The 72,089-nt window shown below is 40.2% G+C and overlaps 1 protein-coding gene, 1 long non-coding RNA gene and 1 pseudogene across 2 annotated transcripts; 1 reads left to right on the forward strand and 2 right to left on the reverse strand.

The window, feature by feature from the left end:
* Positions 1-415: 415 nt before the first annotated feature.
* LOC109439701 (cytochrome P450 3A12) lies at positions 416-50,008 on the reverse strand. The gene is made up of 13 exons (XM_074328515.1): positions 49,829-50,008; positions 46,201-46,294; positions 44,080-44,132; positions 41,321-41,420; positions 37,847-37,960; positions 33,165-33,253; positions 31,538-31,686; positions 17,518-17,645; positions 14,232-14,298; positions 10,823-10,983; positions 8,161-8,387; positions 4,459-4,621; positions 416-883 (listed from the first exon to the last, which is right to left on the reverse strand). The coding sequence occupies exons 1-13, from the start codon at positions 49,897-49,899 to the stop codon at positions 788-790; spliced, it is 1,512 nt and encodes a 503-aa protein (XP_074184616.1). The 5' UTR covers positions 49,900-50,008; the 3' UTR covers positions 416-787.
* LOC109439700 (AP-2 complex subunit mu) lies at positions 14,315-17,506 on the reverse strand (annotated as a pseudogene).
* Positions 50,009-50,185: 177 nt separating the features above from the next.
* LOC141570663 (uncharacterized) lies at positions 50,186-55,015 on the forward strand. The gene is made up of 4 exons (XR_012494950.1): positions 50,186-50,300; positions 52,557-52,630; positions 54,646-54,689; positions 54,797-55,015. It is a non-coding gene; the product is annotated as an uncharacterized LOC141570663 (long non-coding RNA).
* The last annotated feature ends 17,074 nt before the right edge of the window (positions 55,016-72,089 follow it).

Below are 72,089 nucleotides of genomic sequence, written 5' to 3' on the forward strand. Positions count from 1 at the left end.
GAGATAAAAGAAAACATGTTTCTTGCCTCCAGAAATGTCAGGAAGATGAAATAAAAAATTAACTCAAAAGCAAAATATAAAAATAAGTGCCTCAGCTGAACGTGAAAAAAATGTGTGCACCAAAATAGTAGAATTAAACTATAAATGTGCTTTGTAAATAATGGGCCAAGTCACAGGGGATTAACTCTTACCTATATTAATATATCAAACTGGAGTTCTGAAAAAGGCCCCACCCAGTCAGCGATTGTGAGGGTCAAAAACATTTAGTCACTGGCTCTCACTGATTCGATTCCCCCTATTGTGCACGAAGGCAGCAGATAATAATATTGTAGAGAGATGTTTCTTGACTTGCTTGTATAACATACAATATAAAATATTCAAAATAAAACATGTGATATAAATGTCACTACTGCAGTTATCACAATAATTCTTGTTTTTATTAAAGTTTGTGGCAAAATTGTTGAGAAATTTGTATTCTTGATCAGTGCTCAGGAAGAGTAAATGGTCCTAAGTGGGGTTGAATGGAGATAGTACTATGAGAACCCCAAATAAGTTGGGTCTACATATCTGGCACTTATTTAGTCAACTCTTTTATATTACACAGTGTAGAATACACTTTGTAGCTACTGAGAAAGCTAAGTGAATGTACAGACCCCCTGGTTATCCATCAAGTGTAGTAGGTAGAGCTCATCTTCATTTCTGGGTTTTATTCACAAAGTAAATTGAGGTCTTGGGTGTCATGGGATACAGCTCCCTTGAAGAACAAAGCGGAAGTCCTTAGGGAAAGTCAGGCTCCACTTACGGTCCCATCTCTCAACTCAATCTTTAGAACAATTGGTTTTTTTGGTTGAATAATTGCCAGAGTATCTAATTCCAGAGGGATCTGCAAAGGTTAAACAGCACATGAGAATCGATTAATGAAGCATTGTCAACAACAGAAGCAAAGTCGACAAGATACATTAAGAACAATAATGACTTACAAACATATAAAAACTACTTTTAGCCTCATATATCTTTGATTCTTAATACTTATTCAATAAGCTGTGTCAAGACTGGACAGTGAAAGCATGCATCCATCCATTTATTCAACACAATATCTACACAGTGCCTATTATATACCAGGCCAGAGACAAAATCATGTTGGTTTGTGTTTGCTTTGGTTCAAATTTAAATAAAAAAGACAATTTTTTAAAAATTTAAACCAGATTCATAGGCATTATGGCAAAATATTTTGAAAAACCATATACAACTAATTTTGTGCATATTGAAAATTGCAAGGTAATCCTGAGTATGTATTACGCATTTTAATAGTGTGGACCATCCTTGACTTCTAGAGTCCAGTCACCTCTCCCAGTGGAACCCTTCCAGTTTCATGATGGGAAGAGTTCTCTGTGAAGCATTACGCCTGTATTGTAACATGTCCTGGTTCTCAGGGGCAGTGTAAATGGTGAACTTCTGAAGGCCTATGTAGTGTTTTGACTAATACTTTTAGTTCCATTCTCACCCAGTCGCTCCTTCAGTGTTGGGAGAACCACCAACACGATAACTTCTGATCTCAGTTGAGAGAAGGGCAAGCAAATTGTCATGGAGGTTGAGAAGCACCAGCCGTGGATGACTGGGAGTTTGCAGGAGCGTCTCCCCACCCAGGTGTGCCAGAGGCCCACTTCCTCTCAGGGCTCAGTCCCCTGCTTGTACACATTTACAGGACGGCTACTCAGCTGCCCAAAGCCGCGGATAAGATGAGAACCATCTCTACCCTCTCCTCTTCCCTGAGAAAGCCTCCTTAAGGGGAGTGGATGAATGTTAAACGCACGAGGCCGAGAAATAAGCCTTATTATGCCTTGCTTGATATGAACCAGTGGCAACTGTTCTCTGTTCTTCAGAGGAGAGATTCCAGATCTCTCTATTAGTGTAAAACCTTTTTATTTTTTTATTAGTTTCCTGTGTACAAAACACTGTAATAGACATTTATCATTTATACCTCTCACAAAGTGATAACCCCCTCCCCCAATATACTACCCCTTTGACATTTCATACAGCTGTTACATTTCCATTGTGTCTATTCCTTATGCTGCATTCCACTTCTTGTGAATATACATACATACATATACACATATGTATATATATGTATATATATGTATATATATATGTAAAATTATAGTTGACATTCATTATTATTCAGCTTCAGGTGTACAGAGCAGTGATCAGACATCTATAGCACCCCTGAAGTGGTCTCCCTATTAAGACAAGTGTCCATTGGGTACCTTACAAAATCTTTACAACATTATTGAATATATTCCCCAAATTGACTTTCATATCCCCGTGGCATATTGTGGTTACCAGTTGTGCTTTCTAATCCCCTCACCTTCTCCCTTATCCCCACCTCCCTCCCATCTAGCAACCCTCAGTTTTTCCTCTATGTTTCTGAGATTGTTTCTGATTAGTTCACTCATTTATTCTAAACTTTAGATTCCACATATAAGTGAGATCATATGGTATTTGCCTTTCTCTGTCTGACTTATTTCACTTAGCATAATGTTCTCTAGGTCCATTCATATCATTGCAAATGGTAAGATTTCCTTCTTTTTTATGGCTGTGTAATACTCCATTGTATAAATGTACTTTCTATTTTTATTTTTTTATTTTTATTAATATTATTTTTTAAGTTTTTATTTTATTTTTTAATTAGTGTCAGGTGTACAGAAGAATGTAATAGTTGGAGATTTATCATTTATATCCCCCACAAAGTGATAACCCCTCCCCCAATCTACTACCCCTCCGACATCGCACACAGCCATTACATTTCCACTGTCTCTATTCCTTGTGCTGTACTCCACTTCTTGTAACTATATATGTATATAAAATTATAGTTGACGTTCATTATTGTTGAGCTTCAGCTTCAGGTGTACAGTGCAGTGATCAGGCATCTACATCTTTCCTGACGTGGTCTCCCTGATGAGATAGGTGTCCATCGGATACCCTACAAAATCTTTACAGCATTATTGATTAAATTCCCCAAATTGACTTTCATATCCCCGTGGCATATTGTGGTTACCGATTGTGGTTTCTAATCCCTCACTTTCTCCCTTATCCCCACCCCCACTCCCATCTAGCAACCCTCAGTTTTTCCTCTATGTTTCTGAGACTGTTTTTGATTAGTTCATTCATTTATTCTTTTCTTTAGATTCCACATATAAGTAAGATCATATGGTATTTGTCTTTCTCTGTCTGACTTATTTCAATTAGCATAATGTTCTCTAGGTCCATCCATATGGTGGCAAATGGTAAGATTTCATTCTTCTTTATGGCTGCATAATACCCTACCTATTGTATAAAGGTACTTTCTATTTTTAAAATTTAAAATTGCATGTATATATTTCCCCTATAAACAACCAGCACTCATACCAGATGTATATTGCAAATGGTATTTATCAAATTTTTGAAATTAAGTTGTTTAAAATTGACATCCAAGAGCTTTACATCAACCTCAATTCACTCCTTAAGCATTTCCTGCATGAGTACAAGGTAATTTATAAAGTAACAAAATGTGGTGCTTCACACCTTTCTTAGGTTCAAAGAAAAGGAGAACCACTGGATGATTTAATGACAAAGTATTAGGTGAGGTGATACAACCAACGATACCAGCCTGCAGTGAGCAATAACACACCAGAGGAGAGACAGGCTCTGGACTAGATGGGGACGGCTCCTGGAGGGGCTTGGGGATTTGAACTAGGATTTGAAGGATGAGAATATAATGGGGAGGAGAGAGAGAGAAGAACATCACAGAGTTTTTATTTGATGTAAAAGGAGCCAAGCTTGAATGCAGGGGGCTCCCAGGAGGCGGGGTCAAGTAGCCAGGATGGCCTTGGACTGTGGGAGTCCTTCACATCTGGCATAAATGCTTTAATCAGTGATTCTCAACCTTGGCTGCACATGAGAATCAAAGGGGGCACTCTTCAAGTCACACAGGATGGATGATTTTAGAATCTGAGATGACCTAGGCATCAGGAATTTTTAAACTCCCCTCTGATTTCGGTGCACAGCCAGTAGTTGAGAACCACTGCTGTAAAAGCATCTGTAAGTTCAGGCGGAGAAGAGCATTGTTCAAAAGTCACGATGTGGTTACTCTCATTGCACTTCATGACTGCACACAACACTCCCCCTCCATTCCAGTGGACTTGAAACCAAATTTAAAACTTTGCTCAAAGGACTGTGAAGCATCATGTTGCGTTGATTCCAGATGACTTTTACAGCTGGGTTAATATAAAATCACAGACTTAGCACTCCAGAGCTAACAGCATCTTAAAGGGCACAGATGACTCCAAATAGATTCTCTGGCACGTAGACTAAGTTACCAAACAGTGAATGAGCACATTCATAATATATATGCATGTATATCCCCCAGTAAGAAAACTCTCCCAACACAGCACTATGCACGCAGAAAGTTAACTGTCTGACCTGTGTTTCTTTGCAAGGTTTGAAGGAGAAATTCTGCAGGACTCTGACGACAGCAAGTTTCATGTTCATGAGAGCGAACCTCATGCCGATGCAGTTTCGGGGTCCAGTTCCAAAGGGCAGGTATATGTAAGGATTTATGCTGTCCTTGTTCTCCTTACTGAACCTGGTTCCACAACAGTAGATGAAAAGAAGTTAATGAAATATAACACCACAACCCTCACATGTTTGGGGTTCTCGCTCAGACTCCTTAACCAGAGGTACACAGGATGCTTCCGGGGGCTAGTCATTGAGATGCTGCTGTGATTATTTTGCAGTGAGAATTGTAAGCTACAGGTCCTTCCCATTCTCCTTAGGCTATAGGAGCTTTCAGTCTCATTAAAGACATGAGATGAGTGTTATTTAAAGGAAAATTTATCTTCAAGCACTAAAATTACATTTAGCGTAAGATGTTCACCCTCTGAGGAGCTGCAAGGAAGAAATGAGACTGAAAGAAAAGTGGGTTCCTGCCTCCACTCAAACTCATGTTGATCATTTTCACGGAGGAAGGAAGCAGGAATAATGCCTTCCATTAGTTAAATTGTTATTTTTTCTTTCCCTTCCTTTCCCTTTCCTTCCTCTGTCTTCACTTCCGTTCCACCCCCTCCCCTGGACTCTCAGCTTCTGTCGCTCTCTCTCCCACAGAATAGCATAAATCAGATGATTTTCATGGGCATATGATGCTACTCTACTCTAATCACCAATTTCCTTGTCTGTCTGTTCCACTGGGCTACAAATTTCTTGATGTTTAGATCTATGTTTTATTTAAATTTGATTCCTCAAAATTTTATTTTGTTGAGGAAAAAATCTGATATAGGAGAAAGTAATCATGGCATTGTTGTTACGTACTTTTTAAGAGTCTCTATATTTTGGAGAACATTGTCTATTTACAGACGATGTGCCTTAAAATAATATGGGAATCAGGAGAAGGGCAGTAGTGGTGTGTGGATGGGACAGTTGACATGGGCTGATGGCTCTAAGGCAGGTGATGGGCACACATAGATACATTCAAGTATTCCATAGTATTCTACAGACACATCCCTTATGCCTATAGAAAATGCTCGTGTGTATGTCAAATACACATATACTTGTGTACATGTCAAAAATTTTCTATATAGCCATTATTTTAACATTTGGATTTCTCACTGCCTGGACCACTTCCTCACACATGGTAAGCACTTACTGTCTGTATGATGACTGAATGAATCAAACAGAATTACAAGATTGCCAACCGATGTATGAAAATATGCTCACATCAGCAGCTATAAGAGAAATGCAAATCAAAGCTAACCTCACTCCTGTTAGAAAGCTACTATAAGTAGGACAAATCTACCATAAGAAAAGATAAAATAGTGCCATTTGCGACAACATGGATGAATCCCAAGATTATTATGCTAAGCAAAACAAGTCAGACAGAAAAAGTCGAAAGGTATATGATTTCACTGATATGTGGGATATAAAACTGAAAGCAATAAAGGAACAAGACAAACAAAGAAACAAAAACTCATAGACATGGACAATAGTTTAGTGGTTACCAGAGGGTAAGTGGGGAGGAGGGTGGCAGATGAGGGTAAATGGGATCAAATATATCGCGATGGAAGGAGAACTGACTCTGGGTGATGAACACACAATGTGATATACAGATGATGTAATACAGAATTGTACACCTGAAACCTATGTAACTTTAACTAACCATTGTCTCCCCAATAAACTTTAATTAAAAGAAAAAGTTAAAACCAAAAATACATAAATAAATAGAGGGAATACAGACAAACAAATATAGGACAAAAAATAACAAATGCTGGAGAAGATGTGAAGAAAATGGAACCTTCATACATTGCTGGTGTGAATTTAAACTTGTATATGGGAAATACTATGGAAGTTCCTCAAAAAATAAGAATAGAGCTACCATATGACCCAGCAATTCCTCTTCTGGGTATCTACCTGAATAATTTGTAACCATTTATTTGTAAAGATATGTGTACCCCTATGTTCATTGCAGCATTATTTACAATAGCAAAGACATTGAAACAACCCAAGTATCCTTTGACGGATGATTGGATAAAGAAGATGTGATATATATACAATGGAAAACTACTCGGCCATAAAAAAGATGAAATATTGCCATTTGAAACAACATGGATGGATCTTGAGTGTATTCGGCTAAGTGAAATGACTGAGACAAAAAAGGACAACAGCATGCTGTCACTCACATGTGGGATATAAACCAAAAAGCAACAAACAAGACAAACAAACAACAAAATATAGATAACAGAATGTCAGTTACCAGAAGACGAGGAGAGTGGGGGATGGAGGGAAGAAGGAGCGTGGGGGTAAAAAGGGTGAAATACAAAATGAAAGAAGGAAACTAGCTCTCAGATAGAGAGCACACATAATAAGTATACAGATGTATTATAAAGATGTACCCCTGATTTATATAGTATTATTATCCAAAGTTAGCCCAATACATTTAATAAAAAAGAGAAGTACAGTAAGGATCTCTGGTTTCATGTTCATGAAACTACAGTGAGGGAAAGTGCTGAGCTTGGAGGAAGCACAGAGTGGCCCTGGTCCAGGAAACGGAGCACTTGGTCAACTCTAGCTTCTTCTTTCAACAAGTATCACGTGTCGGCACTACGCTGGAGCTGAGGACATTATGGCAAATGAGACAAGGTCCCTGCCATTAGGGATCGTACAGTCGAGCTGACAAAAGTCTGGATCCCAGCTAGTGCCTCTATTAGTTCATCCCAATTTTGCTCACCAATACAATAGATGGGAAATATCACCTCTTTCCAGAATTCAAGCTGTGCCCAAAGCCCGCCCTTGGCTTTGAATTCCCAGAATAGCCTGCTAAAGACTCCCTCCACCCTCCAAAGGAGGGTCTTGATGTATAGAAACAGATGACTTCGCTTTGGAAGAGTCACCAAATGCTGAGAGTAGGAGGAAGCTGCCACAAAACAGCAGCTAGAGAGGTACCGGGGGACCTGTGTTCCCCTCCACCCTCAATGAGGCAGCTTAAACCTTCAGGGATGAGGACCTGTCAGGTTCTCAGCCTGCACTCTCACAATAACGCTACAGGAACGATGGCCAGTGTGTAAAAAAGTATAATGTGGGAACATTGCGGTAAACTCAGAGAGCTAAAGAGTCCAGCACAGAAAAACTTAAAGAAAAAAATAAAAGCTTATATTCCTAAAATCAGATGGTGGTTAAGTAAATTATGGCCTATGCATATAATCACACACACAAAAATATGTATATGATGGTTCATATATACCTATATATGATTGTATATATAATAGGACGTTGTTTGTACTTTACTGTTAAATAATGTAACAAGTTCAAAATAAAATAAAATGTATGACCATTTTAACTTAAAAAATATATGCATAGAAAAATGCCAATATGATATACACCACATTCTTAATGAGGCCTATCTTAGGGTGGTGGGACTGTAGAAAAACACAATTTTCCTTTTCTACTCTGGAATTTGTAAAACTTTGTGAGTAAACATAATCACTCTTATAACAAGTAAACAAACTTGTTAAAATAAAAAGAAGTAGAAATCAATTACTGTACAAGCACACATTGTCACCTTACTAACAGACATCAGAACATGGTCCAACCAGCCTGCGTCAGGGTGGGTTCTCTCTCCATGGAGCCCAGTACCTTTCAGGATGGAATTCCTCAGGCTCTGGCCAGAATGTTGAGTCTCGTTGCAGAACAATGCTTGGCACCATCACCACTGTCCCTTTGGGAATGAGCACCCCCTTGATTTCTACATCCTTCTTACAGACCCTCTCAATTCTTCCAGCAACTGGGAATAATCTGAGCGTTTCATTCAACACCATGTCAAGATACTCCATCTGCACCAGGGCGTCATAGGTGGGAGGTGCCTGGGAAGAAAGAAACAGATTTTGATCAATTGAGATTTGGGATCAACTTTGAACTCAGCCTATGCAATACTCCTGAACTGTTAGGAGCTCCAAAGAATAACTATTTTGGTAAAGAAACTTAGAATTTACAGGCATTTTAATATCTGTCATGTGCTTTGACCTGCTCAATGGCCCACTGACGTATGTGGAGTAGTTATGACTATGGGAGACTGTTGGGACAATTCCCTAAACAGGACTCGAAATCCCTCACATGACCACATAGCGATTTTCGTTTTCTGGTGAACAAATGTGACTAATAAACTATGGCCCTTACACTTAGGTCAAAAGACAGGCTTCACTTCTGTACCAAGGAAGGAGGATCTATAAAAGACCAAATGCCCTGTTTAACATGGTGGTTTTTAGTTAAAAAGCCCTGCTTGCTAAATTTATTCAAATATATATATATATATATTAGTGAAGGACACTATGTTATATAGAGACTCTATAAATAATTTGGAGAGAAACTAGCTCCTTTCTAAACCAAATATGTCAATAGGAGGGTTTGGCTGGATGCTTCCAAGGTCCACAATTTCCTTCTAGGGAAAGTTATAAAGAGATGAACCCCTAGCCCCATGCTGTCTCACTGGAACAATCTCCTAATTGTCACTTCAGGGCTTGACTGCAAGCTGGGAAGACCTCAAACAAGCCTCTCCAGCCCCAGAGGCCAGTCTCTTCACACCACAAAGCATTCCAGTTTCAGCAGAGATCTGAAAACTCTGTGGGCAATAGGTGGTTATCACTTGGTGTCACACTGAAGAGGCAATATTGTAGAGGATAAGAGTTGGACTCAGGAGCTAGACACCCTGGTTCATAAACTGGTCTTAACCTCTAGCTGTGTGACTAGCGGATGAAAACGACTTCATCTCTCCATAGCTCAGTTTTCTGACATGTTACATGGAGATAGTTAGAGCTGGCTCTTCATAGGCTTGTGTGGCAGAGACATTCACTGCTCACCCAATAGCCTTGTAGTCTCCCATATCTCCAAGGACACTTGAAGTTAGGGAAACCAACTTTGTGAACGGGCTTTGAGCCGAAGTGGTATATGTCAGTTGGAGGCCAAAACATTTGAAACTCCAATGAGCAACGCTCTAGTTTTTTATTCCCCAGCCCACATGAAGGCACCGTGTTCCACACAGTGCAGCTACCAGAAAGTAGAGTCTCTTCTACCTATATTTCCGGGTAACAATGTGGAACAGAGAGTCCCACTCCCAACCTCCATTAACAAGCCACGTTGGACATGCAAATGTGAGTAAGAAGTAAACTTTTGCTATATAAAGCCACTCAGATTTGAGGGCCATTCTGTTACTGAGACATAGCCTAGCCTAACCTGACTAATACAGAATATTTGAAGATTAAATTCATTTGTAAATAGAAGGCATTTAGAATACACATATATAGTAAGAAGCAAATGTTAGCTTTAGTGTTGTTATTTCTTTGCAATTACTACTACGAAAAGGGCAGAACACAATGCTTTAGGTAGTCACAATGCTTTAGTGACCTTTCCATCTTCCTGCAATCAAAAGAATCCCAAGATGGGCTTTCCCAGAGAAGACAGATAATGTCTAATGTTATAGGCCCTTAAATCTTTACCCTATATCTGAATGACCTATAACTTAGAATGGGTTTTGGACTTGTCCAAAACCACAGTCTGGAGTCAGACTCATGTCTTCTATTTCCTACCCTATGCTCTTTCCTGCATACCAGCTGCTCTTTGTCTGCAAAGTTTATCCAGGGTACATTGCACTACTGGTGCCAAGTCTCCACCCCTTCCTGTTTCCATGTCCTTTGCCATCTAACTCTGTGGAGCCCTCCCTTATGGGTTTGGCCATGTGGTTTGCTTTGAACCAAAGGAATGTTGGCTACATGTGATGCAGGCAGATTCTGAAAGGTACCTATATAATTGAGTTTCTTGCTCCTGCCCTCTGACATTATTAAGGAGAACACACCCAGCCTAGTTTTCTGGAGTATGGGAGAAGTATTGAGACCATGAGGGTCTGAATCAGCCAAGCCAGCTTATCAAAGGCAGTCAAGATCAGCCAAGAGGCACACGAAAGCACGTCCAGCCAGTATCAACGTAGATAACTATCCAGAGACTTGAGCAATCAATGCTTATTGTTAATATTCACTGAGGTTTGTTGATTTTTACTTGGCATTATTATGATAACAGATAACTGATATGCCATGACAAGCACTTTTTTCAAATTTCTTATATATACGTGAAAAGCATACATTATCTAAGTTTTTTCCATTTTCTTTTGTTTCTTTACACCCTTCCTAAATAGCACAGCTGAAAGAATTGATGCTTATGTCCTTTGCAAAAATTCTAGGAACTGGTTAAGAGGCATTCTTGCTAAGGCTTCACATTCTCCCTCCCTTTCCAGGTATCACCTACTCACCTTATTGGGGAAAGTTATATCAATCTCCTCCTGCAGTTTCTGCTGCACTTCAGGGTGAGTGGCCAAAATATACATCAGGAAGGAAAGAGCAGTGCTAGTGGTCTCATAGCCAGCAAAAATAAAGACAATAGATTGGGCCACGAGCTCCAGATCAGACAAAGCTAAAAGGAGAGGAAAGACATTTTACATAAAGAAGGTCAATGTACATTATCACAGTTTTGAGGAAGGAAAATCTAAATGAAACTCCCAAAGCTCTAGGAGAAAAATTGGAAAAACAATTCAGAGTCAAACTGGGAGTGGTTTGCACACTGATGTGTATCTTACAGAGCCAGAAAAACGCAAAAAGTATCTTAATCTAGCTTTCCCCAATGTCTATATTATTGTTGGCCACCACTAACACAGATGTGTAATTTCAGAGATAGCATTCTTGTGTAACACACACAGTGTGATCAGTATGTTCTTCAGAAAACCCTAAAAGTAATTTAGCTACAAATAATATGGGGTAGCATTCTCCCTCTGGAAACATTTAAATTATTCTGGCTAAAATACACTTGAAAAACTTTGAGAGAGTTTACAATACTAAGGGTTATGCAGGGGAAAATTGAAGGATATTTTATTTAAACATAAATGAAACTTAAGCTGGGCAACGGATACTTGTTACTCAAAGCATCGTCCATACACCAGCAACATCAACACCATCAGGGAGGTTATTAGAAACACAAAATCTCAAACTCCACAGTAGAACTATTGAATCACAATCTGAACTTTCAAGAGATGTGGTGATTTGCATGCATTATACCTATAAGAGGCATCAGGTAATAGAAGACCTGAGTAAATGTCTTCAACATGGATGATCTCAGATGTGTACGGAAACTACAGAGATAGACACAAAGCTAGAAGAGGGGTGCACTACTCTATTCTAGTCAGTAGCATTAAAATAGCTGAAGAATGAATGTATCAATAGAAGGGCATTGACCAGTATGAAATATAGAAAAATCGGCACCAGCGAGTGGAATCAGCAATGCTTATTCAATCATGGCCTGAATGTCATCTTTCTCAGCACACGCACTCTCTCTTTCCTCTACTGTATACTCAGCAAACAGCCCTTATGATCAAATTGGCCTCTTTTTAAATTTTCTCCTGAGAGAAACTAAGCATGGTCAGGCTCTGATTGATTTGACTGGGACTGGATTAGGACCTGTAGCTACTTAGAGCCCTGAAATAAACATGGGACCCACTCTAACCATGTAATTTGTGAGTAAAAACGATACAAAATGAGTTAAGAAATGTCTACAGAGTTCTGATTTTCCAATGATGGCTTCTATGATGCTGTTGGGGGTAAATTCAACTATCAAATTATTTCCCCCAGTTAGAATATAGCCCATGATACTCAAAGTTCAGAGCTGTGCTGTCCAATATGGTAACAACTAGCCACATGTGGCTGTTTAAATTTTAATTAATTAAAATTAATACAATTTAAGATTCAGTTATCAGTTGCACTGGTCACATGTCAAGTGCTCAACAGACATATGTGTCTAGTAGTTATTGTATTAAACAATGTGCACATAGACTGTTTCCTTCATCACAGAAGGTTGTATTGGACCATGTAGATAGATAGATAGATAGATGATAGATAGATAGATGATAGATAGATAGATAGATAGATAGATAGATAGATAGATAGATAGACAGATTGATTGATTGATTGATTGATTGATTGATAGATGATATATAGGAAAGTAGATAGACAGACAAATAGATGAAAGAGAAAGGAAGGAAGGAAGGAAGGAAGGAAGGAAGGAAGGAAGGAAGGAAGGAAGAAAGAGAAGGAGAGAGAGGGAGAGAGAAAGGTATAGATATAGACGTATTTATACCGGTGTACTACAGTAATCTCATATCTACTCTCTATAACCAACTATTAAATATTCACAAATTTTGTGAGATGGTGTCAAACCATTGGTAGTTTGAAATTAACCATCATGGGAGTATTGACACCGTGGAAATAAGCTGTAATACATGGATCTTTCTTGTTTTGAGAGAGAGAATATGTTTATGTTTATCAGAGCTATTTAAATATATTTGATGTCCTTAGCTTTGTCCACTGAAAGGGTTTAGACACAAAGAAACCTTAGTAGTAATGAGGATTCCCAAATCCCAGATTTTGACACTAAACACCATATCTCACCATAGCTCCTTGGGAAATGGCTGATTCTAGAGCTGATCAGGGGACATATAGAGAAATCTGGAATGGCTCATGTGAGAAAACAAAGAAGTGTTCACAAAATGATGGGTGAAAAGGATACAGGATACTCTGTATACTATAATGGTGGCCATATGTCATTATACATAGAATGTACAACCCATAGGATGTGCAACACCAAGAGTGAACCCTAATGTAAACTATGGCCTTTGGGTGATAATCATGTGTCAATGTATGTTCTCTGATTATAACAAATGATCCATACCTATGAGGGACTTTGATAGTCAGGGAGGCTGAGTATAGGTGGAGTCAGGGGTACATGGGAAATCTCTGTCACTTCCCTGCAATTTTGCTGTCAACTTTAAACTGCTCTAAAAAATAAAGTCTATTGAAAAATTCAAAAGAAAGCAAAAAAGGACCCTGAAGCCTACTTGAAAGGGCTTCAGTGGACAAAGCTGAGAGAATTGACCATCAACAAAGAAAGAATAATGGAAAAGAGTAATTGGTAATATATGCGATCATACTGATATAAACAAACAAACAAACAAACAAGGGAGAATGAAGAGCTCTCCCTTACAATGGACTATCAACTCATAAATGTAAAAGAAATGATGGAATTAGGAAGTCATTATTTTGCAACCATCACAGTAATAATGATTTCAGTCAAAAACCATTCATGGATGATAAAACTAATGGGGGAAAGTTTGAAGAGAAAATAGAATATTTACTTAGTCTCAAAGGCTTCCACACAACTTACTTATTAGTTACAAAAGAAAAATAAAAGTTTCCAGTAGATAAGCTAGTGAACACAATTTCAACACAAGTTAAGGTCACCCACACTGAAGCAATGTGCCTCCTGATGTGATGGAGCCTTAAAGCGAACTTCCAGGCAGATAGTCTGATTCAGTGGGCAGATGAGGCCGGAGAATGGACATTGGAAATAAGCTCCCCAGAGGTTCTGATGTACAGACCACTGACTGATTTCTGGGCATAAAAAACTTGTTTATGGCTGCCATTTACGCTTTGAACAAAGTCATGTCTGCATACTTCTGGAAAGTGCCACTGCCTACCTTCTATCTCTGACCATGTGCCTTTCTTCAATTTGGCAGAATTTCTTATCTGCGTAAAAGTCTTCCTGCACATTTTCAGAACCAACCTCCTACCTCTGAGCTTCCCCATCACTGGCCCTCTGAAGCTCACTTTGGTTACCTTTATGATTGTCCATTTCTGTGGAATTCTGGGTGTTCATCATCAGCTGAAGAAAATCCACTCGGTGCTGGAAGCAGAAGGAGAAATTTCAATGACAGAAAGTCACTTGTGAAGTCAGAAATAAATCAGGAGTGCAGTACTTCACCTCTTCCCTGAGAGTATGGCCTGTTTTAGTCCAGAAATTTGACTAGTGCTGCCTGAATCATCAGCGAACGAAAACATCCATCTACAAATCTTGGAGAGCAGGCTGTCTCCCTGAGGGAAATCCAGCCATTATATCCAACTGATTTTTATCTTAACTGATCATCTACTTCTCTGGTTTTAAACACAGCTTACTGGCTAAAGACTTGTCTGCTCCCTCCCCTATCATGCCTCCTTTCCCAGGAAGAAGTCCCCGACTTCAGTACTTTTTATTATCATGACTTAATTCTTAACCAATGGCCATATATCTGAATCCCCTGACATTTGCGGAGTCCATCGGCGGCTTTTTAAGAGCAGTTTCAAATACCCACCCTCCCAGGACTCTGCACAGTCTTCAGTGACACCCTGGGGTACCCAGCCCTGTCCCCCTGACATGCAGACATTCTTGTGCTGGCCTCTAGGAAGGCAAATCTGTGTTAGCTAGCTTGCAGCCTCAATGCCCAGAGTTGACTCCTGTCCTCTCCAGTGTCTGACTGGGCTCCAATTTAACATAAACTATACTCCACCAGGTGTCTCATTGGGCATTCCTTTGCAGAATGTGTAAAATAAGAGACCACTTCATTGACTACACATGCCAGACCGCTGCGCTATACACCTGAAGCTGAAGTTGAATAATATTGAATGTCAAGTGTAATACAATATATATAGAAAGGGTCACAGAATGTGGAGTACAGCATAGGGAATATAGTCAATGGAATTGTAACAACTATATACGATGTCAGTCAGGTAGTAGATTGGGGCGGTATTATCACTTTGTGAGGGGTGTTAATGTCTAACTATTACATTGTTTTGTAAACCTAAAACTAATTTTAAAAAGTCTTGGAATTGAAGTGATTCTTTGAAAATTTAAGATCTGGACAAATTATAATACCAGGAAAATAATTTTTAATCAGTAATTTTTATACCTTGACAATTTATTGAAGGGAAGTGGTATATTTTTTTGTCACAACAATATTCACACAATGATATACTAATCATTGTGCCTATTACTTCTATTTTTTCTGCTTTACAGAGTTTATTGGGTTTATAATTGGATGAAATCACACATGTACAAAATGAAGCTCACACTATCCCAAAGCAGAGTAGGAATTGAGGGCTGGGGATCTGTTACTGGCTATTGGGGGAGCTCTGAGCTGAGGGACAGACAACCCTCCCCCTCAAGATATGTGGTCACAGGGCAGGGGAGGAGAGGGAGCCCACCTGGCTTTGGTCACAGGACTCAGAGCCTGGCACTGGGTCAGGGCAGACATATGGATGGAGAAGTAGGAACCCCTAAAACAATCTTGCCCAGGGAGAGCTCCACCAGTCCCACCAATGATGTGGTTGGTCCAGACCTAGACTCGTGCTGATACAAAGGGAAGGCATCAAAGCAGGAGGGAGGAGACACTGATGTGTGGTGGGGGGGCACCTGGACCTGTGGAAGAGGGAGGGTAGGGAGGCAGGCTAACTGCTACTAGGTACTCCGACCAATGTAACGCACTCATTTGATGACATCATGGTCGCTGTAGTTCAGCTTCGGTTCGAAAACCTTCAAGTAGCGCACCTTGAGGCCAGAGGGCGTGAATGGCACCTCAAAGTTCATGGAAATGGAGGGTGGAGCCCACTTCTTGTCGTTGGCAGGCAGAAGCTCAATCTCTGTGCTGATCTGTGATTCCTTCATGCCTCCCACGCACTTGATCTTCCACACGAGAGCGTTCTCACTGGCCTTGTACTTGGCCTTCCCCTTCATGCAGATCACCTACACCCCGCTTGTGTTCAGTGGGGTTGGGATCTCCTCACCTCAATCTTCTGTGCCAGTAATGAGGGCTTAAAGTTAGATTTGATGACCACCTTGACCTCAAGCTTGGTACGTACCACTTCCCGCACTAGCGGGATCACCCGGAAGGAAGGATGATGCCCTTGGTGGTGCCATAACTCATGAGTCAAACTCCATCTAGTGGAATGAAGCTGATGCGGCCTTCAGAGTCAGACTTGCTGAGTCGCACACACTGCTGGGAGATGCAGTCACCGATAGCAATTTGTTGCTTCCTGCTCTTCCTTGTTTCATCAACTGTGTCTTTGCCCTGCTTCTTAATGACAATCTTGTTATTCATCCCAAACTTGCACTCAGGCATGCCACTCAGGTAGCTCTTCATTACCACCCGGCCTGACACATGGGCGCTCAGCATCTGCCCCTTAGAGGACATGAGGAGGTTCACACTCTCCAGAACATCCAGGAAGAGCTTCTCCCGGGGGTACTTGATGCCCTCTGACTGCCAGCCAATCTGCCCAGTCACCTGGCTAGTGATTTGGGACTGTTCTTCTTTTGTCTGATGCTGGTTCTTGATGCCCTGCTGGGTGATGAAGGCTTTCAGTGTGCCTGTCTCTGAGTTCTGTGAATAGCCGAAGTCTAGGATCTCATCCAGCAGCTCATCTATGAGCACAAAATTGTTGATGTTCTCCTAGCTGATCTTGCCAAAGTGGGCAGCCATTACTTCACACATCTTATAGAGGAATTCAAAAACCATGGCAGCATTGACATTCTGCTTGGTGACAGCTGCCAGCCAGATGTTGGACCACTTAACATGGAAGAAACTGATGCTAGCGATGTTGGTGATAGTGCTGTACACTTGCTGCGGGGCATGGATAACACTGACCCAAAAGACGCCCACTGTGTTCCTCCTGATGTCATCTCGGTAGACCTGGGAGATGAGCACCTTCCCCTTATGATTATAGATGAATAAACCCCCAATCATGGTGGCACCCAGTCTCCAAGGCCCATCACTCTGAGAACAGATCTGGTGGCTGCTGCCCCTGCTCTGCCCACCCAGCACTCTCCGGATCACAAGATGTCCCCCCACCCCCTGTTTGCCTGCCTGCTGCCTCTCTGTTGTCACATTTTAAACATTGCCTCACTGACTCATTTTTAATTTCCTTTCTGAAGTTCCATCTTCTTCATTCTCCATAAAATCTTTTAACTCTCTTGCTCTAAACCCTAGAATTCTCTACCTGCATTTAAAAAAAGAGAAATGCACAAAGCATATGTATACAGCTTAATAAATTATCAAAAAGTGAACACACCCATGTAACCACCACCAGATTTTACCTTTTGTTTGTCATGGAGCCGACTTTCTTTCATCCGTTTTATGGATTTTGTGAAAAAATCAGTAACATATTTTGGAAATATGAAGATATTTAATGCTTCAAAAACTGGGATAAGGAATGGAAAGAGTGCTGTAGGGAAAAAGGAAAGCACAATGAAAATACAAAATATACCTGAAGCGATTGTAGTTTTCTCTACCAATCAGAAGAGTAAAACACACCAGGCTTCTCACCAGGAGCCATTCCTTCCATGACCTTTTCTTAGACTTCCAAGTCCATGGCTAGGCAAGTGGAAGTCCAACCATAAGGGCCTTCTCTATAGCAGTGAGATCACTGGCAACTTCCACATCTTTGGATGTGGAAAGAACAGGATTAAATTCATGGACCTCTTAGCCCTTTATCTATTGGACTAAAATGACTTTGGATAAACTAGACCATAGTATACTACTTTAATTAATAGTTCTGTTCAAGAAATAGTTGGGATAGAAATAATACAGTGTATGACTTTCAACCATAATGGAATGAAATTAGAAATCAATAACAGAAAGAAAATCAGGAAATTTGCAAATATGTAGAAATTAAACAATACCCTCCTATATAACAAATGGGTCTTAGAAGAAATCAAAAGGACAATTAGGAATTACTTTGAGATGAATGAAAATGAAGACATGACATACCAAAATTCATGGACGTAGCAAAAGCAGTTATCAGAGAGAAATTTATGGGTACAAATGTCTATATTAACAACAACAACAACAACAACAAAGATCTCAAATCCATAACCACACTTTTCCCTTAATACACTGAATAAAAAGAGAGAGAGAATAAAAAGAGCAAATGAAGCCTGGAGCAAGCAAAAGCAAAGAAATAAAGATGAGAGAAGAAACTAATAAAATAAAGAATAAAAGACAATACAGAAAACCAATGAAATAAAAACCTGATTCTTTGAAAACATTTAGCTAAACTAATCAAAAAAAGGAGAGAAGATTTCAAATTACTAGATCAGAAACGAAAGAGGGATAGGAATGGTGGCAGCGAGGCAGACTTCTTGAGTTCTCCTCCGGATCTTACCACAAAGGGAACATCTATAAGCCATCAAAGGATTCTCTGCTCATCACACAGAACAGCTAAGAGACTCGTACGAGGATTACTTGAAGGTGGGCAAATTGGGCGAGCAGGGGAAGAGAGAAGGGAGCGGAGTGGAGACACGGCCGGCATCCATGGCTGCAGAGATGCACGGGATCCCAGGATGGAACAGAGACCACAGAAGCCAGGAAGTGGGCTCTTTCCCTGTGTCCCACAGCCAATTTCTCCTGCCAAGAGGGCAGCATATCCAGCATTTGAAGCAGTAACCTCAGCTGAAACCTCCAGCTGGGCCCTAGGTGGGACAAAGGACATAAACGCCGTACCTGGGTCCCTCCCCCCACTCTCCAATTCTACCCCCGCCCTCCCAGAGACTTAAGCTGGCCCCTGAACTGAGGAGTAGCGTCAGATTACAGAGGAGCCATAGTGCTGTGGTTCTCGGAAGACTGGCTGACCCAGGAAAGAGGCTGGGAAGAGTGTGATTTTGCTGGGCTAGGAGAGAAGAGACTCCTCCACTCCCACCCCACTTTTTCTGGCCTGCAGGAAGAGTGTGACACTGCTGGGCTGGGAGAGAGAAGAACCTTCCATCCCCAGCCCCCACCCTTTCTGGCCTGCCTAGGGCAGGGCAATTACAACTGTGGAGACACTCCCAGAGATCAGCAGTAGGTGGCAGACACAGCTCTGGGCTTTCAGCAGCTCAGAAATCTCCCGCCCGTCAAATACACACACACACACACACACACACACACAAGAAGTGCCCTAAGTCTCAGGAGAACTGGGCACAGGTCTGGTGGTACGACTCTCAGTGCACACATGTGCAGGCAAGAGCAGAAATTCACTGACTTTGTAGAAACTACCATCCAGACCCCTTAGCGCCACTCATCTAAATCGGCAGTCCCAACGTCCCTCTGGGCACCAGGTGACTGGCTCGCCCTGCACAATAAGCAGAGGACTCTTGGGCACAGCAGTGGACAACCTGGAGATTACTTGGTGGGTTTAAGCAAAGACTGGCACTGCTTTTTTTTGTTTTATTTTGTTTTTATATCTTTGACATCTTTGTCTGTGTTGAGTGTGGGTTATCGGTTGTTTTTACATGTGAATGTATTTGGATTTTTCTTTGTTGTTGTTGTTGTTGTTATGCTTGGTGATTTGCTTTGTTTTGAAATTGCGCTACCAGGGTCCAGCTTAAGAGGCACAAGAATCAACACACCCAGAGACCAACTCCAGACCAAACCAGAATACTACTGGGTTTGACCTACAATTGACACACCAAGAGGGAATTCTCTACAGGCACAAGAGCACGTAGAGGCCAAACCTCATTTAGCGGTCAACCCTCATGCAGCAGAAGAACATCCTGCTGTGGGCAGAGCCAAGTCTCACAACTAGTCATCCTAGGAGTCAATCCCACCTACTCACAAGCTAAAAACAAAGATCAACTTTAACAGGACATTCTACACAACACAAGAGTCACCTTTGGAGCACACGTAGAGGAGAAGAAGGAAGTGGTGCAAGTCAAATATAAAGGACACATACTACATAAGATAACCCAGCAAAAACGAAGAATCCCTAAGGGATCTACCTAATATATCAAAGCAAACACAGAGAGTCAGCCAGAATGAAGAAACGAAGAAACATGTCCCAACTAAAAGATGTAAGAAACCTCCAGAATTGGAACCAAATGAAATAGAGATAACCAACCTATCAGAGACAGAGTTCAGAACACTGATGATAAGAATATTTAAGGAGTTTAGTGATGACATAAAGAAGGACAGAGAAATCATAATGAACATCTAGTTAGAACTAAAGAATACAATAACTGAAATAAAGAACACACTTGAAGTAATTGCTAGCAGGTTAGATGAAGCAGAGGATCAAATCATCAACTTAGAAGACAAGTTAGCAGAGATCACCCAAACGGAACAACAAAAAGAAAAAAGAATTAAAAAAATGAAGATGGTTTAAGAGACCGCTGGGATAATATCAAGCATACAACATGTGCATCATAGGAATACCAGAAAGTGAAGAGAGGAAGCAAGGGATTGAGAACATATTTGAAGTAATAATGTCCGAAAACTTCCCTAACCTGATGAAGGAAACCAGCATACAAGCCCAGGAAGTGCAGAGAGTTCCAACCAGGATAAACCCAAACAGGTCCACACCAAGACACATTATAGTTAAAATGGCAAAGGTTAAAGACAAAGAGAGAATCTAAAAGCAGCAAGAGAAAGACAGAGGATTACATAAAAGGGAACTCCTCTAAGACTATCAAATGACTTTTCTACAGAAACATTGAAGGCCAGGAGGGAGTGGCAGGAGATACTCAAAGTGATGGAAAACAAAAGCCTACAACCAAGATTGCTTTATCCAGCAAGGCTATCATTTAAAATTGAGAGATAAAGAGCTTCCCAGAAAAGAATAAGCTAAAGGAATTTATTACCACCAAGCCAGCATTGCAAGAAATACTAAAATGACTTCTGTAAATAGAAGCAAGATGAAAACAATATAACTACAAATTTAAAAAATGGCAATAACTATGTACCTATCAATAATCACTTTAAATATAAACGGATTAAATGCTCCAATCAAGAGACATAGGGTGGCTGAGGGGATAAGAAAGCAAGACCCTTGTATATGCTATATACAAGAGACTCACCTCAGATCAAAAGACACACACAGGCTGAAAGTGAAGGGTTGGAATAAGTAATTTCACGCAAATGGAAATGAGAAAAAAGCTGGAGTTGCAATACTTATATCTGACAAAACAGACTTTAAAGTGAAGAATATATTAAAAGTCAAACATGGGCAATATATAATAATAAAGTGATCGATCCGACAAAGGACATAACCCTAGTAAACATCTATGCACCCAACATAGGAGCACCTAAATATATAAAACAGATATTGACTGACATAAAGACAGAGATCAACAGTAACACTATCCATAGTAGGGGACGTCAACACACCTCTGACAACAAGGGACAGGTCTTCCAGACAGAAAATCAATATGGAAACAACAGCCTTAAATGACACATTGGACCACTTGGATTTAATCGATATTTTCAGAGCATTTCACCCCAAAGCTGCAGAATACATGTTCTTCTCAAGAGCACATGGAACATTTTCCAAGATAGACCACATGTTAGGCCACAAAACAAGTCTTGATAAATTTAAGAAAATTGAAATCATACCAATTGTCTTCTCTGACCACAGTGCTATGAAATTAGAAATGAACTACAGGGAAAAAACTGAAAGACACACCAATTCATGGAGGCTGAATAACATGTTACTAAATAATGAATAGGTCAACCATGACATCAAGGAAGATATCTCGAGACAAACGAAAATGAAAACATGATGACCCAAAATCTATGGGATGCAGCAAAAGCAGTCCTAAGAGGGAAATTCATAGCATTGCAGGCCTACCTAAAGAAACAAGAAAAACCACTAATCAACAGTTTATCTTCACACCTAAGGGATCTGGAAAAAGAATGGCAAAATAAGCCCAAAGGGAGTACAAGGAAGGAGATAATGAAGATCAGAGAGGAAATAAATGAAATAGAAACCAGAAAAACAATACAAAAGATAAATGTTGGTTCTTAGAAAAGATAAACAAAATCGACAAACCTTTAGCCAGACTCATTTAAAAAGAGACAGAGAGGACCCAAATTAATAAAATCAGAAATGAAAGAGGAGAAGAGACAACAGACACCGCAGAAATACAAAAAAAATTTAAGAAATTACTATGAGCAACTATATGCTAACAAATTTGACAATCTGGAAGAAATGGATAATTTTCTAGAGGCATACAACCTTCCAAGGCTAACTCAAGAAGAAACAGAAAACCTGAATAGACTGATTACCACCAAGGAAATTGAATCAGTAATCAACAATCTCCCAACAAACAAAAGCCCTGGACCAGATGGCTTTATAGGTAAATTTGACAAAATGTTCAAAAAAGAATTATCACCTATTCTCCTAAAGTTCTTCCAAAAAATCCAGAGGGAGGGAAGGCTCCCAAACAGTTTTTATTAAGCCACTATCACCCTGATCCCAAAATCAGACAGACACCACAAAAAAAGAAAACTACAGGCTGATATCTCTAATGAACATAGATGTAAAAATCCTCAACAATATATTAGTGAACAGAATTCAGCAATACATTAAAAAGATCATACACCATGATCAAGTGGGATTCATCCCTGGTATGCAAGGGTGGCTCAACATCCACAAATCAATTAATGTGATACACCACATTAACAAAATGAAAAATAAAAATCACATGATCATACCAATAGATGCAGGAAAAGCATTTGACAAAATGCAGCAGCCATTTATGATAAAAACCCTTAAAAAAGTGGGAATAGGGGGATCATATCTCAACATAATAAAGGCCATATATGATAAACCCCACAGCTAACATCATACTCAATGGGGAAAAGCTGAAACCATTCCCCTTAAGATCAGGAACAAGGCAAGGTTGCCCACTTTCTCTACTTCTATTCAACACAGTGCTGGAAGTTCTAGCTACAGCAATCAGACAAGAAAAAGAAATAAAAGGCATCCAAATAGGTAAGGAGGAAGTAAAATTGTCATTATATGCAGATGACATGATCCTATATATACAGAACCGTAAAGACTCCACCATGAAACTATTAGAGCTGATAGATGAATTTAGTAAAGTAGCAGGATACAAAGTTAATATTCAGAAATCAGTTGCATTTGTATATACCAATAATAAAACACCAGGAGAAATTAAGAAAACAATCTCATTTACAATTGCTTCAAAGACTATAAAATACCTGGGAATTAATTCAACCAAAGAAGTAAAAGATCTATACTCAGAAAATTATAAGACACTGAAGAAAGAAATGAAAGAAGATACAATTAGATAGAAACACATACCACGTTCATGGATAGGAAGAATTAATATAGTTAAAATGTCCATACTGCCTAAGGCAATATACATATTCAACGCAATTCCTATCAAACTACCAATGATGTTTTTCACAGAAATAGAACATATAATCCTAAAATTTATATGGGACCATAAAAGACCCCGGATAGCCTCAGAAATCTTGAGAAATAAGAACAAAGTGGGAGGCATAATTATACCTGACATCAAATTATACTACAAGGCTCCAGTAATCAAAACAGCATGGTACTGGCATAAAAACAGACACATAGATCAATGGAACAGAATAGAGAGTCCAGAAATAAATCCATGCCTATATGGCCATTTAATCTACGACAATGGAAGCAAGAATGTACAGTGGGGTAAAGATAGTCTATTCAATAAATGGTGCTGGGAAACCTGGACAGACACATGCAAAAAAATGAAGCTGGACCACCTCCTTACACCATATACAAAAATAAATTCAAAATGGCTTAAAGACTTAAATGTAAGATCTGAAACTATAAAATTCCTAGAAGAAAATATAGGAAGAAATTTCACACACATTACCCGGAGTAAGATTTTTACTGATATATCCCCTCAGGCAAGGGAAGTAAGAGAAAAAATAAACATGTGGGATTACATCAAACTAAAAAGTTTTTTCACAGCAAAGGAAACCATCAATAAAACAAAAAGGGATCCTACTGAATGGGAAAAGATATTTGCCAATGATATATCCAATAAGGGGTTAATATCACAAATTTATAAAAAACTCACTCAACTCAACTCCAAAAAACAAACAACCCAATTAAAAAATGGGCAGAGGACATGAAGAGACATTTTTCTAAAAAGGACATACAGATGGCAAACAGACATATGAAAAAATGCTCATCCTCATTAACCATTAGAAAAATGTAAATAAAAACCACAATGAGATACCACCTCATCCTAGTCAAAATGGCTATCATCAATAAATCAACAAACAACAAGTGCTGGCGCAGATGTGGAGAAAAGGGAACGCTGGTGCACTGTTGGTTGAATGCAGATTGGTGCAGCCACTATGGAAAACAGTTTGGAGGTATCTCAAAAATCTGAAAATGGAACTACATTATGATCCAGCAATTCTACTCCTAGGTATCTATCTGGAGAAATCCAAAACTCTGATTAAATAAAATGTATGCACCCCTATGTTTATTGCAGCACCATACACAATAGCCAAGATACGGAAAAAACTGAAATGCCCATCAGTAGAGGACTGGATTAGGAAACTGTGGTACATTTATACAATGGAGTATTACGCAGTTATAAAGAAGAATGAAATCTTACCATTTGCAACAACATGGATGGACCTAGAAAACATTATGTTAAGTGAAATAAGTCAGACAGAGAAAGACAAATACCATATGATCTCACTTATATGTGGAATCTAAAGAAAAGAATAAATGAATGAACTAATCAGAAACAGTCTCAGAGACATAGAGGAAAAACTGAGGGTTGCTAGGTGGGGGGGAGATAAAGAGATAGGTGTAGGAATTAGAAAGTACAATCAGTAACCACAAGATTGCCATGGGGATACGAAAGTCAATTTGGGGAATGTAATCAATAATGCTGTAAAGATTTTGTAGGGTATCCGATGGACACTTGTCTCATTAGGGAGACCACCTCAGGGAAGATGTAGACGCCTGATCACTGCACTGTACACCTGAAGCTGAAGCTGAACAATAATGAACGTCAACTATAATTTTATATATACACGAAGTGGAGTACAGCATTAGGAATAATGGAAATGTAATGGCTGTGTGCGATGTCAGAGGGATAGTGGATGGGGGGGCGGGGGGTTGACACAGTGTGAGGGATATAAATAATAAATGTCTAACTATTAGTTTGTTTTGTGCACCTGAAACTAATAAAAACATGTGTTTTGAGATAAAATAAAAATTTTAAGGTACAAAAAAATGAAAATAAAATAAAAGTAAAGAAAGAAAGAAGTGGAAGAAATGTGGGAAAAAATGAAAGAGGGAAGATTATAACTGACATTAAAAAATAAAAGGAATATTATGAACAATTGTATATCAATGAATTATGTAACTTAGATGAAAAGCACAAATTCCTAAAAAGCCACAAACTATAGAAACTGACTAAGATAAAAAATAGACAATCTGAATAGACCTATAACCGGAAAAAAGATTCAATTAGTAATCATGAAATTACCCACAAAGAAAAGCTCAGGTCCAGATGGCTTCAATGGTGAATTCCACTAAATATTTGAAGAAGAATGAACACCAATTTTCCACAAACACTTCTAAACCATAGAAGAGGAGGGAACTCTTCCAAACTCATTCTACAAGGATGGTATTACCCTGATACTAAAACCTGAAAAGATATCACAGGAAAAGAACATTACAAACCATCATATCTTATGAATATGGATGCACACATCCTCAACAAAATACTAGCAAACTCAATCTAGAAACATATAAAAAGAAGTATACACCATAATCAGGTGGTGTTTCTCCCAGGAATTCAGGGTGTGTAATGTACTATACCAATAGAATAAAAAACAGAAACCACGTGTTCATCTCAATAGATGCAAAAAAATCATTTGACAAAATCCAACACCTTTTTGCAACAGAAACACTCAACAACCTAGGAATAGAAGGGAATTTTTTCAGCCTGATAAAGAGTATCTATGAAAAACCCGTAGCTAACACCATACTTAATAGTGAAAATCTGGATGCTTTCCCCTAAGTTTAGTAACAAGATAGGGATGCCTCTCTCACCACTTCTATTCAACATTGTACTAGAAGTTCTAGCCAGGGGAAGTAGATTAGAAAAAGAAATAGGTAAAAGGTATTGATATAGGAAATGAAGAAAAACGATCTCTATTATCAATAGTATGATCTTGTATATAGACAATCCTAAGAAATCCACTAAAAACCTATTAGAACTAATAAACAAGTAGGGTTTCATGATACAAGATCAATGTATAAAGTCAATTGTATTTCTATAAACTGCAGTAGACAATTCAAAAGTTAAATTACGAAAATAGTTCCATCTGTATTCTGCCACAAGAAAAGATGAAATAGTGCCATTTGCAACAACATGGATGGATCTTGAGATTATTATGTTAAGCAAAATAAGTGAAACATAAAAAGTCGAGAACCATATGTTTCACTTATATGTGGTATATAAAACTGCAAACAACAAAAGAACAAGACAAACAAATGACAAAACAAAAACTCATAGACACAGACAATAGTTTAGTGGTTGCCAGACGGTAAGGTAGATGAGGGTAAAAGGGATCAAATATATCTTGAAAGAGAACTGACTCTGGGTGGTGAACACACAATGTGATATATAGATTATGTATTACAAAACTGTACACCTAAAACCTGTGTAACTTTACTAATAATTGTCACCCCAATAATCTTTAATTAAAGAAAACTCAAAAATAGTTCCATTTGCAATAACATCAAGAAGATGATAAATAAACTTAATAAAAGTGCAAAATTTATACTCTGAAAACTACAAAACATTGTTAAAATAAATTAAAATAGATCAAAAGTAAATAGAAAACCATCCATGTTTATGGCACAGAAAATTTAATATTGTCAAGATGGCAAGACTTCAGAAATCAATCTATAGGTTTAATGCATTCCCTATCAAAATATTACCTGAGTTTGTTTTTTTTTGTATACATTTACAACAAGTTCAATTAAAAAACCTTATGAAATTGAAGGGGACCCAGAATAATCAAAATCAATCAGAAAAAAAGATTAAAGTTGTAAAACTCACACTTCCCAATTTCAAAACTCACCACAAAGCTATAATAATCAAGGCAGTGTGGTACTGGCTTAAGGACAGATATACAAACCAATAGAATAGAATTTCGAGTGCAAAATAAACCCATGTGTCTAAGGTCAAGCGAATTTTTTAAACTTAAGTTTATTTTTCAATTACAGTTGAGATAAGTATTATATTTGTTTCAGGTGTACAATATACATTAGACATTTACATACAAAGTCTGACAAGTAAATTCGTGAACTCATCCTGGGAAAAGTGCTACATACCTCATTGCTGAGTATCACTAAGGATACCTTCAAAGAACTCCCCTTGGGAAGCTATGCACTGATGCTGCCAGAGCCTAGTCCACCCTTCAAAGCAATTTTGGAACTCTTTTTCTGGAATGACCATCAGAGCTGTTGTTATATTTCCCTTGATGTCCTGAATGTCATAAAAATGTCTTCCTTTCAATATTTTCGTTATCTTCGGGTAAAGAAAGAAGTCATTGGTGGATAGATCAGGTGACTAGGGAGGGTGTTCAAATACAGCTATTTGTTTACTGGCTAAAAACTCCCCCACAGACAGCGCTATTTGAGGTGGTGCATTGTCATGATGCAAGAGCCATGAATTGTTGCGAAAAGTTCAGGTCTTTTCATCTAATTTTTTCATGCAGCCTTTCTAGCACTTCCAATGAGTAAGCTTGGTTAACTGTCCAGTTGATAGAAATTCATAATTAATAATCCCTCTGATATAAAAAAAAGTCAGCAACATCATTTTGACTCTTGATTTGGACTGACAGAACTTTTTTGGTCATGGAGAATTGGCTGACTTCCATTGTGCACTTTGATGCTTTGTTTCAGGGTCGTGTTGGTACACCCATGTTTCATCACTGGAGATAACACAGCCCAAAACATCGTCTTGCCTCTCCAAAAGGTCTTGGCAAACTTCGACTCTCCTTTGCATTTATTCATCAGTGAGCTCCTTCAGGACCATTTTTGCACACACCTTCCTCATACCAAGATTTTCAGTTAAGATTTTCCTAACTGTTTATCGCTGTTTACTTGGTCTGCTATACTTCTCACAGTCAGCCGACGATTTTGATGCACAATTTGATGAATTTCTGTTCATTATGGCCACCCTGACCTCTTTTCATCAGTGGCATGTTCTCTCACTTCAGAAAAACTTTAATCCATTTGTACACTGCCGTTTTCTTCATGGCATTATCTCCATAAACTTGGACTAACGTGTCCCTGATTTCACTTCCACTCTTGACAAGTTTAACAAGAAATTTAAGGTTTGTTCATTGCTCTAATTCAAGCTCAGACATTCTTGGGATGGCACACAAAGACACGTGACAATAATAATGAACGCCACTCAGCAAGATACCGTCACATATCGACAGGAGCACAGCTGTGAGACACTGATATACTAAGGTTATGAAACCTTACGGAGCTATTTGTACAGTGCTGCCAATGTGAGCGCATGGTGGTAAGTTCACGAACTTAATTGTCAGGCCTCGTATACCTTATGATCACCCCTATAAGTCTAGTACCCATCTAACGTCATATATAATTATTACAATACTATTTACTGTATTTTCTATGCTATAGTATACATCCAATGACTATTTCTTTTGTTACTGGCAATTTGTACTTAATCTCTTTCAACATTTTCACCCATTCCCCCAGCATGCTTTCTATCTGGCAACCATCAATTTGTTCTCTGTATCTATGAGTTTGTTTCTGTTTTATTGGTTTGTTTATTTTGTTTTTTAGATTTCACATATAAGTGGAATCATATGATATCTGTCTTTCTCTGTCTGACTTATTTCACGTAACATAATACTACCTAGGTCCATCCATGTTGTGGCAAATAGTAAGATTCATTCTTTTTTACAGACAAATAATAGTCCATTGTATATATGTATCACATCTTCTTAATCCAGTTGTCTATTGATGAACACTTAGGTGCTTCCATATCTTGGCTATTGTATATAACGTTTCAATGAACATAGAAATGCATATATCTTTTCAAATTTATGTTTTGGAGTTCTTCAGATAAATACCCAGAAGTGGGATTGCTGGGTCATATGGTAGCTTAATTTTAATTTTGTGAGGAGCCTCCATACTGTTTTCCATAGTGGCTGCACCAATTTACAATTTCACCAACAGTGCACACGGGTTCCCTTTTTTCCACATCCTCACCAACACTTGTTTGTCGATTTATTGGTGATAGACATTCTGACAGGTGTGAGGTGACATCTCATTGTGGTTTTAATTTGCATTCCTATGATGATTAGTGATGCTGAGCATTCTTTCACATGTCTAAGGGTCATGTCCTCTTTGGAGAAATGTCTATTCAGCTTAAGGTCAACTGAATTTTGAGAAGGATTCTAAGACCATTCAATGGGGGAAATCATACTGGGACAGCTGGATAGCCACATGCAAAAGAATGAAGTTGGACTCTTACCTAACACGACATATGAAAATAAAATAAAAATGGATCAAATAACTAAACATAAAAGCAAAAACTATATACTCTGAGAAGAAAATCAAGGGGTAAATATTAATGACATATTTGGCAACTGATTTTAGACATGACACACGCAGAAAGTGAAAAATACATAAATTGTACATCATTAAAGTTAAAATTTTTGTACTTCAAAGAACACTATTGAGAAAGAGAAAAGACCCCTACCGGGAGAAAAATTCTCAAATCATATATTTGATAAAGAAATTTTATCTAGAATATATAAAGAACTCATACAACTTAACAATGAAAAGATAAACAATCCAATTGTAAATGGGTAAAGAATTTGAACAGACATTTACCTAAAGAAGATATAAAGATGGCCAACAGACATATAAATAGTTGCTCAGCCTCATTATCCATTAGGGGAATGTAAATCAAAACCACTATGAGATACCACTTGATACCCACTAGAATGGCCATAATCAAAAAGATAGAAAATGTTGACCAAGTGTTGGTGAGGATGTGGAGGAATTGGAACTTTCATACATAAGAGGTGGAGATGTAAAATGGTATAGTTATGGTGGAAAAAAGTTTAGCAGTTCCTTAATAAGGTAAATGCAGATTAATACATAATTCAGCAATGCCGTCCTTGAGTGGTAGAATCAAAACCAAAAGAAATTAAAAAGAATTGAACAGGTATTCAAACAATAACTTGTACGTAAATGTTCATAGCAACACTATTCACAATAGCTAAAATGTGGAAACAACCCAAATGTCCATCAACTGATGAATGGATAAACAAAATGCAGAATGTCCAAACAATGGAACATTATTTGGCCACAATAAGAAATGAAGTACTGTTAAATACTACAACATGAATGAGCCTTGAAAACATTATGCTAAATGAAAGAAGCCAGCCACAAAGACCACATATTATGTGACTCCATCTATATTAAGTCTAGCGTAGGCAAATCTATAGAGACAGAAAGTAGATTAGTGGTTGCTTAGGGAGTGGGAGCTGAAAGTGAAAGGGTACAGGGTTTCTAAGTTGATAAAAATGTTCTAACAATTAATATTGTGATGGCTGAACATATTTTTGAACATAGTAAAACCATTTTTTCAGTTTTATTGAGTTATAATTGACATACAGTTCTGAATATGTTTAAGATGTATACAGCATAATGACTTGACATACATATATTGCAAAACAATTACCACAGTAAGTTTAGTTAATATAAATAACCTCATAGAGATACAAAATATTTTTCTCCCTTGTTATGGCAACTTTTAGAATGTACATTCTCATTTATCCTATAACTGAAAGTTCGTACCTATTGACCAACTTCATCCAATTCCTGCACCTTCAACCCCTGCATCTGATAACCAAAAATCATTTCTTGTTTTTCTATGAGTTTGTGTATTCTTTTAGATTTCACATGTAAGTGAGATCATACAGTATTTGTCTTCTCTGTCTGATTTATTTCACTTAGCATAATGCCCTCAAGATCCACCCATGTTGTCTCAAATGGGAGGATTTCCTTCCTTTTTTGGTTGAATATTATTCTATTGTGTGCGTTTGTATGAATGTATATCACGTTATCTTTATCCATTTACCTGTTGATGGACACTAGGTTGTGAAAGTGATTGAACTGTACATTTGAAATGGATGAATTATATAGTATATGACATATCTCAGTAAAGCTTTTGTAGAAAGAGGGAGAGAGCAAGGTGGAGGAGGTAGGGAGGAAGGGAGAGAGCGAGGAAGGAAGGAAGAAAAATATAGTAGTCCACATACTTATTGAGAGAATGAGTGGATCCAGGAAATGAAATTTTAACAGCAATTTGATGTTTTGCACAAAGGGATCTTGTGGGTTGTTGAGGGAATCGATGTTCACTCCAAATGATGTGCTGGTGATCACATCCATGCTGTAGGCGCCAAAGATGCTGCATAAAGACAGACATGGGAAGTTAACATCAGCACCTCTTTGCTTTCCTTATCCAACAGCTGCAGCAAGAAGAGCATGTAAGAGCATATGCTCAGGCAGACAGGTAAAGAGCCACATGCTGTCAAAACCATCGGCTGGACCATCTGAAGAGTCTATGCTCTTGCCACACTCACACATGAGGTGTTTATCGTGTGGCACTGATGTAGCTGGCCCTGTGCTGGGGGTGATGGGGTCACTACGACAAGTTACACCCCTTGTGAGCTCAAGGAGATCAGTCACATGAGGATGGAGACCATAATCAAATGACAGTAGTGTGTTTTGAGTGCGGGCAATAGTAGCTGCTCTGTGTTTGAGGGGGACAAAGGGTAGAAAAAGTAACTCTTCCTCGTGGAGTCAAAAAAGGCGACATTGATCTGGGTCTTGTGTCACCACAGAGTCTATGCTGAGCTGATTCCTCTTCAGCACATTACAGAGCAACAGCACCCTGGTCTGAGTTGCCAGGAATGTCATCCTTCCTTTTCTACACCCCGCTAAGGCTCCTGAAAGACCCGCTCTCAACTCCAGTGAGCTGAGGTTCCCCTGAAGGCAGACTCATTTCTGTATAAATGTAAGAATTAAGAATGCTCCTAGTTTATATATAGTTTAAAATATATATAGTTTAAAATATATATAGTTTAAAATATATATAGTTTAAAATATATATAGTTTAAAATATATATAGTTTAAAATATATATATATATATATAATTCCATATATATATATATATATATATATATATATATATATATATATATATATAAAATTCATTTCCAAAATTGATTTGGGGGAATCCCATAAGTAATGGTCATCTGATCAGTTATCACTTATCCCAGATCAGCCCCAGTTTACACCTATTATTCCTGCATAACTTAAAAGTATCTTAGTTTAGACGACAAATGATATGGTCACCCTACCCATCATAGTCTATACAGGACCTTCTCTGTTTTGAGACTGAAGAAAGGAGAAGTGGTGATAAGATTCAATATGTAGTATTTTGCTAGTATACTCAGAAAATCAGGAAGTGGTCTTTAAGTTGTTATAAGTTCCACATTGTGACTTTCCTACCCTCCCCACCACCTGCCAGCGTGTACCAAGTGTCTTCCCTGCCACTATTCCATACACTCTACACTCAAAACTTGGGTACAGTTATGTTTCTTCTTTCTAAACTATGTACTTTTGTTTTTTGGAATATCCAAAGTGACACTTAAGCAGATATATTAATCCTGGCTCACGTATACAGGAGATTTATCCTCCTGGCCGTTTTGCCTTTAGGGGTAAGCTATTTCTTCTTGGGTGGCCTGTTGGATTTATAACACTACACACCTGCTTCTGTTTGGTCATGAGAGGAAGTCCACAGTGGGTATTTCAGCTCTGTGGTGGAAGCTGGAGGGTCTCGGGGCAGAGCTCAGAATCCCAGCAGCTGCACTCATACTTACTCTTTTAGGGTGATGGGCTTGCCTTTCTCTGCTTCCTTCCTTAGGTTTCTCACCAACACATCTCCATACTGGCCAATGATAGGGAACATCTAGATGCAAAGTACAATACCACCTGAAGATAAATCTAAGACTCCAGTCCTAGAAGGACCTGGCTTTCACAAGGTTACAGCAGTAAGTGAGATTTTATAATGAATTTTTTCCTCTATTTTTAAAATTTTCAATTACAGTTGACATACAATATTATATTAGTTTCAAGTGTACAAAATAGTCATTAGACATTTATGTGACTTATGAAGTGATCACTCTGATTAATCTAGTACCTATCTGACATTATACTTAGTTATTATAATATTACTAACTATATTCCTTATGCTATACCCTACGTCCCCATGACTACTTTGTAACAACCAACTGGTACTTCTTAATCCCTTCCCCTTTTTCATCATCCCCAACCTCCCTCCCATCTGGGAACCATCAAAATATTCTCTGTATTTATAAGTGTTTCTATTTTGTTTGTTTATTTATTTTTTGCTTTAGAGTCCACACAGTAGTGAAATCATTTGTCATTTTTCTTTCTCTGTTTGACTTACTCCACTCAGCACAATGCCCTCTATATCCATCCATGTTGTTGCAGATGGCAAGATTTCATTCTTTTATATGGCTGAGTAATATTTCATTGTACACAACATGCACCACCTTTTTATCAATTCATCCATTGGTGTACACCCAGATTGCCTCCATATCTTGGCTGCTGTACATAATGCTAGTTACTTTGAAGTAGTATTTTGGGTATCTTCAGATAGATAACCAAAAGTAAAATTACTGGGTCCTCTATGTCACTTGTTCTCTAACATTTATTTTAAAGCCTATTTTGTCTGGAGTTAAGTATTGCTACCCCAGTTGTTTTTATTTGTTTGTTTGTTTCCATTTTCATGAACTGTCTTTTTCCATTTCTTTACTTTCAGTCTGCATCTGTCCTTTGATCTGAAGTAAGCCTTTTATAGGCATCATGTGCAAGGGTTTGTTTTTTTTAATTAAAGTTTATTGGGGTGACAATTGTTAATAAAGTTACATGGGTTCCAGGTGTACAATTCTGTAATACATCATCTATTGTTTTCTTATCCATTCAGCCACCCTATGTGTTTTGATTGGAATATTTAATCCATTTACATTGAAAGTAATTGTTGATAGATATGTAGTTATTGTAATTTTATTATTCATGTTATGATCTTTTTTTCTTCTTTTAAAAGATATCCCTTTAACATTTCTTGCAATACTGGTCTGGTGCTGATGAACTCCTGTAGTAGTTTTTTCTTATCTGGGAAGCTCTTTATTTGTCCTTTGATTCTAAATGATAGCTTTGCTGAGTAGAGTAACCTTGGTTGTAAGTTCCTGCTTTTCATCAGTTTGAATTTTTTTTAATTTAATTTTTATTTTTTTATTGGTGAATATTGGGGAATAGTATGTTTGTGCAGGGCCTATCAGCTCCAAGTCATTGTCCTTCAATCTATTTGTGGAGGGTGCAGCTCAACTCCAAGTTCAGTCACCATTTTCGATCTTAGTTGCAGAGGGTGCAGCCTATCATCCCATGTGGGAATTGAACCAACAACCTTGTTGTTGAGAGCTTGCGCTCTAAACAACTGAGCCATCTGGCCGCCCCTCTAGAAGCTCAGCAGCAGCTTGTTGACTTCAATCTAGTTGTGGAGGGAACAGCTCACTGGCCCATGTGGGAATTGAACAGTCAACCCTGTTGTTCAGAGCTCACGCCCTAACCAAGTGAGCCATCCTGCTGCCCCTCAGTTTGAATATTTCTTGCCAACCCCTTTTTGGCCTGCAAAGTTTCTGTTGAGAAATCAGCTGACAGTCTTATGGGAGCTTCCCTGTAGGTAACTAACTGCTTTTCTCTTGCTGCTTTTAAGATTCTCTTTGTCATTAAGCTCTGGCATTTTAATTTTGATGTGTCTTAGAGTGGTCCTCCTTAGCTTCACCTTGTTTGGGACTCTTTGCACTTCCTGGGCTTACATGTCTATATCCTTCACCAGGTTAGGGAAGTTTTCCATTATTATTTCTTCAAATAAGTTTTTCAATTTCTTGCTCTCTCTCTGTCCTTCTGGCACCTGTATGATGCAAATGTTGGTACATATGATGTAGTTCCAGAGGCCTCTTAAACTATCTTTATTTTTGGATTCTTTTTTCTTTTTGCTGTTCTTATTAGGTGTTTTCTGCTACATTCTCTCCCAAATTGCTGATTCAATCCTCTGATTCATGTAATCTACTGTTGATTCCCGCTAATGTATTCTTCATTTTAGTTATTGAATTCTTAATTTCTGACTGGTTCTTTTTTATTATGTTTTCTCTCTCCATTTTTATGTTTCCTACCTCTTTGTTGATGTTCTCACTGGATCATTGTACATCCTTATAACCAGTGTTTTGAATGCTGCATCTGGTGGATTGCTTTTCTCCATTTTGTTTAGTTCTTTTTCTGCAGGTTTGTTCTGTTCTTTCATTTGGAAAATGTTTCTTTGTCTCCCCATTTTGACTGCCTCCATGTGTTTGTTTCTATGTTAGCTTCAGCTGTTATGTCTCCCAGTCTTAGTAGAGTGACCTTATGTAGCAGATTTCCTATGGGGTAAGGTGGTGCTGTCTCCCTTGTCACTTGAGCTGGGTGCTCTAGGTGTGTCCTTTGTGTGTGCTCTCCTGTTGTAGTTGAGCCTTGGCTGATGTTTGTTCATCAATGTTTGTGATTGGTCTTCAGGCTGATTGATTGTGAGGATTGGCTGTGACTACAGTGGAGGAGATGTTGTGTAAGGGCTGACCCTATGGAGCAGGATTCACTTTAGCAGGGCTCAGGTGCCTGCCCAGTCTGCCCTTTGGTATGTTGCCTATGGAAGTGGTTGGGTGATGCCCCGAGGTTGTCCAAAGGCAGTCCCCTAGATGTCTTTGTTCTGGGGCCACTTGGTTGCAGCTGTGTTGTAGGCCATAGTCAGCCATTGCCTGTACCCTGCCCAGGTCTACTTGGTGTGAGTTACAAAGTGATGTGAAGATGGTTGCCATGTGTACTAGGCTTGGTGTTGCCTGTGAGAGGCTAAGCTGAGAATTGAGGCCAACTACTGCTTGTGGGGCTTAGGGCTGTATACCAAGAGGTACATGGCACACTGTGGCTGGATACTGCTTGTTGGGGTTTGTGAACCCCTGAGAGATTTTAGGAATGTCTGCAGCGTAAGGCAAGGCAGGCCATTTTTATGGAAAATCCACTGGAAGCGGCCTGAGTGGGCCTGCAAGTTGGGGGTAGGGATGGGGTCTGAGGGCAGAGTGAACAGTGATATCTAGGGTGAGGGAGACATAGATATGGTGCCCGAGTCTGTATGCTGTGTGGGGAGCTCAACAAAGGAACAATGGCCTCTGTGATCACATTTGCCTGGGAAAAATCTGCCCCTGTAGCTCTCACTCTGAAGTCAGATAATTCAGTTCTTCCTTGTATGTTCACAGTACCATTTGAGCCACTGCCCCAGCAATGGAGCTCAGAGTGAGTGAGTCTGTTAGTGAGTAAGTCCATGTGTTGGCCCTTTAAAAGGAAAGCCTGGGACTCTACCAGCCCTCCATGTCACTCAGCTGCAATCTCCACCAGTTTTCACAGCCAGAAGTTATGGGGACTTTGCTTCCCACCACTGGAACCCTGGGATGGGGTGCCTGGTTTTGGGCTGGGTACCCTTTCCTCCTTAGGCAGACCTCTGCAACTGAGATATTCCTCCTGATTGTCAACTGCCACATATAGGTGTGGGACAAAACTATTCCCTATCTCTGCTCTCCTACTAGTCTTGACATGGCTTCTTCTGTATATCTTTGGTTACAAGGTGTGAGAAAATAATACGGTGAATGTTTAAATAAAAAAAATCTATTACAGTGAAAGAGATATTGCCATTAAACTCCTCAAAATACTCCCCCTCACTATGAACACACTTATCCCATTGTTCTTGACACTTTCTGAAGCAGTTGTGGAAGTCCTCTTTTGTGAGTGTCTTTAGTTGTGCTGTCATGGCTGCCTTGATGTCCTGAATCGATTCATGGTCATTTTGACTTTGGGGAAGAGCCAGAAGTTGCCCAGTGCCAGATCCAGTGCATAAGGTGGATGAGGACACACTGTAATGTTTTTATTTGACAGAAATTTCCACCCAGAAGCGATGAGTGACATGGAGCCTTGTCATCATGGAGAATGAAGTAAAGACACTCATGAAGGAGGACTTCCAGAGCTGCTTCAAAAAATAGCAAGAACAATGGGATAAATGTGTTCAAAGCAAGGGGGAGTATTTTGAGGGGGATTAATGACAATGTGTTGTTTAATGTAATATATGTTTTTAATTTCATATTTGCGATATGTTTTGATCACACCTCGTACGGGACATCTGTTCAGCTAGACTCCAGTTGATTCTCAATGGTGGTTATTCTGTAGTTTAGTTGTAAATTTGATGTGGTCATGAGAGGACCAAGCACAATGTTTACCTTCTCAGTACTCCACTATCCTGACCGGAACTCCTATAATGAATCTTACAATGTCACTTTCAGGACTATATTTAGGAAGCTCAAATTTGGCAGGCTACTCCTTGGAAAGAATCTACCTTATTTTCTACCTGTCCCCAGATGCACTCTTTAAGTTTCTAATTAAAAGTCCTCTATTTTCTTACCTCTTTGAGCTTTCCACTGGTGAATGTTGGAGACAGCAATGCTCGCATTCTTTTCCAGTCTTCATCCTCAGACAGAGAGATGGCACTTTTCATAAATCCAACTGGACCCAAAAACTAGAGGCAAAAGCAAAAGACATTTTGCCCTACATAAGTTTTGGAGGTCTCAACAGTTGTGGACAATTTGTTAAATGGGCATCAGTTATTCAACAAATATTTAGTGGCTGTCTACCAAGTAGCAGACCCAACACTAGAGACTCAATATATATTTATACCAAATGTTTAGCTTCCTGTAAGGGTGGAGGAGACATTTAGCCACCTAATATGGTATTCAGCATTTGTATTCCGATCTCTTTCTCAGTCCAAATAACACATGAGTTAGGGAAACTACTCTTCCAGGGAGAATAGGTACGAATAAGATATAGTACACCCATCAGGGCTGAGTAGAATAGAAAGGGACTGTTGACAGATAGCCAGATAGCCTAGGCAAACTCTATGTTGCTTCAGACCAGTTCTAGCTTTGCTTAGGTCTACAGCATGAGCAACTTGAAAAAGGGAGGTCTTAATATGGTGATTTTTAAAAATAAAACAGTAGGTAACACTTAAAAGATAAGGAATCTATTGCTATTCTGAAAATAAAATAATACAATTACATGGAAATCCTTTTCTCTTACATATTTCCACCAGATATAGAAGTAAAAGAAAGAAGTAATTCTATTTATCAGCTTGGGACTGGCCTATCTAACCAACCTGCTTAAGACTCTTCCAATTTCTAACACTATATTATGTTTTAAAATGAATATTTCCAATATCTATTCATGATTAAAAAAAAACACACAAGAACTATGAAGAGAACTTCCTCAACTTGATAAATAGCACCTACAAAAATACCTACAGCTAACATCACACTTAACGATGAAAACCTGGAATAACACCGCCAAGATTGCGGTGGAGGAGATTCTAGCCTTTGTGGCCCACAAAAAGCAACAATTAGGCCCCTGTCCAGAAACAAAAATAAGTTGAGGAGAGAGCAGAAGTTCACTTAAGAAGCTTGAACAACACAGTGGAGCAAAAAAAGCAAGAATAACTGCGCAAAATAAATAGGGAGAATGGTTTCACTTTGCCTGCATCATCTCATCCTCCAGACAGCACAGCTCAGTTCCAAGAGGGAACGCCCCAGCCTGAGAGACTTTGCCTTGTTGAGAAAAGAACAGGGTGAGTCATAATTTCCCCCAGGCTTTCACAGCACTGCACAAATGACCAGCTTTGATTTCACTATGCCCAATATATCGGCATAGATGAGCAGTCTAGAGGCAGCTAAGAACAAAGAAGAAGAGAAAGTACTGCCAGGATCAGCTTGTGACAGGATTCACTGTGCTTTTATTTCTCTTGCTCCACAGAAGACCCTGACAGACTTTTCTGCTGAAGAAAGCAACAGCCAGCACAGCTGTTGTGAACACCCTGCAGGTTTTGCTGCTGATTACCACACAGGTTTTCACATTTGCACACTGCAACAGACTGAGACCTGCCCTATCACACTCCATCCTCACCAGAGCTACCCCAAGTAGTGCCTCCACCCTGAGCCCCAGGATCTGCACCAACAACCAGCACTGGCATATGTGGCTGGGCATGTGCATAACTCCAGCATAGTCCCCTGCAGCTGTTCAGGTGCCTAGAGATAACCTTGACTCCTGTCAGTTGACTAAACTGCCACATGCGTCCACAGCTAATCCTTGCAGCTGCACACCTAGACACTCAGTCACCAGTCCCCACTGCTGTGCATGCACCTGCATCTCGCCCCTGCATCTCGCCCCTGCAGTCATGTGAGTGCACACTGACAGCCTGAACATTCTACCTCCCTGCCCACATTTAGCCCCAGCCCCTGCCAATAGCCCTGGCCGTTACCTTTGGGCATGTGCCTGCAGTCAGCCCCCACTGATAAGCATTTGCATACCACCAACTTTGGCTGTCTGACTAAGTCCCTCACTGCTAGAGCTGTTGATGCTGCTTAAGACACTTTTTTGCTACTGTGGACACTCAACAGCTCTTGCTGCCAAGGATCATGCAATTGGTGATGTGGTGAACCCCAGCAGCATAGGTCAACAATGCTAACCTGGAGCCACCCCACTAACCTGGAGCCACCCCACTCCCCACAATAGCAACATACACCACTAGACTTTGGGCCATAATACACTCCAGTATGTCCCAACCCAAAAGTAAAGGTCTTTCTATTCTGAAGTTAGTTCATAAAGTCTGGAAAGGTGACTGCTTCTTCAAATGAACAGACACTATTTCAAGATACAGGGATCATGAAGAATCAGCAAAAGAGGACACCACCAATGAAACACAATAAACTTGTAGTAACTGACCTCAAAGAAACAGAAATCACAAATTGTCTGACAGGGGATTCAAAATAATTTTTGCAAAAAAACCCAGAGAAGTACAAGAAACACAGAGAAAAAATTTTAACAAGATCATTTTGTGTCATTATCCCTGATTGTTCGTGATTGTTGCAATGGTATCTGTGCATGGGTATTAACCAATGTTACCTCAATAAATTTAATTTAAAAAAATTTAACAAAGTAGAAAAATTACAAAAACAAAATGAGAAGTACCACAAAGAGATATGAAACATAAATAATTACAAAGAGAACACATGAAGCTGAAGACTACAATGGCTGAAATAAATAAATGCTACAGAGAGCTGCAAGAGCAGAGTCAATCACGCAGAACAAGAAACAGTGGACTCAGGTCATCAAAATGGCGGCGTGAGGTGAGCCTCTGTAAAGCTACCCTGGAATTTACAACTAATCGAACAACAACAACCCACAAAGGACTCCCTGCACAGCAGACAGGCAAGACGAAGAGGCCCACTACTGAATTCACCTAAAGGTGGGCGAATCGCATGGGGGGGGGGAGGAAAGGGAGAAGTGTGGAGACAGAACCCCAGGATGCAGGATGCAGACCTAGCTCAGTGCTCCAAGCTCGCTGCATCCCGGAACTACCGCAGCTGTGGGACAGGGAAGAACTCGGACTGCTAGGGCTCCGCTTGTGGCCCACAGGGCTGAGGGGGCAGCATATAACAGAGCTGAACCCAACGCTCACGGCAGAGACCTCGGAGAAAAGACTGAGGGAAGAAGGTTGAAAACAGTGGTTTAAGCCCTCACTGCTGAGCAGAGAACGGAAGCCTTAGGCACTGAGACTAGCCGCTCCCTCCTACCCTCCCAGAGCTCGCCCCACCCCCACCTGCCCTGTGCTAGAAGCGGAACACTAGCAGTGTCAGATCGGAAGAACAGAATGTTTGTTGGTATGGGAGCGATGGACCGCAGCAGGGATTCGCAGCCCAACTGGTTCCGGCGAAGGGCGGGGAGCTTCCTGGATTTTTAGGCAACTTTCTGTTTATCCATTATTACTTCAAAATTAAAATTTAATAAACAAATAAATAGATTTTAAATTAAAAAAAGAATGCATGCCTACCCGCCGGTTTGTGAACACAGAATAACATTCTTTCACCAGTACTGTTTTGATCATGTCTGGATCTGTGATAGCCAACACAGGCTGTCGACCATCATAGAACCTGTGTTGGGAAAACAGAGTTGATTAAATTTAACAAACCAATATCTGCAGACACAGCCACACTTGGAAGTCCAGACTTTCCTTTGATGTTACGTAATCCATATTCCTACAGATCATGATTAGAAATAATATTAGCACATTTCTTAAGTTCAGGTGGTGTGCACATGGGCATTTTCTATACCATCTGTATAATTTTTTGTAAGTTTGAAATATTTATTTTTATCTTGCTTTTTTAAATTTGTATTTTAGAAATCTTTATCAGCACAGAGAATTTTCTCATTATTTTGAGCTGCAGAACATTTCTTTGTATAAATTTACTGCAGCATAATTAGCTACTGATGAACATTTAGATTCCACCCCCAACTCAGCAAACAATGAGACAATGATTAACCTTCTACTCACATTATTTTGCTTGTGTGCAAGTATATTTGAATAATGAAGTCTCAGAAATGTTACTCTTGAATCAAAGAGTATATACATTTGTCATCTTAATAGATATTACCATATTGCACGCTTTAGAAATTATATCCAACTTATATACCCAATAGCAACAAATGAGAGTGTGATTATTTTATTGGCTTATTACACACAAAGAAGTACGTTATTAAACATGTGAGTTAATATATCTAAAGCACTTAGAACAGTGAATGGAACATAGTAAGGGAGTGTTAATTATTTTATTAATCAAAAAAGAAGTTAGGTTAGTAAACAGTTGAAGGAAAGTAAATTATCTGGGAACAGAGAGTCCACCCACTCAGTCATTTAAAAATATACTTTTGAAGATACATCAAAACAGGAAAAATGCATATGACGTTACACTACACGAAAAGTACAGATATACTGATCACAAATATGTAAAAATGTGTCTGCAAACAAAAAATACTTGAAACGCTCAAAAAGATCTAGTAGGAATATGAATGATTTATTTACCCTATTTTCCGAAGTTTGTTTAGCAGTTTACAATTTCTTTCAGGAAATATTATTTTAACTATTAAAGTTGAGTCCTGGTTAGGACTAAGATTAGAAAATTTTAAAACAAAAAGACAAAGAGAATAAAAAGATACAGAGGAGCATGTACAATTAATTTAAACATATCTTCTTTACATTGCTTATATTTACTCTATATGTGGGTCTAACGGGGTCCTTAGCTCCGTGTGGGTGACATCTGCTAGCAGCATGGCAAGCCCACTTTTGACAGATGTACCACGCAAAGTGGACTCTTTCTGTGTGATACATTCTGATTTGGCCTGATCTCCTGACTGGTTTGCTATAAGTTTAATGACACCATCCTCTGGCATTTTATTGTTTACAATAAATCAGTTGCATTAGCTAGAACAAAATGGAAAACTTTCCACAAGACTCACCTATTCTTTCTTTGACATCATGGAGGAATTTCAAATGCTTTTGTGATCACATGTAAAAATGGATGAGAACCACTGCCCTTAATGCAGCCCATTTCCAAAAAAAAAAAAAGTTCTAAAATTCAGATGGCTTACGTGGGTGTTGAATACATTCAGTGTTGAAGCAGTGATATACGTGATTGTGGTGGCACTTGGGTCAATCAAATTGATTATATTTCTTGGATAAGTCCCCTTCCCCATCATGTTTTTACAAAAACACCTGGGTGGAGAGACAGTGGTTTTCGGTCACCCTTTATATCCGTGATCTCATACCAGCCTTAGAGCTCACAAGAGACTCCACCCAGAGAACACAAGTAGTAAATGTTGGAAGGGGCAGTTTGAGCTGGACCAGTGGTGATCCAGTGCTGTGCGTTCATTCTACTCCATCACGCAGACTTTCTGGGCCACGCAAACTCAGTAGAACTGTATGGTTTCTGTCGACTTGAGAGAAGATGACCAGTACGGAGAGATAAAGCCTTCTCCCACTTGTTTCTAGCATGCAAGCACCACGTTACACCTTTTCTGCTGCTCTCACCACACCTCCAGCAGCTCTGAAGAGGAACAGCTGCTGGAACTGGCCGAGGACACTCCATACAATCCTCAAGTCCATCAGCCCACAAGGAAAAGGGTGGTTTGGAAATAAACTACATCTCCTCAAAATGGGAGAATAGGGTAGATAAAGCAATACTTGTATAATCTAAACTTCTATTGAAAAGTCTTGGCCTTAAATTCATTTAAAATTCCAAACTCCATACTTGCCCAGAGAGTAAAAAACATTGAGCAGAAATAACTTTCCATTGTGTGTACCTATACCCACAGCGCTTTTTTAAAATGACATAATAAATCCAAATTTTATTTCAAAATGTTTGGATTTTTAATTAATAGTGAATCATGTGGGAAATGCTCCAGACATGCATTTATGAGCACATATTAAAAAACTTTGAAATAATGCATTTTATCCAATTAAAGGTGACCTAAGGAAGGAAAAATAAAGAAGGGGAGAATGATTAAACACTGGACAGAGAGAGATGTCAGGAGTCCCCAAGCCACCAAATCTGGCGACTAGTGATAACCTGCACCTGTCCAGCTGGTTCAGAATGTAGCCCTGGACACCTGGTGACATAGCGGATCCCTGGTAGAACAAGCCTCCAAAGCTGTACAATAACACTATAGGCTGAGACTGTCTTCAACACCATGGGGTGGGGGTGGGGTCTCATTATATCAGCAAGTCTATGCAATGGAAGTTTCCAGTATACTCACCCCCACATACTTCCATACTTTTTAAAACATTTCTTGTCAAAATCCCATAAACCCTGCAGAGAAACAAAATTAGATTATTAATCTAAATGTACTGAAACCTACCTCTAATTGGGACGAGAATAACTCAAAGCTCCTGAAATCAGGCTTACTGTCTTTCACTGGCAGGTAGAGGGAAGCTCTTACGCAGGGGTGTCTTGGGAAATGGAGAGAAAATAAAAGAGATATTTGAAATGGAGAATTTAAAATCACTCTTGAAACTTCTGTGACTAGTACAGATACTGAATGACTTACCCTTCCTTGTCTACGATATTACCTAACTCCTTGTCTTTCTAAAGGTTTTTGTTGTGCATGTGTTGCCTCTAAAATCTCCTAAACCCCAGAATTATTACCTCCATGAACACTGAGAACTGAAGCTGAGGGAAAGTAAGAGTGGCCTGCGCACTCTTTGATCTCCTGGTTAAGCATTATTTTCATTTTTCTCATGAGCCCTCTCTAGAATTCCAGAAGAATTAGGAAGTCTGACACACCAGTGACCCCTTTTACTCCAGCAGCTTTAATAAATCTGAGACACATTTGTTGAGTGAGAAACTGACTGAGGGAATGAATGAATGACGAAGTGAATTTGCTTTCTGGTTTTCCAGCTCAACAGGGAAAAGCTGGGGAGATGGCACCATTCCACCAGGCCTGAGCAAATCAACACACTTGTTCTGAGTTTTTACTTCTGTCACTTAAAAAACAAATCTTCTAATTGGTAAGTTTTGGCTGTGATATTAGATGTTTTAATTATGCAAAAGAAAGTCCCAGAAATATGGGTCTAGGGGTACATCTATACGGAGTTGATCCAGGCAAGGTGGAAAGGAAATTATTGCTTTTTCAGAGGTAAAAACTATGGGAAGTTTTTAGACTAATGGAAACACTGAAGACCTCAGTTGGGAGAATTAGGATCTGAGAAACAAGCCTCTGGTCTCTGGGAAAGGAAATCTGGCAGAGAGCAGCCTGCACACAAGGCTCTGCCTTCTGGCCTGAGGGATGTGAGCTGGTAACCTTTTGTCCAGGGGCCACGCCCTGGGTGAAGCACAAGGGCAGGATATATCACAAAGGCCGCACCAAAATCCACAGTCCATGTGTCAACTAGTATATTCCATTCAGTTAAATTCAATTTTTCGCTATTTTGTCAAATAATCTCCTTTCTAGTGATTTTGTATAAGTAATTCTCTCTCACTTACAAAAACCCCACACAACTCATTTAGAGGTTAAATATCTGAAGTTGACAGACAGCCCCCATGCTGCCTCAGTGATACCTGCTCAGACTCACCCATAGGTGCTTCCTCTGAGGGCAGAGAAGTAAAGCAGAAAGATCTTGTTCCATCTCTCTTGTCCCCCAAAGTCGTCAAGGCGAGCAAAGCGTGAGTAGGGGCCATGGATATAACTACAGGCATTTAGCAGTTCTTAGAGAATGCATGTACGCAGATTCCCCGATGGTGAACACTGGGGCTGCCAAATACACTGAAGTTTCCAAGCTCTCCAGGAGGACGGAAGCAAGAGCTACCAGGAGCTTATGCTACGAGCAGGAAGTCTGACTCTAGCGTATACCCGTAATGAGGCAGTGCCACTCACCTCCTTCATGCTTTTCACCTAATACTAAGTATGATTATGCCTTTCTGGGAATCTTCACCTGGCTGCAAGAAAGTGCTTCTCACGTTGCTCACAAGCTGGAACAGCAAGTCCTGTGCTGAACCAGCCAGAGCGGGATGCTGTCTGACTGAGGCAAAACCCCAGAATCCTTACAACTGACAACAGGGCCGGAGGTAAACCTGGCCTGTTGATGGGTAGGGCATATAACACCCTTTCCGGAAAGTGTGAAATCTCAGAACTTGCTCATGAGGAGGGCACTTTGACTATGGAACTCAGCTGGGACAGAGTCAATGGAATTGTAACCGCAATATAAGATGTCAGAGGGGTAGTAGACTGGGGGAGGGGGGGTTAGCATCGTGAGGGATGTAAATGTCTAACTATTACAATGTTTTGTCCACCTGAAACTAATAAAAAAAAAAAAAGAATATACACAAAGGTGATACTCTAAAATAAAAGAGAGAAAGAGGGAGCCCAAACACCACTCACCTTACGGTAACCCAGAACAGTTCCAAAAAAAGGCAGAGGTTTCGGCCCAGGAATTCCCAGCTTCTTAAAAAGTCCATGTGTAGAGGTCCCATATCTATAAAGAAAATGAGAAAGCAGGAATTGTGGAATAGGTGCTGGGATGGCAAGTCTCTGACTGGAAACTGGAACAGTCAAGCGGAGGTAACATGTAGGCGATAAGTAATAAACAATTCCAACAGCACTAATTCCATTCACTCGTCATCTCCTTTCTCACTGCCACTGAGAGACCCACATAAAGTAATGATTATTAGCTAAAAAGAGCTGAAGACTTCAGGGCCCCAATCCTAGAGTGAATGATTGATAAATGTTTCCAGATTGGAGTGCTCCTGAGAGGCTCAGGCTGGAATTCTTCCAGAAAATTCACTCACGTCTATTTAGTAAGAGGACACATCTATGATTTTGGCGATTCTAATTCTAGGCAGAAAAAGGAAGAAGGTTTTTCTGCTCCGATGATGAGATTTTGCATAACTGCATCCGTCAATGACTGAGGGTTAGTGAGAGCCCACAGAGATAGAGTTCTTACAGTTTGCTCTGTGACTTTATGCTTTGCCTTCCCTCTAGCCCCTGACCCTGCTTTAGGATCTGGATCTTCTTAAATATATCATCACAGGGAGGCCTTGACTAGCCACAGTGTTCTTATCTCTATAGCATGAAACTGGGCTCAAGGTCTCCATTGTCCTCGTAGCCTTTCAGCTACACCCAAGTCCATATTCTCAGGAAATTTGGTGCCATGTGCTCTAGAGAAGAGTGATTGTCCCACATGTGCCCTGAATGAAGCTGTATAAAGGAACCAATGACTAAATAATGCATTTCCAGACCATTCTTCCCCTGGTGGCATCTGGTCCTCCAGCCTGTGATGGTCACCTGCTAAGCAGTGCCAGGCTCACGCCGTTTGTCATGATGGCCAGTCACCACGCAGTTGGTTTATTGGCTCTGTGTGTCAACTATCTCAAAATCCCATTAAGGCTGGTGCTTCCTCCGGCAGGCCTGCCTGAAATTGATCTTCATGTGTCATATGTGGAGTCCCACAGCTGGGGGCTCTGGATCCTTGCAAGCCTTCCCACTCCAGGGTTACTGAGAGAGGTCAGAGGGGAGGAGGAAGAGAGGCTGAGGAAAGAGGCCGTTGGCAACCATTTCAACCATGAAGCTTCTAGGCCTACAAGACGAAGCCCATAGAGGCAAATTAGGGAATTATGGCTGAAAAGCAGGCTCTGTATAATGGTCCTACGTACTCTACAAACGCTTTCAGCTGAAAGATAGGTGGCCTTGCAAACAGGGTACCTTCCTGTTGATAGCAAAAGACGTGTTATAAAACATAAGATTAGTAATATAAAATGTTCCAGAGAGTTGAATTGTGTCCTCTTCTTTTTGTGGTTACCCTTTAAGAAAGTATGGGTTCCTAAAATTCTGTACAAATTTAGGTAATCTTATAATATGTGATTAAATAAACCCCCCAAATCCCATGAAACGACTTGTGCTGAAGGACACAATGGAGGCAGTACGGCCCAGTACAGCTGGGTGTTTAGATCCTTCCTACAGAAAGTTGGTAGAAATGTGAGGCCTGACTGTCAAAACCAGGTACTCTTGGTTCCTGCTATCCTAGTTCCTTCCTTTACCATGACAACCATGGCAAATCAATTAAACCAGTTTCTGCTTCTGAACTTTCAACACGTTACATAAACTCTCAAGTGAGGCTAAGCAATTAAATGAAAGTGTCAGCAACATTGATACCAAGGGAAGATCTAATGTTTAAACTCACATGGTTCCATATCAAGGCAGAGGGTGGGCTTGGGGGACTATTCTTTCCAGCTTCCCTCTTTTTGGTAGAGTAATACTGCTTTGGTACAAATGAAGAGGCTAACATAAAGCCAACCATTTCTATTGCATTTACACTGTGTGGGCATAAGAGGATACTCTCTATAGCCACCAACACTTGGCTGTACCAGTGTTACTGAAGTGTAGAGTGCTGTGTATCCACTGGTGACAGTAGTGGATACTGTCACATAATATGATTTAGGTGGTGTCTCTGACCCCACGCTTCAAGCAGATGAGATTGACCCCCTGTGGGCCAGGAACTGGAATACCTGGGGGAAATATTCTCCCACTTCATCCAGATGCTGCCTGGATGTCCTTCTCTTTTACCATCAGTGGCTCACAATCTTGTTTAATCACCTGCACTGTGAGATTAAAATAACCAGCTGGGCAGGTATATTTAAAAACACATACACAATCTGTATCATAGAAGTATATTTTGTACACTAGACTCATTTCCTGACATTATTCTAGAAGGGTAAGTTTATTTATACAACTTTGTAGCCACAGATCCTGAATCAACAGCCCTATTGTATCCTCCAGAAAGAACATGCTGGGAATAGTTTTATCTCAGTAAAATAATCTAGTATTAAATAGAATAAAATTAAACATTATCAATAATTTAAAAATGTGATCAGATGCAAACTATGTTGCCACAATACCCTGTCGTCATAACATTTCATTCAAAGAATGAAACAAAGTTTATATTTTCTATACTCATGTCATCATGATTTCCTACTCTGCATGAAAGTGAAAATGGGAAATGAAGGGGGCCTTCTCTACCCATACATGAAAAATAACTCCTCTCCCAACCTGCTCCATGATGCCCGGAATCCCACCCTTGAACAGAATTCCTCTGCGAGGTGATTTGATTCATCCTCCTGTGTTGTAACTTCAAGGGGAAAAAAAGTATTTAAATTCCAATTGGTTTGTAGGTTTGTGGCTTTACACTCTGTTAGCAGATTTTATATTGCGGGAACATAAATCGCTATTTTGATGATGACCCTCCCCAAACCAGGAAGGAAAAGGTGAAAGAAAAGAATATGATTTCAAGATTTTTGCCAAGTTTGTTTCGCTGTAAAGATTACTCATTTAAGGATAGATATTTCTGTCTATTACATAGTCGGGGAATGAATCCTAGGAGGGGAGCGCCTCGGGAGGGACACAGAAAAGAGGGAAGAGCCAGTGTGAAGAGAATGGTGGGGTAGTCTGCAACCCCCACGAAGTGTGGGCTGCGCTCTGGTACTTTGCATAAATGATGCCAGGCAGTGGGAGGGCGGGGAGCAGGAAACAACCTAGTTACTCAAGCGCTAATCCCCCTACACATCTCCTACAGTAGACACAGAACTCGGAAAGTCAATGTAATGGGACACAAGCCCTGTTCACTTCCTTCTGCCTCCAGGATCCCCAAGCTGGGAAAGGAGTGAGGAGCCCACTGCACAGAGGCCAGGTGATTTTATCTGTGTCTGCTGAATTCTGGTTGATTAGTGTAGCTCCATCCAAACTGGCAGTCAATCAAAAGATCATCCCCAGGAGCAAATAACGTCACTAAACCTTCTGTGTTATAGAAATTAGGAGTTGGGGGTTCGCGGGGTGATACTCCTTCAACAGATTAGAGTAAAATCAAGAATAACCCCTTTTGTGTTTGTGTGCCCAATATGTATGCAGCTACCCCTTTATTAAATGTTTGCTCTTCAAAACAGATAAGGGGAAGGGGGGCCTGCTTAGCTCCCCAAGTCCAAGGTTACAGAGGACACATATTTGGACAGTTACTCACAGATAGAGGAGCACCAGGCTGGTAGCCAGGAGAAGCCAGGTCTCTGTGGAAAAGCTTGGGATCAGGTACATGGCCGTTTTTTTCTAAGATCCTCTACTCTGAGGCTCCCTTTCAGCAGTGTGTACTAGTCTTTGCCAGCCTGTGCATGCAGAGCTTCCCTTCCTCAGTAGATATTCAGTGAGACTGGATGTTTATGTGCTGGAAAAGGGGGTGGGGCTTGAGCTGCAGCCAGTAGAAAGGCCATCTGTGCTGCACCCGCCCTCTCCACCTTGAAAGTTGGCAAAGCATCATGGATATTCTACTTTGACCACCCCTGAGTTCATGTTCTGTGGGAAATCAATAAACAACTCAGTCTTATCAGCAAGCCCAAAAGTTACGGAAACTCAAGTAAAGCCACTGCCCTGAAATTTCTAACCTGCCCTTGACTCCATGGCTGCCTGCTCTAAAAAATACTTGAATTTCTTCAAACAAGGTAGGTCTACAAATCTTTACCCATGCAGTGTCCTCTGCCAAGCATTGTCTGTGTGCCCCCTAGAAGGCTCCTACTCATCCTTCAAAACTCAGGTCAGACAGAACCTTCTCTGTTAAAGTCTTTCTTTCTTTTTCTTTTTCTTTTTTCTGTTTTAATTTTTATTGGGGAATATTGGGGAACAGTGTATTTTTCTAGGACCCATCAGCTCCAAGTCAAATAGTTGTTTTCAATCTAGTTGTGGAGTCATTGTTTTCAATCTAGTTGTGGAGGGCACAGCTCACTGGCCCATGTGGGAGTCAAATTGGCCAAATTGGTGTTATGAGCACTGTACTCTAACCAACTGAGCCAAGTGGCCACCCCCTTTCTTTTTAAAATAAGGTTTATTGGGGTGACATTGCTTAGTAAAATTAGATAAGCTTCATGTGTACATTTCTATATACATCATTTATATGTTGCATTATGTGTTCACCACCCAGAGACAGTTCTCCTTCCTTCACCATATATTAACCTCTTCTACCACCCCCACTCTCCCCTTACCCTCTGGTAACCACTAAACTGTTGTCTGCATCTATGAGTTTTTGTTTTTTTGTCTTGTTTCTTGCTTTCAGTTTTATATCCCACATATGAGTGAAGTCATAGGGTTTTTGATATTTTCTGTCTCATCAGCTATTAGAGAAATGCAAATCAAAACCACAATGAGATGGCACCTCACACCTGTTAGAATGGCTATTATCAACAGGACAAGTAATAACAAGTGATGAAGAGGTTGTGGAGAAAAACAAACCCTCATATACTACTGGTGCGATTATAAATTGGTACAACCACTATGGAAAACAGTATGGAGGTTCATCAAAAAAATTGAGAACGGAATTACCACATGACCCAGCAATCCTGGTTCTGGGTATCTACCCAAAAAATTTGAAAACATTTATCCATAAAGATATATGTACTCCTGTCTTCATTGCAGCATTATTCATGGTGGCCAAGACATAAAAATAGCCAAAATATCTTTCAGTAGATGATTAGATAAAGAAGACATGGTCCACATACATAATGGAGAGCAATAGTGCCATTTGAGGCAACATGGATGGATCTTGAGATTATCATCCTAAGTGAAATAAGTCAGACAGAAAAAATAGAATCTTTTCTTAACCAAACTCCTTGAACAGGTAAAATCACTTCCTCCTCTGGACAACTTCTGTTCTCTGTACATAAGTCTTCTCTTGTCCTTTCTACCCTCCAGCACCATTATTGGTCTTCCCACCAAGTTCCTTTAACAGATTGAGAGCTTGTCAAGGGCACAGTCTGGGTATTAATTACCATTATGTTTCTAGTCCCTAGAAGAGCACTTTATACAGAGCAGTGGAGTTGATTTGGTAGAGGCGAGGTTACTGTGTGCCCTGTGCATTCTTTCCTTATGGCTCTTTGGTGACTTCGCCATCTTCCTAGATTGTTACCACAACAAGAAGGTCTGGTTGTGCCTCAGCCACCATCACTTCAAGTTCCGGCCGATGCATTAGGATTTCATTGTCAAGGGGCCCCTGAAGGAGCGGCAGCACGTGGACAAGAGGGTGGTGGCTACACCAACCTTATCAATTCATGCTGCTTCCTTTCCTGCCCCTCAGAGGGTCCTACAGTAGAAAAACAGACAGGTTCCTGACAAAAGAATGGCTCCCTCTCTCTGGAAAGACCACAAGTCCAAGAACAATGGGTGTGAAGAGGAGAACAGCAGCCTGGATGGCCAAGTGCACCCCGATCACCTAAGCCACAGCTGACATGGCAAATGTCACTACGGGTAGTACACACAGTATACAGGACTCCAGAACAATGACATGAGATTTTTTCTGGGGCAAAGGGGTCATAGCAGAGGTGGCTTCCTGCTTTCAGACCTGTGGGGGCTTTTTAAATGGGCACTGAGGAGCTGGTAAGGAAAGGCCTGTAGCAGCAATCAGTGTCACCTGTGACACCCTCCAGACCCCCGCCGCCCCTCTGCCTCTGCCACATTCCTGATGGGAGAAATGTGAGGCCTGAGCATCTGGAATTTCCACAGGCTCATTATCATCACTCAGATGCACGTTCTGTGTCTGCTTGGACTGAGACCCTGTGGATTATGTCACAAAAAAACCTCAAAGTTCCTTAATACACAAAGAAAGAGGAGACACTTAAATTGTGTTTGTGCACTTCCTTCTCTCTTCATCCTTTCTCACTTTCAGCCCTTCTGCAGAAAGTGATACTCATCTGTCGTCAATTCTTTAGGTCCCTCTGGCCTGAAAGTCCCCAGGGCTCCCTGACACTGGACTGAGTAGGTGGACGGCTCATTGGTAAATGCAGTAAGTCCCAACTATCTTACCGACTTCCTTTCATTTACTTGGAAGCTTGTCATGCAGCTGAAATTTCTACCATCATGGTTTGTCACCTTTGGGTTAAGGTTTTCTCCAGGAGGACATGTCAAATTCCATAGCTGCCACTGGAAAGTGTAATGAGCGAATACACCTATTTGGATGTCAAGGACAAGTGGGTCAGTGTGGTGTGTCATATCGTGCCAGGCTGTGGGCTATAAGCCATACAGTCCCCATCCTTGGGAGTGGCCTCCCAGTGGAGGGAGAGAGACACATAATGTTTCTGAGAAAGTGCTTACCTCTGCAAGGTGTGGGATATGGAGCCCTACAGAGAGGTCAGTAAGAAGGGGCTGCAAGCTTGAATACCAAGAAAAGGCAGACAGGGGAAGCTAAAAGATGATCCCTAGGAAAAATAGGATAGAAAGTCCCAGGAATTCCAACACATTTCTTCCCCCTCTTGGTGTTCACACTGGGTGCTGTTATATAGGGTAATGCTACTGTCCCCAGTTTGTAGCTGTAGAAGCTGAGGCTCGGTGACTGCAAGTGGCTTCCCAAAAGGTACTCATTACAGCAGCATCTACAAATAAGCTAATATGAAGAGAGACTGAAAGTCTTCTTCTAAATGCCAGTAGTCAACATTTGTCATTCTCTGATAAGGGTCACTATGAGAAATAGTGAAGAGCCAAGGCTGCAATAACAATTGGCTAAAATTCTGGCTCCTCACAGTGACCCCCAAAGCAGCACGCCTATGGGTCTTCAGAAGAAAGGACTCCACTTCACTTCAACAGGAACAAAGACAAATGCAAGACTTTTCAGTCTCCCTTCATATTAGCTTATTTGTAATGTGTTGTGATGAATAGCTTTTGGGAAGCCACTTACAGTCACTGAATCACAGTTTCTACAGCTATAAACTGGGGACAGTACATGACCCTATTACTAGGATCCCATACTAAGGGTACTGTTGGGTAGGATCTCCTATCTATGCTCCCAACCAGAGAGGCACACAAAATACATCCAAACAAGGAAAAACTAGGTGTCATCTTATATCTATTAACTTAATTCACTCACCTAAACACAAAGCCTTTATTCTTCTTCTTGGAAACAAATCCTCTGTGGAAACTAATATCTTATCTTCCTCCGAAGTCACACTTGGCTGCAGTGATTTCACAACGAAGCCTAATATGACCACCCCTGGCCCTATTCACCTCATGGACTGGTCCGGCTGTTTGAAATCTATTGCAGCAGACATAGACTAGTCATTCATTAGGACTAAAGTGTAGCCAGCACTGTGTCTTAACCAATGCAAATCGCCTTGTTCCTCAATTGGAAGTAATAGAAAGCATGATTTTTGTGCCCCTTCCTCCCACAGAAGGAAACATCTAACATAAAGAGACTCACATACTAAGAGTTGTGCTCAATGTGTGAATAAATACACTGTGTGTCAGAGAAACACCACACACATCTCCTGTCTCTCATCTACTCATTTGTGTACTTATGTGCTCATCACCTACTTTTCAAACTCTGCTCTAAATACTTAGGGTACAAATATGATTAGGACCCAGATATTATTCAGGTTGATATAGAGACCAATTAACAGATAATTATTTTATAGCCTAGTTAAAGTAATGGGTATGAGATACAAAATGTCCTCATCAACAGAGAATGGCTTATCTGCATTCTCTGTCTACTTAGCGAAAGGTCAAATTGAATCTCAAATAACATTCAGGGAAGCATTAGGCTCAGATATCAGTACAATATGGTAGGTAATTGGGACTCAGTGATACAAGGAGCATGATCAGTCTGATATTTCTGTCCTTTTTAATGTTAGCCCAAGTGGCACCTTTTCTGGGTGACCCTTCTGAGATCCAGTGACCCAGAGAGAATTACTCACTGGATGAGGAGGAAATGTTGCCCTGAAGTGATTTATGTGCTAGATTCAAATTTCACAGGTCACAATCTTTTTTTCACTTTTTTTTTTAACTTCCAATATCACTTATTTTTCCTAGAAGCTGGATACGATTCACTGTAGCAAGACAATACTCAACATTACGTAAGCCTTATTTTAGGTTCTTTGAAATACTTCAGTATTTATAAGTGTGAGAATTTACATTGAAGTAACTGACCTTAACGATTTCCTCGTATCTCTTCTGGCTATAGGGTGGCTCGGTGTAATCGCTTTCGTGAACATCAACAATTATTTGTTTCATACCCCGCGTGTAAACCAGAAAGGCATACTCACAGGTCTGCCCATTGTTGGATATACCAGTTTCACATTCACCAGCAACAATCAGGGCTGCCCCGTCAGCCTGAGATGTGTCCATAATCATGTTTTTAATAAAGTCTCTGTGTCCTGGGGCATCAGTGATGGTCACGTAATACTTGCTGGTCTCGAATTTCCACAGGAAGATATCAATGGTGATCCCATGCTCACGTTCAGCTTTCAGTTTACCCATGGCCCAGGCATACTTGAAAGAGCCCTTTCCCATCTCAGCAGCCTCCTTCTCAAAATTTTTGATGGTTCTTTTGTCTATCCCACCACCACATTTATACATCAGATGACCTATAATGGTAGATTTTCTGGAATCTATGTGTCCAATGAAAACTATGTTGATGTGTGTCTTTTCCTTTCCCATTTTGGGTTAGATTTAGCAGTGGTTTTTCACTACATCTGTGTTCTGGCAGCAAACCCATTGTGAAAAACAGACAGGTCACAATCTTGAATGTGCAAAAAATGAAAGCAAAATTATGTGTAACTCAGCTCTCAACTCCCCATCTTCTCTATAGGGCAAAACTTTATCTTGCTGATTCACTGTAACCAGTTCGTATCTAAGTTTTGGTAACTGGGCCTTTAGTTGGTGGAGGAGTGGTGAAGAAAGTGGCAGTGTTGTCACACAGCATCATAACACTGTCCCCTCGTACCTTTCCCTAAGGAAAGAAGAGTCTGTGAGACTGTGCCTTCTTGGGACTTTGCTTCATCTTTATGTTTACACCTTATGTCTCTCTGTCCGGTCCCCAAAAGATGGTTTGCCAGCCAAGGACGGGTAAGATTTCTCGCGTGAGGAACAACCTAAGACAGGCGGAACCGTGTGGGGATCCCCAATGAGCTACTATGGAAAATATGGGAAGGAGCATTGCCTCCCCTTCCCTCTGCTTAAAAGAAGTCACTGCTGACACTGGCTTTCCCTCTCACCTGATTGTGAGAGAAGTTAGGAGAGCGATAATATCAGCTCTCCCTGTTTAGCTCAATAATAAAGTTTTATCATGAGAGACTTATCCCCAGGAGGGTACACACCTTAAATAAGTCATCATAGGACTTTCTGCTCTGACTGTTTGCAGGCAGGGATAATTGGATTACATCACCTTTGTGATATGATGGATGAGTTTTACAGACCGGAGATAAGATAATTTTTACTCCCTTGTATAATCAATAAAAGCCACCAGTCGGTCTGATTTTGCGCTCCAGTCTTTCATGACTGTGAGACCCTTGGCCCTCTGAGATTCAACTGCATTAAGTCTCTGTTTCTCTCTTTCTTAAAACTTAACCTAAAGCCACCCCTTCTCGTTCCCTCACTGCCCATGTTGAGCTGGATGCGACATGGCAGGTCTTTGGACATTCTCTCTGGCATTGGAGGAGGTGGGCATCTCTCCCAATGTGTGTTCATTGGATTCTGTGCCTGCTGTGTTCGGGCCATGTGCCATGCTAAATATAAGAGTCAGGATCCTTGCCGTCATGAAGGCAAAACAGCTAGAGACATTAAACAATTCACCACACAAATAAATATAGAATATTAATCAGGACACATGCTATGAAGCAGCAATATTTGGCACAGTTGACCTTTCTTTCTTCAAACTCTCTTCTCTTTTGAAAGATATGAAGACAACAGAATCAACAGGACTTTGGTCATTGGAAATGTGTGATCTTGGGCATGCCTGTGCCTGTTTCCTCACCTGTCTGTGAAGGAAATTGACCAGAACTGACCTCGGAGGACTTAGAAAACCACAAGACCCCTTCACTGCCAGCCTCTCTCAGACTCTCTGTACCTCTTGGATTTTCTAAATCCTCCATCCTCCTCTTTTATTCTCCTTCTTGTCATTTAGGGTCCCGTCCCCAGGTCTCCCAGCCCAGTCAGGAACAGATAGCACCTGAGGACAAAGATAGAATAGGATGCACTTGAGTGAAGTCAGGTACCCATTTAAGTCCTGAGCTCTTAATTCTAGAGTGTTTTCTTAACTAGGACTTCAGCTAAGGGGCAACACACACAAACACACACACACATACACACACACACACAAACACACACACACCCCAAGACCTAACCTCAGGAAACGATAGATAATGTTTACTGTTATGAGTACTAGGCTGCATTAACTAATTCAATCCACCCAAATAATCCTATGAGATATGATCCCTATTTTAAAGGTGAGCCAACTGTGGCACAGAAATGTTAAGTGATCATACACTTCTCATCACTAATTACTAGCATAACTAATTTAGTTTGTCTAACTTTAGACAAACTTAGATTGTCAGATTTAGATTGTCTAACTTTAGAGCCCAAGGTCTGAACTTTAGCCAGGCCCACTTGCTCAAGAATTCATGGGGTGACTAGCACTAGAGTGCAGGCCTTCTGAGAGAATAGTCACCAGCGCTCTAGCCCAACACAGAGACAAGCTGAGACACCCTAACAAGCCCATCAAGGGGGGCAGGGGTGAGGCAGGGGTATATCCTTTCTGACACACACAAACATCGTACCATACAGAAAATCCACCTTTCACTGAAGTAGAACCACTTCTGTAGACTTTACAGCAAAGGAGAGAGGAGGAAGGACTCCTCAAGGCTGCTCACTTTCTCCTCTGTCCCAGAGTGTTTCTTTCCTGATACGCTAACCTCTAACATTTCTACTGCATTATACATTTTAAGAGGTTCTTTCACGTGTCTATTAATCGACCCTCACAACAACCCTGTGATAGAGGTAGTGTTGAGATCATTTTAACTCCCACTATACGGATGTGGAAACAGGAGCTCAGGATGGAGAAGAGTCTTGTCCAAGCAACTAAACCACGATTCCAGAGCATGGAGCCAGATTTTGTGATTCCAAATTGAACCCGCCATAGACTTGTTTGGGCCTCCTGAAATAACTTAGCAGATTGTCAGTCTCGTATGGTATAAACATTTCCTTCCACACCTCCCAGCACACTTCCACTGTAGTTGCAAAAATACTGCACAGCTGGTTATGACCCCAAAACGACACGCTCATCCTTCTACCCATTACTAAATAGTGTATTCACTGAACTCCTGGTGTCAGCTGAAACAGTCAGCAGAACTGTTACAAACAGTTCTGACATGTTGCAATCAGAATCATTTAGGTTTCCAGGAAAGCAGAAAGTAAAAGGAGATGAAACCAAGAAATGAGAGAGGAATCAAGAAATGGTAGGTAAATTTCAGAAGACCACCTGGAAAGGTATTACTAAAGTAGGATCCATCAGATGAAGAAAAAGATAGGTATCTCAGGGTATGTTGCAACATAAGGGCAAAGACTTCACAGTCTAACCTAATTGTTACAGAAACGCCCTAAAGTGTTTGCCTGACCTTAGGCTGGTGTCATCTAGGGCCAGCATACAGAGCCTGGCAAAACAAAGATCTTTTGATTTGCATTTCACTAATAGCTAGTGAAGTTGAAGATTTTTTCATATATCTGTTGGCCGTTTCTATGTCTTGTTGGAAGAAGTTTCTGTTCATGTCCTCTGCCCATTTTTAAATTAGATTGTTTATCTTTTTGTTCAGTTGTGTGAGTTCCTTATATATTTTGGATATTAGCCCCCCATCAGAGGCATTGTTTACAAATCTTCTCCCATTCGGTTGGCTGCCTGTTTTTTATTTGTTGATGGATTTTTTTTGCTGTGAAGAAGCTGTTCAGTTTGATATAGTCCAATGAGATACAGCCTTACACCTGTTAGGATGGTTATCATCAACAAGACAAATAGTAACAAGTGTTGGAGAGGCTGTGGAGAAGAAGGAACCCTCATACACTGTTGGTGGGAAGGTAAGTTGGTGCAGCCACTATGGAAAACAGTGTGGAGGTTCCTCAAAAAATTAAAAATAGAATTACCATATGACCCAACAATCCCTCTCCTGGGTATCTACCCAAAATATCTGAAAATATTTATCTGTAAAGATATATGTACTCTGATAGTCATAGCAGTATTATTTATGGTGGCCAAGTCAAGGAAGCAACCAAAGTGTCCTTCGATAGATGATTAGATAAAGAAGATGTGATATACATAATGGAATACTACTCTGCCATAAGAAAAGATGAAATAGTGCCATTTGCGACAATGTGGATAGATCTTGAAATTACTATGTTAAGTGAAATAAGTCAGACAGAAAAAGTCGAGAACCATATGATTTCACTCATATGTGGGATATAAAACTGAAGGCAGCAAAGGAACAAGACAAGTAAATAAAGAAACAAAAACTCATAGACATAGACAATAGTTTAGTGGTTACCAGATGGAAAGGGGGGAGAGGATACAGAAGAGGGTAAACAGGGTCAAATATATGGTGATGAAAGAAGAACTGACTCGGGGTGCTGAACATATAATACAATACACAGATGATGTATTATAAAATTGTGTACTTGAAACCAATGTAGTTTTGTTGACTATTTCACCCCAATAAACTTCAATTAAAAGAAAAAAACAACAACAAAGAACTTTTAATATTTCTCCCTTATCAAATCCTTCCAACATCTACTATCATCCTGGATAAAATTTAATGCCTTAGGGTACCAACTCAAGACCCTGTCCATCTGGCCAAGGCTGTGTTCTTCAGTCTTCTCTTGGTCCACTTCCCAAGTGTACACGATGTTTTAAGCAAATGGTATGATTTGCCACTCCCTCAAGCTCCCCAAATGAGACATGTTTGCATCTCCTTGTACCCACACAAGCTGTTCTCCCATCTGGAATGGGCCCAACCCATTTTACATCAGGTAAATTTCTAGCCATCCTCCAGGAGCCAGAGCACCATTCCATTGCCTCAGCAGGTGTGTAGTGGGGAGCACCCCAATTCTACACATTCTACCTACAGAGAAACAAGGAGTGACTCTCAGCCCAGAATTCTCATTACATTCCATGTGCATAAAGAGCTTTAAAAAATAGTAGACACCCAGGCCCGCAAGAATATCTGAGGGTAGGAAAAAACGTTAGCATTAAAAGTCAAACAACACCATCAAAATTAACAACTTTCTCCTCCAAGCCACGCTAACATGCAATCAGGGATGAAACTGCTAGGGGAGATGAGGTACACAGCACATGGATTTCCAACTTGAGAGCAAGAACTATCTTCTTGATTCTGTCTCCCTGGCCCAGCACACTGGCCGGCACATCACAGACACTTAGTACATATATGATGAATGAATGGAAAACTGACTGAATGAATCAAATCAACGAAGGTTAATGAGAGTTGAGAGTATCCTGGAAATCACAAATAGGAAACAGTAGCAAGTGAGAGAATGAGCAACTCCTAAGCTGGTAACCAGCTAGTAAGCTGGTAACCAGCTAGTAAGCTAGTGATCAGGGAGATAAATTTGGGAAATGCTCAAGTAATGAGGACAATGACCAAAAAGGATCTGACCGATCCAACAAAGCAGCCATCCAAGTCATGTAAAATAATGCAAACACCATTGAGGGAAGCCAGTTTGTTTAAGGGGGTTGTTTGCTTCAGATGTGGGAAACACAAAATAGTTTCCTATATAAAGTAAACATTATCACTGTCATTTGAGAGTCTCTGGAGACCTCTGTTGGCAGTGCTCCCTAGTTGGCCAGGTTCAAAGCAGGAACTTGGTAGTGAAGGTGGAGGGCGTGGTTGGTTTGGACGTGGCCACACGTCGGAGAAAAGCCAACAGTTCTCAAGCTTCATTAGGAGGCAACTGTTTCTAGAGGCCACAAGTCTATTTCATGAAATACTGATATTTTTAATTCTATCATATCAACTATGAGATACTACTAAGCAAAAAATAAAACTATAATTTATGGCTTGGAATATAAAATTACAGCTATAAGTACACATGTCTACAAGGAAAAAGGCATAATTGACCATTTCTCAGTTGTTCAATTAATATTCACCTGATGCTTCTGCATTCACTTTGTCAAAAGCAAGCACTTTCTAGCAGTTAACCAGTAGCACATACTGGTAATTTTTATTTTTTAATTTGTAGATTGAATACCTAAACTCAAGAAAATAATAAATAATTCTTGCCAAAAATTTGAAAAACATTACTATTAGAAGCAATGGGGTAGTTCCTAGGAAAACATAATGTACCAAAACCAACCCAAGGAGAAAGAGAAAGCTAAATAATCTAAAAAAAAATACTAAAACAATTTAATGAGACGTCAAAATCTCCCCACAAGGAAAACATAATGTCGATAGAGTTTTAAAACAACCTTCAAGGAACAAATATGTCTCAGCCTGGTTTCCAAGAAAAGCGAGCTTGAGACACAAGGGTTTGTGCTACTATTTTGTTACAGAATATAATCTCATGGGATCAAGTGTGAAAGAACATAGGAATGAAGCATGGAAGGAAGGATAACCTACTGGAGGGTTCCTTTCGCACACGGCCAACAATTATTATCAAAAGCAACTGATTCTCTGATCAAGAGAGACCATCTTCTGAGAGGCTACATGACCACTACATCTAGGACAGTCCGTCCAAGGGAAGGAAAGAGGAAGAAGGTATCCACTGGCTTCCTTCTCCTGTTGGTCAAATGTTCTTCCCATGGGGCATTAACTCCTCCAAAATTCTGTATTACAGATGATTTGGTAGGTTGGGAGGCACTGTCAGGCTACATCTATGTAATTTAAGTTTGAACCTATGTAAAGATGGTCCCTGCAGTGGCAGTTGAAACCAAACAAGTGGCCAAAGAACGGGATAGGTAAGTTGGTTATTAATGTTGTCCAACAAATTATCCCAAAGTGGAACAGCTTAAAACAACAAACTTTTATTCTGTTACAGATTTTTTTTTTAGGAATCCTGATATGATTTAGCTCAAGGTCTCTCATGAGGTTACAATTTTGAAGTCAGGCAGGGCTACATTCCTAACCAAAGACTTCACTGGGGATGAATCCACTTCCAAATCTACTTATTCGTAGGTAGCCATTGGTAGGCTTCAGTTCCTCACAAGATCATGGACTCAGTTCATCACTGGCTATTGGCCAGAGGCCTCCATCAGGTCATTGTCACCTGGGTCTCTGCCACCATAGAGCAGCTTACAACATGGCAGCTGGCTTCCCTCAGAATGTGTGAGTGACAGCAGGTGTCCAAGATGAAAGCCACAGACTTTTTATAACCTAATCTCAGAAGTGGCATCCCATCTCTTTTGCCATATTATATTCATTAGAAGCAAGTCATGTGATACAGCCGACACCATGGAGAGGTGATTACACAGGGGTGTAACTACTAGAAGCAGGTACCCAAGATAGAAGCCACAGACTTAAAAAAAATTTTATAAGAGTTTATTTGAACCAAACTCACAACATATTCCAGAGAGCAAGATTTAAAATGTTCTAGAGAATGACAGTTTTGTAATTTCTATTATGCATTTGAAATTAATGAGCGAATGTAAGGAAGATTACATGAAGGTGAGAAAAAGAAAGGCAGGGATTGGATTAAAGAATAGTTAAGATTATTTGCTCTCACGAAAGTGGTTAAATCAAAAGGAGGCATCTGAAAGGTGGTTCCAGCATTAGAAGGAGGGATCTAAAAAGAAGCATTCCAAAGGTATGTTTACCTAGGTTCACAGAAACAATAGACAGGTCTTGCTTAAGGTAAAGATAAACCTTTTACTAAAAAGTTATATGCCTGGGTCAGGATTACCCACCATAACTGGCCCAGTTAGGAATTTATGATCAGATCATCCTGTGAGGTTACTTTCCATAGAACCTCTTTTTTAATCCACAATTCCCCCTTTTTTGTCATAAATTAATCCAAAGGATGCATTGATGACCAACCTTTTGGTTAGAGCCACAGTCTTTTTATAATCTAATTTTAGAAGTGGCATTCTACATCTTTTGCTATATTCTATTCATCAGAAGCAAGTCACGTGATCCAGCCCACACCAAGGAGAGGTGATTACACAGGCCTGTAACTAGTGGGAGGTAGGGAGCATTGCCCACTGTCTTAGAGGATGCTGCCACAGACATCAAGCCAAGAGACTCTAAAGTGTCATGTAAAATCAATCCAGAGAACTGAAACAGAAGGCTTCACGCCCAGCTCATTCTATGAGGACAGTATCACCTTGATCCAAATTAAATAAGACAGGATAGGAAATGAAGATTGCATGTCAGTCACACTCAGGAGCATCAACACAAAGATCACAAACAAAATACTAGCAAGGTGACATCATAGGAATGGCGGCAGCGGGGAGCACTTTTTGAGTTCTCCTCCGGATCTTACCACAAATGGGACATCTATAAGCCATCAAAGGACTCTCTGCTCATCACGCAGAACAGCTAAGAGACTTGTGCAAGGATTACTGGAAGGTGGGCAAATTGGGAGAGCTGGGGAAGAGGGAAGGGAGCGGAGTGGAGACGCTGCCCGCACCTGTGGCTGTGGGGATGCGGCCGCATCTGAGGCGGCAGAGACACATGGGATCCCAGGATGGAACAGAGCATACAAAACCTCTTTCCCTGAGTCCCACAGCTGATCTCTCCCACCGAGGGGGCAGCATATCCAACATTTGAGGCAGTAACCTCAGCTGAGACCTCCAGCTGGGCCCTAGATAGGACAAAGGACACAAACTCCATACCTGGGCCCCTCCCCCCCTTCCAATCCTACCCCCGCCCTCCCAGAGACTTAAACTGGCCCCTGAACTGAGGGGTAGTGTCAGATTACAGAGGAGCCTTAGTGCTCAAGCTCTGGGAAGACTGGTGTGCAGCTCTGACCTAGGGAAGAGGCTGGGAAGAGTGTGATTTTTGCTGGGCTATGAGAGAAGAGACTCCTCCACCCCTACCCCCACCTCTATTGGCCTGCAGGAAGAGTGTGACACTGCTGGGCTGGGAGAGAGAAGAACCTTCCATCCCCAGCCCCCACCCTTTCTGGCCTGCCTAGGGCAGGGCAATTACAACTGCGGAGACACTCCCAGAGATCAGCAGTAGGTGGCAGACACAGCTCTGGGCTTTCAGCAGCTCAGAAATCTCCCGCCCGCCAAATACACACACACACACACACACAGACACACACACGCACACGGAAGAAGTGCCCTAAGACTCAGGAGAACTGGACACAGGGCTGGTGGTGCTACTCTCAGTGTGCATACGTGCAGGCAAGGGCAGAAACTGCACTGACTTTGTAGAAACTACCATCCAGACCCCTCAGCCGACGCATCTAAATCTGCAGTCTCAACATCACTCTGGGTGCCAGGTGACCGGCTCTGCCTACACAATACGCAGGGGACTCTTTGGTACAGCAGAAGACAACCTGGAGATTAGTTGGTGGGCTTAAGCCAAGACTGGCATTGCTTTTCGTTTTGTTTTGTCTTGTCTTGTCTTTATATCTTTGATATCATTGCCTGTGTTGAGTGTGGGTTGTCGGTTGTTTATACATGTGAATGTATTTGATTTTTAATTTGTTGTTGATGTTCATGTTGTGTTTAGTGATTTGCTTTGTTCTGAAATTGCCCTACCAGGGCCCAGCTTAAGAGGCACAAGATTCAACACACCCAGAGGCCAACTCCAGACCAAACCTGAGTACTACCGGGTTTGACCTACAAGTGACACACCCAGAGGGAATTCTCTACAGGCACAAGAACCCAAAGAGGCCAAACCACATTTAAGCAGTCAACCCTCACGCACCAGAACAACCTGCAGTGGGAAGAGCCAAGTCTCACAACTAGTCAGCCTACGAGTCAACGCCACTACTCACAAGTGAAAAGCAATTAAAGATCTTCTTTAACAGGACAATATATACAACACAAGAGTCACCTTTGGAGCACACGCAGAGGAGAAGAACGAAGTAGTGCAATTCAAATATAAAGGACACATACTACATAAGAACCCAGCAAGAACTAAGAACTTTAGGGGATCTACCCAATACATCGAGGCAAACACAGAGAGTCAGCCAGAATGGGGAAACAAAGAAACATGTCCCAAATAAAAGAACAGAAGAAACCTCCAGAAAGGGAACCAAATGAAACAGAAGTAACCAACCTATCAGAGACAGAGTTCAGAACACTGATGATAAGAATGTTTAAGGAGCTTAGAGACGACATAAAGAAGGATATAGAAATCATAATGAACAACCAGTTAGAACTAAAGAACACAATTACCAAAATAAAGAACTCACTTGAAGGAATTAACAGCAGGTTAGATGAAGCAGAGGATCGAATCAGCGACTTAGAAGACAAGATAGCAGAGATCACCCAAAAAGAACAACAGAAAGAAAAAAGAATAAAAAACAATGAAGATGGTTTAAGAGACCGCTGGGATAACATCAAGTGCAACAACATGCGCATCACAGGAATACCAGAAGGTGAAGAGAGGAAGCAAGGGATGGAGAACATATTTGAAGTAATAATGTCCGAAAACTTCCCTAACCTGATGAAGGAAACCAGCATACAAGCCCAGAAAGTGCAGAGAGTTCCAACCAGGATAAACCCAAACAGGTCCACACCAAGATACATTATAGTTAAAATGGCAAAGGTTAAAGACAAAGAGAGAATCCTAAAAGCAGTAACAGAAAGACAGAGGGTTACATACAAGGGAACTCCCATAAGACTATCAAATGACTTTTCTGCAGAAACATTGAAGGCCAGGAGGGAGTGGCAGGAGATACTCAAAGTGATGGAAAACAAAGGCTTACAACTTAGGTTGCTTTATCCAGCAAGGCTATCATTTAAAGTTGATGGAGAGATAAAGAGCTTCCCAGAAAAGAATAAGCTAAAGGAATTTATTACCACCAAGCCAGCATTGCAAGAAATACTACAAGGACTTCTGTAAATAGAAGAAAGATGAAAACAATCTAACTACAAATTTAAAAAATGGCAATAACTATGTACCTATCAATAATCACTTTAAATGTAAATGGATTAAAAGCTCCAATCAAGAGACATAGGGTGGCTGAGGGGATAAGAAAGCAAGACCCTTGTATATGCTGTATACAAGAGACTCACCTCAGATCAAAAGGCACACACAGGCTGAAAGTGAAGGGTTGGAGTAAGATATTTCATGCAAATGGAAATGAGAAAAAATCTGGAGTTGCAATACTTATATCTGACAAAATAGACTTAAAGTGAAGAATATATTAAAAGTCAAACACGGGCACTATATAATAATAAAGGGATCGATCCGACAAAGGACATAACCCTAGTAAACATCTATGTACCCAACATAGGAGCACCTAAATATATAAAACAGATATGGACTGACATAAAGACAGAGATCAACAGTAACACTATCATAGTAAGGGACTTCAATACACCTCTGACAACAAGGGACAGGTCTTCCAGACAGAAAATCAATATGAAAACAACGGCCTTAAATGACACATTGGACCACTCAGATTTAATCGATGTTTTCAGAGTATTTCAACACAAAGCTGCAGAATACACGTTCTTCTCAAGCGCACATGGAACATTTTCCAAGATAGACCATATGTTAGGCCACAAAACAAGCCTTGATAAATTTAAGAAAATTGGAATCATACCAATTGTCTTCTCTGACCACAGTGCTATGAACTTAGAAGTGAATTACAGGGGGAAAAAACTGAAAGGCACACCAATTCATGTAGGTTGAATAACATGTTACTAAATAATGAATGGGTCAACCAGGAGATCAAGGAATAAATCAAAAGATATCTCGAGACAAATGAAAATGAAAACACGATGACCCAAAATCTATGGGATGCCACAAAAGCAGTCCTAAGAGGGAAATTCATAGCATTGCAGGCCTACCTAAAGAAACAAGAAAAACCACTAATCAACAGTTTATCTTCACACTTAAGGGATCTGGAAAAAGAACAGCAAAATAAGCCCAAAGGGAGTACAAGGAAGGAGATAATAACGATCTTGAGAAATAAGAACAAAGTGGGAGGCATAATTATACCTGACATCAAATTATACTACAAGGCTACAGTAATCAAAACAGCATGGTACTGGCATAAAAACAGGCACATAGATCAATGGAACAGAATAGAGAGCCCAGAAATAAATCAATGCCTATATGGCCATTTAATCTACGACAATGGAAGCAAGAATGTACGGTGGGGTAAAGACAGTCTATTCAATAAATGGTGCTGGGAAACCTGGACAGACACAATGCAAAAAAAATGAAGCTGGACCACCTCCTTACACCATATACAAAAATAAATTCAAAATGGCTTAAAGACTTAAATGTAAGATCTGAAACCATAAAATTCCTAGAAGAAAATATAGGAAGAAATTTCACAGACATTACCCGGAGTAAGATTTTTACTGATATATCCCCTCAGGCAAGGGAAGTAAGAGGAAAAAAAACATGTGTGATTTTTTCACAGCAAAGGAAACCATCAATAAAACAAAAAGGGATCCTACTGATTGGGAAAAGATATTTGCCAATGGTATATCTGATAAGGGGTTAATATCACAAATTTATAAAAAAAACTCACTCAACTCAACTCCAAAAAAACAACCCAATTAAAAAATGGGCAGAGGACATGAAGAGACATTTTTCTTAAAAGGACATACAGATGGCAAACAGACATATGAAAAAATGCTCAACCTCACTAACCATCAGAGAAATGCAAATAAAAACCACAATGAGATACCACCTCACCCCAGTCAAAATGGCTATCATCAATAAATCAACAAACAACAAGTGCTGGCGCGGATGTGGAGAAAAGGGAACCCTTGTGCACTGTTGGTGGGATTGCAGATTGGTGCAGCCACAATGGAAAACAATATGGAGGTATCTCAAAAATCTGAAAACGGAACTACATTATGATCCAGCAATTCCACTCCTAGGTATCTATCTGGAGAAATCCAAAACTCTAATTAAAAAATCTTTATGCACTCCTATGTTTATTGCAGCACTACACACAATAGCCATGACATGGAAACAACCAAAATGTCCATCATTAGATGACTGGATTAAGAAACTGTGGTACATTTATACAATGGAGTATTAGGCAGCCATAAAGAAGAAAGAAATCTTACCATTTGCAACAACATGGATGGACCTAGAGAACATTATGTTAAGTGAAATAAGTCAGACAGAGAAAGACAAATACCATATGATCTCACTTATATGTGGACTCTAAAGAAAAGAATAAGTGAATGAACTAATCAGAAACAGTTTTGGAGACAGAGAGGAAAAACTGAGGGTTACTAGATGGGAGGGGGTGGGGATAAGGGGGAAGGTGAGGGGATTAGAAAACAGTCAGCAACTACAAGATGGCCACGGGGTTTTGAAAATTAATTTGGGGAATGTAATCAATATGTTGTAAAGATTTTGTATGGTATCCTATGGACACTTGTCTCTTTAGGGAGACCACCTCAGGGATGCTGTAGATGCCTGATCACTGCACTGTACACCTGAAGCTGAAGCTGAACAATAATGAATGTCAACTACAATTATGTGTGTGTGTGTGTGTGTGTGTGTGTGTGTATACTTACAAGAAGCAGAGTACAGCATTAGGAATAGAGACAGTGGAAATGTAATGGCTGTGAGCGATGTCAGAGGGATAATGGATGGGGGGAAGGGGCTCACACAGTGTGAGGGATATAAATGATAAACGTCTAAGTATTACTTTGTCTTGTGTACCTGAAACTAATTTTTAAAAAAAAGCGAGCTGCCAAATGAAACATAAACTTTAAAGACCATAAAAAAAAGATAGTAGCTAGCCAAATCCAGCAGTGACAGTACATCATGGCCAAGTTGGATTTGACCCTGGAACTCACTCAAGGGTAGTTAACAGAGAAAAAATATAAATATCAGTTATCACATTAATTGATTAAAGAGAAAAATCATATCGTATCAATAGTTTCATTTACTAATAGTCAACTCCCATTTATGATATAAAAAATCTTAAACTACTCATAGTAAGGATTTCCTTAACCTGATAAAAGTATCTACCAAGAAACCTAAAGAACACATCATTCTTCATAGTATAAAAACATTATCCTTTTATATCATTTAATATTTTAATTTGTGTACATATAGCCTTTTCAAAAACAGTAACTTCTTGGTGTTTTTTTTTTAAATTAGTAGACTAATTTTTTAAAGAAGTTTTGGGTTTACAGAGAGATTGAGTAGATAGTACAAAGAGTTTCCATACACTCCCTCTCGCCTACATAGCTTCTTCCCTTATTAATGTGTTCCATTATTGTGGTACTTTTTAAATTTGATGAACAAATACTGATACATTACTATTAACTAAATTCCATAGTGAATATTAAGGTTCACTCTTTGTCTTATATATGTCTGGAAAAACGCATATTGCCACGTAGCCACATCATAGTACCATGCAGAATAGTTTCACTGCCCTAAAAACCTTCTGTACTTCACCTATTAATCCCTCTCGCTCTCCCCCAAATTCATGATTTTTTTTATTAGTTTCAGGTGCACTAAACAATGTAATAGTTAGACATTCACACCCTTCAAAAAGTGATAACCTCCTCCCCCAATCTAGTACCCCTCTGACATTGTATATAGCTGTATAGTAACTTCTTAAATAAAGAACATCTGATAAATTAACTTATTGTTCCTGTAAATATGAAGAATATCATTACTTGTTTTTGTCAGAAATGCTGCTTGATGATTCGGTGAACAATTTGAAAAATCACTGAAAAAATTAAGTACTATTCTCCCTTATGAGTCTTTATGAACTAACCAGATCTAAGGGCAGCAAAGGGCATGGGGGGAAGGGAGAGCCCAGAGATTTATTCAGCTAAGATCACCTAGGTTCACAAGCTAGAGTTCTTGACCTTTAGTCAGAACATGGGATCCTTTGATAATCAGATAAAAGTAATGAACAACCTCCCCAGAAAACAAACACTCACATTTTGTATGCAGTTCAAAGGGGTTCCCAAGGAGATAAGTCACTATGGTGCCTGCCAAGCCCAGTGCCTTTCTCCAGGAGACCTGCCCAGCCAAGTTCAGCCCATTCCTGAATTGCAGCACAAGATGCCCTATTCCGATCAGTCACAGGGTTATTCCCAGGGCCATGGGTCCTCTCTATAAGTCTGACTTGGATCTTTGCTGTGCCCAGTGTTATGATGTGCCATGGGGACGAGGTGTGAACAAGACCATCTCAAAGGGACCTAAGTGTGGGGCTCCACTGTAGGCAGACACCTCCAAAGGCATCGGGAGCTTGGGGGAAGGCAGAAATAAGTGGGATCTGGAGCCACTTAGAGGGACAACGGGTGTGCTTCCCGGAGGAGGTGACAGTCTGCTTACAGTGTGATGGACAGAGGAGTGTTTGAACAGAAGAAGGAGAGGGGGCCTCTCAGGCTGCCAGAATGGCCTAGCTTACCATCACCATTATTTATTATGTTTATCATTTCTTGGTTGCAAAGTACAGAGTTTGAATCATGTCAACTCTTATTACTGCTAATAAGGAGGTAATCATTTCACAGACCACACTGTGGAGCCTCTGTGTCTGGGGCCAAGGTCAGCCCTGACCAGGCAGCAGGGGACTGGAGGTTGGGAAGGGCCTCTGAAAACAGCCACTGTGCTTGGCAGGCTCCATGGTGACCTGTCTTGTACTTATTAGGGTACATTTCTGGGAGTGAAAAAAAATGTACATAGGTAAATTCCATATAACATAAAATTAGCCATTTTAGAGTGAACAATTCAGTGTCCTTTAGTACATGTGGTACAACCGACTTCCAGAACATTTCCATTGCACCACAATAAAATCCTATGCCCATTGAGCACCGTTTTCCCAGTCTCTGCTCGCCCCAGCCCCTGGCTATCACCAATGTACATTCTGGCTTTATGAATTTACCCATTCTAGATGTTTCATATAAATGGAATCATGTATATATGGCCTTATGTATCTGACATCCTTCAAATAGGGTAAAGTATTCAAGATTCATCCCTACTGTAGCATGTATTATTAGTACCTCAGTCCTTTTATGGCTGAATACTATTGTGTTGTATGTATATACCATAATTTGCTTGGCCATTAATCCATTGTTTTGTGTTGTTTCCACCTTTTGGTTAGTGTGAAGAATACTGCTTTGAACATAAGGGTACACGTATTTGTTTAAGAAACTCTTTTCAGGTTTCTTAGGTACATACCCATAAGTAGAAATTCTGGGTTTATGGTGATTTTATGCTTAACTTGTTGAGGAACTACCAAAATGTTTTCCACAGTGGATGAACCATTGTACATTCCCACCAGTAATGTACAAGTGTTTCAATTACTCCACATTCTTATCAATAGTTGTTATTTTTCTTTACAGCCATCCTAGTGGTTGTAAAGTGCTAATTTTTCTGGGATTTTGACTTTGTGCAATTTAATGGGTAAGAACCTGTGAAAACAAACCAGGGACAGAGGGGGACAAGTAAAGGGTGTGGTGGGGACTTGGCCTGGTTGGCTCCTGAGCTTTCTATGGACTCCAGGGACACGTATGTTCTGTGTGTACACAGCCAGCTAGTAGGGATCCACAGGCCCTCTGGGAGTTACTTAAGCACCCTCAGCCTCAGTTGCTGCATGAGCATTAAAAATGAGCATTAATATTTTATGCTTTTCCTTCCCAAAGGAACCCTGACCAGAGGAGACCCTGATCTGTGAACTGCCATGGTTTGAGACCTAGATCTGCAAGTCTGACTCATGGTGACTACAACTGAAGAAAACAATGACATTGTCGGGCCATATAGCTGACCCTTTCATCTAGATGAACAGTTCATCTAGAAATGTTCACTCATGTGAACTCATAAACAGTTCAACCAGTGGCTGAGAGAAGACAACAGTTATAGAGTAACTCCAAATTGTGTAATGTATTTTCTTTTAGCAAGAAGGGGAAACAACTTCGAGGTTTAGTTGAAAAATAATTAGAATGTTGGGAGTTTGCTGATTGTGAACTGTTGGCCTTTTCCATGTCATCGATTGTCTTTAAATGGCTCTTCTTGGGAGACAGTGCTGGGATGTACTAAAAAAAAAATAAGACCCAGCTATATACTGCTTTCAGGAGACTCATCTGAGATCCAAAGGCAAACATAGGCTTAAAGAGAAGGGGTGAAATATGGTACCCCATGCTGATAGCATCCAGGGAAAAGTATGTGTATCAGTACTTACATTAGACAGAATAGATTTTAAGACCAAGAAGGTAAAAAGAGATTAAGATGGACATTTTATAATGATAAAGGGGAAAATTCATCAAAAGGTTTACCAATATACACACACCCAATTTGTGAGCACCAAATATATAAAACAATAACAGACCTTAAGAGAGAAACTGACAAAAATATAATTATAGG

This window comes from Rhinolophus sinicus, linkage group LG03 (assembly GCF_036562045.2).
Source record: "Rhinolophus sinicus isolate RSC01 linkage group LG03, ASM3656204v1, whole genome shotgun sequence".
Taxonomy (NCBI): domain Eukaryota; kingdom Metazoa; phylum Chordata; class Mammalia; order Chiroptera; family Rhinolophidae; genus Rhinolophus; species Rhinolophus sinicus.

What these genes read in the sequence shown, in the direction of transcription:
- LOC109439701 (XM_074328515.1), bottom strand. Translation starts at nt 49,899, where the DNA reads ATGTACCTGATCCCAAGCTTTTCCACAGAGACCTGGCTTCTCCTGGCT. An exon ending in ATATAACTTTCCCCAATAAG is followed by an intron (nt 8,388 to 10,822) that starts GTGAGTAGGTGA and finishes CTTTCTTCCCAG; the next exon opens with GCACCTCCCACCTATGACGC. An exon ending in GAGGAATTCCATCCTGAAAG is followed by an intron (nt 4,622 to 8,160) that starts GTACTGGGCTCC and finishes TTGTGGAACCAG; the next exon opens with GTTCAGTAAGGAGAACAAGG.